Source organism: Elaeis guineensis, chromosome 3 (assembly GCF_000442705.2).
Source record: "Elaeis guineensis isolate ETL-2024a chromosome 3, EG11, whole genome shotgun sequence".
Classification (NCBI taxonomy): Eukaryota; Viridiplantae; Streptophyta; class Magnoliopsida; order Arecales; family Arecaceae; genus Elaeis; species Elaeis guineensis.
In genome coordinates, this window is record NC_025995.2 from 85,297,117 (window position 1) to 85,369,205 (window position 72,089).

Consider the following 72,089-nt stretch of genomic DNA (forward strand, 5'->3'; position numbering starts at 1 on the left):
AAGGAGTCCTCGAGGGAGTGGTTCGGGGAGAGGGAGAGCACCGGGTTGGCGGCGGCGGGGTCGCCGCTGGCGAAGCGTGGGAGGGAGAGGGTGAGGCGTGGCAATGGAGCCGAAGAAGGGGCGGGGGAGTGGAGGAGGGAGTGGTGGAGGTAGAGGTGGACCTGGCGGTAGAGGTCGTTGGGCTCGACCGCGGAGGAGCCGAGGAATTCCGGGACGTCGAAGTAGGAGTAAGGAGTGAGGGAGTCCTGGAGGGACTGCCAGAGAGAATGGAGCAGGGAGAGGAGTTGAGAGGGGAGAACGTTTTGGAGGACGGTGAGGAGGCCTAGGAGTGACCACATTTGCGAGAGGAGCTCCATTTTGTTGTTATCTTCTTCTCGTTCTACTACTACTATAGTAGCTACTTCGACCACTGCTGCTAATGAGAGGGCCTTGTCTTGTTGTGGGGGGTGGGACTTTGTTTGGATATGGAGATGGGTTGGAGAGCGTGGTTAAGGAGTTATAAAAGGGAGGGGGAGGATTGGGTTTTCTAGGGGCAGGGGGAAGGGTAGACGGGGATGGGAGCATTGTGGGAAAAAAGAAGAAAAGGGGGATAAAGCAAAAGGTGACAAGGGGAGCAGAGCAGCAGGCGAGGAGGGTCTACTTTGCTTTGCGTTTTCCTTTATTTTTCTCTTTGTCAATGTTGGTGCCTCGGGAATGGAGGAAGGAGGTGGTGGTCGTGATGGTAATGGAGGTGGCGGGAGAAGGATGCCTGAGGGCTACCCCACAAGGGGCGGGCGCACGGACATGCGAGAGTGGGGTGTGTTTTGGCTTTTTGTTACGTGTCCTATCTCTGTGTTTGTTTTTTATCCCACGGCGTATTCCAGAATGCGGAGATACGATGTTATATACCATGATTAAGGTTACTGGTCTAATAACTAGCCGGATCTGAACGGGGTTTTCATGTTAATGATGCTGAAATTATAATGATCTTGGCTTACAATGTGTGATGGATTTGGAGAGGACTGGAGAGTGATCCATCTTCCATGGATACTCTAGCTGCATTCTTAGTGTTTTCATTTTTTTTTTCTTATTAATTTTAATCTTTTCCTTTTTCTTTTTAAGATAAAATTTGTCCTGATAGGGCAGGGCTATGTTGACTGGAACCAAGCCACTGATATATCCTTTCTAAAAGTCTCCAATATGCAAAGGAAATTAGAAATTAAATATAAATTTGCATTGTTGCCAATGTACTTGCTAAAATTAAGACGATGAAAAGTGAAATAATCTTTTTTGGCTATTTATCAACATGATCGAAAGATACTTAGGTTATAGATCCAAATAGACATGGTTGACTCAATAGTAACATTTAGTTTTTAGCAGTCTTTTATGGTTAATTGGTGGTTAATTTATTTAGAATCTAAAATGAGAATCAAGAAATCAAGTTTAGTGATTTACACTAGAAATTTTTCTAATCACATTTTCATCTCAATTGTTAGTGCCTTTTGCATTCCTAAATGCAACTATTAAAAAAAAATTCAAAATTAACTACCATTTCTTCCAAAAGATAAAGCTGTATTTTTTTCTTTGAAAAAGCAACAAAAACATAATCATCTAATTCTTCTAAATTAGTTCAAGTGAAGCGATAAACAATATATATTTAGGAATGGTCTTAGACTTAATAGCATTTTACTTATAAAGTATTATTTACTTAATGAAAGTAAAGCAAAGTTATCTTATTGTATGTAATGTCTATGGAAATGTTAGCTCAAGGTCATAGTTGAATGATATATTAGTCATAAATAAATTCTAATTTATAGGTGATCTAGTAGATAGAATATTTTTTACCTACTAGTCAAGATAGAAAGGATCAAATCCTTTATTGCCTCATTCTTCATGAATATAGCATCTTTCTTCCTCTATTTTGAGCTTCAATGCATCATAGATATATTGCGAAAAAAAGTAGAGCTCACGATAGGATTATTAGGGGAGCAATATCTATTAATTGAAACTTCTATTGGCATAACAACTTGAAGGAGCTAAACATATTTTGCTTTTTAATTGCATTGGAGTTTATCCCAAGGAGAACTTAATCTTTATTTTGTACAAAATAAACAAATGAAGTTCATATCACAACTAGAAGTTATGATATATAATTGATAACCATAGTCTAATTATTAATTTTTCTATGTTGAAATGTAGTTCAATAGGTAAGATCAATACTCTTTGATATAGACTCTCACAATTAGTTCACATCAAGTCAAGTATATATCATACATGGAGTAAATTGATATATCAAATTGTAAGTATGTATTTATAAACTTAACATTTTTTGAAGTTACTAATAGGTTAAAATAGGACTAACATATGATGTCTGATTATCTATCAATATTTGCAATAAAATAAATAGCATAAGATTTGATTTATGTAAAATAGATTTTTTGAGTTTCTTAGGGCTTTTTTCAAAATTTTATAACTTATCAATTTATTTATGAAAAAGCCTTACAAAATGATGAAATGACAACTAGACAGTTATTTACACAAAATCAATAATTTTAGGTTTTCTATGAACAAATTTTGCAAAATAATGTCTATAGTATTAAAATAAATTCTAACGTATATCAAATCTTGTGATCAAGCAACTTGTAATTTCTATTAGGGATAAATTTTTATATATTGATAGTAAATTAAGATAACCAACTTGAATATTTAGTAAGTTTTTTGTATTGATAGAAGAGATCCAGCTATGTTGGATCTTGCTTCACCCAACTTTCGCCAACTTTACCAAATCATAGTTCTTACAAAAAAAAAAGACTTTTGAGTTTTTAACATATATACCATTGCCTTTTTCATATTGTATACTTAACCTCATAAAAATTTTATTTGCATATATATATATATATATATAATATTTTAATTCAAATGAGTGAAATCCCTTGATGATTCCAATCTACTATTTGTTCTCTTTTTTCTTCCCCTTTCTTATTAGTGCCCTAACCCCTCCTTTGCCACACTTTGTTCCTGGTTACCATCTAATTCCTCTCTCTCTCCTTTATTGTCATCACTAATCCCTCTATTTCTACCGTTAATGCAAACGTGTCCTTTTTTGACAAAATAGATTGGGTTGTCACCATGAGATAGGACTCGTCCTAATACCATGGTAAAGCTAACTCAACTAACTAATATGTTGCTATCACTAATATAGCCTCACTTTCCTTTTTACTAATGTAAACCCTCCTCCCCTCCTTTGACTTGCCTCCTCTTCTTGCAGTGACTAGCATCCAAATATCACCACCCTTCCACCATTGCCAAACCCTCCTCTTCGACCTCAAAGGCATGCCCATTAGTTCTAAAGCATGATGATGTGATGCTTATGGTTGATAATATTTGTTTCATGTTTCCATCCTACTCTATATCTTAAGAGAGACATTCCAAAGAGGGAAGGTGCTCTTCTTCTTTGTCTCTATTGCCCCTTATCTCCTCCTTTGCCTTCAAGTTCCTCTCACTAAGGACCAAATTGACATCCCATCACCGCCTCTCTTTAATAATGTCATTTATGATTTTTTCTTTTAATTTTTGATTTGATAATATTTTTGTGGGAGAAAATGAAAAAAAAGTGACTCAAGGTCAACCAAATCCTCGCTCAAATCATAAACCTTTGCAACTCTTTGGTAGGTAATTTGATTGTTTAATAGATAGATAGTTAGATTTAGTTATAGGTAAAAAGTTAACCATAAGGGTATGTATGCAAGAAAGATAAGCTTTGCAAGGATATATATACAAATAATATGTTTGTCAAAATATAATATTCAATATGAGGGAGTATGAGCATATATATGCAGAAAATCCTTTTCTATAGATCTAATTAAAAAGCCTCATATCCTTCTTCATGTTATTAGAGAGAGGTCTTCATTTTGAATCCAGTAGATGATATCTTTACTTTTTTACATATAATATGGAGAGAACAAATATTACCTTTTCGCTACAAGAAATCTGATCTTTTGCGACGAAATTTTTTTGTTGCTAAAGATGAAATTTTCGTCACTAATAGGCTAAAACTATTAGTGATAAAAATTTTCGTTGCTAAAAATTTGTAAAGAAAGCCTCATAGCAAAAGATCTTAACGATAAAAAAATTTTATTTTATCATCAAAAGTAGTCAATCGCATGATGAAAAAGTTCACAGTATTAGCGACGAAATATTTTCATCGTAAAAGCTTAAATTTTCATCGCTAAAATTATGATGAAAAATAGTTTCATCATACAAAATGAAATATTATTTGTTTAAAATTTTTATTATTTTTTTTAATTTTAACGATGAAAAATAGAATTTCGTTGCAAAATTTAGCAACGAAAAAAAATTTATCACTAATTTAGCAATGAAATATGAAATTTCATTGCTAAATTTATGATGAAAAAAATTTTATCACAATTTTTATGATGAACAAAAAATTTCATCACAATTTTTGCGATGAAAAAAATTTCATCGTAATTTTTTTGATGAAAAAAAATTCATCACTAAAGAAAAATAAAGAAAAAAAAATAAAAATTATGATGAAAAAAATTATTTTTAGCCACAAATTTTTTTCATCATAATTTTAGCGACAAAATAATATATTTCATCATAATATGTAGTGAAAATTTGAATATTTTAGAGTGACAAAAATTTTTAATTATTTTTATGATGAAATTAATATTTCATCACTAAATTAAGTTATGATGAAATAAAATATTTTTTACTATTTTTACCATGAAAGGACCTATTTAAATGTAAATTTTCATCAGATCAAATATATTTTACATAAAAATATATGAACACAATAAAAATATTCAAATTCTAAATAACAATAAGTTTCATAGCTATCATTGTCAGATACAAAAGTATGAGTTCATACATCATTTAAAATTAAAAGAAACTACAAACTATGTATCATCACAGTCGTTGGCCTCGTTCCCTCCTCCAGACGTCGATTCCTGACTCGATATGTGTCGCGATGGTTGTGTAGAGATGGCATCATGCGGTTGTAGAGGTGCTAACTCAGAGGCATCGATATCGAGCCATCCCGCCATTATAGCCACTATCCTCTCGAATGTCTGACTCTGATTCATCCAATAAGTAATTTGATCCTGCATCATGCTCATCGATGTCTTAATTGCCTCCGGTATTGAAGCATCATCAGACCAGTCGGACGACAAACTGTGAGATTTTTTTGAGCGCATGCTATGTCCAGATCCTAGCTACCGTCCGAGGACAGCATCCAGGATTGCATCATTTGTCATCGAACAAATGGGCTGTGATCCAGTATTGCTGTCAGACCCAACCTCCCTCATCGTCTGCTCTCTCAATTGTAATATTTTTTTCTTCACAATAGATCAAATAATATCATAAATTTGTTTCAAAGACTTTAAAAGTATTCAAAATATAATATCATATTTACATGACGCTGCCTCACCTCCTCGATCATAAACTCACCACTCTTGTTCTGATAGAATTTATCATAGACGTCGACACCGAATAATCCCTATTTAAATAAAAGAAAATAAGAAAAAAGATATCAAAGTAATTTAAATATTTAATAAGAACTTACATAGTGCAATTATAAATGTAGTTACGCACCATCCTCTTCATTTCTTATGCAAAAGAGGCACTTTCTCGCATGTGAATAAAATTAATCTTACTCCTATTCACCTTATTTGCCTCTGATCGTTGCTAAAAAATATATACAATTATAACCAATAAAGGGCATAATAATATCAAAATAACTTGAAATACTAAACATACCTTAAATGTCTCACTCCCAAAATACTCGCATAACCACCGTCAATCGTCACTAGACCCAGCCCAATTTCTATAAGGCTGGGTCACAGGGTCAATCCCCTTCGTCTGCAGCTGATTGCAGTACCTATGAAGCCTACATCATCGATCTCTGTATCTGTTTGCAGTCATTTTAAGAATACATGCCGTCACTTTTTCGTCGGTGCAATCCTCGAAGTTAATATTATCTTGTACATATGAACATTCATCATAACAAGAAGCAAAGTCATAGAATTATTCATGTAATAAAAAATTATCTATATAACAAAAAAATTATCCATGTAACATCCTTAAAGTGTAACAAAGAGACTAGAGAAAAGATAATAAGGATCACGTAATGATGTGCAAGACATTCGAAGTTAATTCTTACCTTGATGTGAGAGACAAGAGCATCGCGATATTAAGGGGTGACATGCTTTAAACTTTCAGTGGCCCATAAAAAATGATTCCACATATACAGATTGATCTTGTTGGCAACTATACTAGCTTCTGTGTCAATCGGATAATCTCAAAATATCTATACTTTCGAGTTTTTATTGTGCATATGCACGTATTTCTTTAAAATGAGGCCCCTACTAGGACCACGCACTGTGCATCGCTGCTGTGTTCCTATATATAAAAATTTATGAAATGAACATATATAATCTACCAATGGATGTATATAACAAAAAAATGTACATAGTTTATAAATTTGATAGAGATGTAACCTGCAGGGGGATGATGCTGCAGTGCTATGATCTCCGACTGGGCAGGCTCTAGTTGAGCAGTAGTCTGCTCTGTGGACTTGGACATCTGAGTTTTATCTAAATCCTCTGACTCGTCATACAAAATGCTAAAGTGAGAATGTGTATCATCAAGTGGAGCATGCTGTCTACCTCGCAAACATCCACATCTAGGATTAGTCATGATGTTGTAATGATTAAAATAATTTAAATCAGCATGTAATCAAAAAAACTCAAATACTACATGATATAATAAAAAAATAAATTAAATTACTTATTTATATGAATTATTATTCTCAGAATCTAAACTCATGTCCATATATTCATCCTCAGCAGGACTCGTAGAAGGCATCGACCTTGAAGTAATATCATCATCATCGTTAATAAAGTGATCATCCACATGTGATTGTGACCCCAAATTATTGTTAGATCGTGCCGGTGCCTGTGCCTTACCAACGTTCCAACAATAAGAACATTCTAAGGTTCACAGTCATCTCATTGCAATTATCCTATGTCGACCGTATCATCTGGCACTAATATGTTATCTGGTATTTGCATTTGATATGCTTCATTTTCAATAGTTGTATGGACTTCATTCTCTAGACCTTTATCATTCGGGCATGTGAAAAGTGCAGGATTGAACAAATATTATCTATGCTGAGCCCTTATTGCAACTTATCAAGGCTCTTTCATTTTGGTATCATCAATATACCACACTAGTCTTGCTTGTTTTGCAAAAATATAAGGATCACTTTCGTACCATACATAGCCAATGTGGACACTGACGAGCTGAGGGTCTATAATAATTAGCCTGTGTTGTCCTAAATTATACCATCGACACTTGAATAACACAATCTGCCCAAGATCACTATACCTCAGCTCTATAACCTCATGCAGAATATCGAAAAAATCCATTATGTTACCCTTGTGCTCGCCCTCCATACTTATTCCATAATTTTGTGTGGTTCGATCGTGATCATGATTTTTCATTAAGAACCGCACACCATTGACTATGCATGCTGAATATACCGATACATGTCTGTCAGATTTTCGTGCAAGTGTGGTTAAGTCATCACTGATACAGTTGGGATTGTCTATATATAGCTGAGCTACCTACAATTAAAAGAATAATAAGCAGGTTAAGTTTGACAAAATAAATACTATATAAATGAACATTTAAGTCATGGTTAACATTAATATAGCTTACCCGTTCATCAAATCATGATGCGAATTTATTCCTATGTCGTGCCACTGCTAATGTAGGATTGATTCTTCTGAGCTCACTTTCATGCTCACTGAATTGATACAGTAATAACATGTATATTTTAATTTAGAGTCTGCGAGTACGTACATTCATTCAAAATCAACATCATAAAAATTAAATGTGTATACTCACAACATGTACGCTTCCACCTCCTCGCAATTGTTTAGCACATACTAATACATGTCGTCCATTTTCTATGGTGTCAATATTCAAAAATTTGTCTTCCATATGGTCGAACAACATTGGAGAACACGGACAATCCATCGATGAGAATATTGTCAATATTGATATTTCATTATGGCCTCGTAAATTTGATCTCCACTCTTTGAAGGTACATAGAGCAGAATGTCAGACATTCATTCATTATGTGTGCCTTTGCTATTGAACTTTTGGGCCGTGCTTTGTTAGCGACGGCACTCTTGTATTCTCGCATATCTCTATCCAATAAATTATTAATTGATATACATACATAATAAGTTTTACAATAATGAATAATAAATTTTATAATATCATGTAATTATCTTTCAATTAAATACATCCATCTTGTATGTACTGGCTCACCCAGTCTAGCCTCATGTGGAAGATAAACTAAAAGATGCACTATGATATCAAAGAAGGTAAGAGAGAATATCATCTCAAGCTTACAGAGAGTAATGATAATCTTTTTCTCTAATATGTCGATTTGACTTCGTCTTAACATCTTCGCACACAAGTCCCAAAAATAAGTTTTCAGATCAAGTAATGCATCACACACATTATCTAGCAACAATCTACACAAACCAACTAGGAGCGCATATTGTAGAAGCACATGGCAATCATGATTTTTCATCCTGACGATCTTTCCATCTTTCGACTTGATGCACTATTTCAAGTTTGAGGTGTATTGAAAAGTACTATAAGATCTAGCACGATATTTTCTTTTTCTTTTTATCCTTATTACAACTTTCTTTCCATCTGCTTGAATGACAAATCGGACATACTTATAGATCTTTTTTGTCTTTTCGAAACACAACACAATCATTCAGACATGCATGTATCTTTTCACAGCGTAGGCCCAAATCATTGACTCCCAATTCGAATCTTTTCAATAATTTTTTGGCTTCATAATGACTTGACGAAAGTAACTCTCCCTCAGGCAGTAGGTCCTTTAAAAATTTGAGCAACCAATTAAAAGAATTGTTTGACCACTTATCAAGTATCTTTATATGTAATAACTTTATTACGACAGACAATAGAAAGTACTTCTTACAACCAGGATAAACGTCACTTTGCGCATCTCTTAATAGACATTCGAATCTATCATTTACAGGCATGTTACTGTCCTCCTCAGCTTCAAGTCTCGAGATGGGATGCTGATGTTCTGATCTCGCTTCTACATTTGCTTCAAATAACTATGGATGGAGATCCTCCAGAATTTCTCTATCTTCTACCCCGAGTGTTTGCTTTTCACGACTGGGTGATCTACCTACTGATGACGTATTTGTGGAACTTTTGGGAACACGCTCGAGCCAGTCAGCAAATCTTCACCATGAGAAGTTCATCTCTTGTAAGTCACATCTATATCGTGTTTGTATAAATGATTTTGAATATTCGATAGGGTACACCAAAATAAATTCTTACATCGATGATATGGACAATGAGCTTTTCTATCTTCTCTAGTATAATTGGACATCACATTCATGAAAGACGTCACACCCGCAATATACTCGGGACAGAACTTATCGCACAATGACATCCAACTACGATCTATGCCTACATGTTTATGATACAAACTATATAGTTAATCTTATGTAATAATAGTTGACTAACGCCTTATATCTCCTACCTATAGGGTGGTGGTCCTATCCCATTCAGAAACGCAAGAATTTAATATTGCTATACATGTGTTCTACATCAAAAAAATTTCGATGATATTTTGGTACAATTCACTAGATACACAAACACTAAAATTATACTATGTACCCAGAGAATATGATCGAAAATACCGACGAAATTCTCCAATATAGAAGTACATGTTATATAATATAAAATTCACTGACATGCCCAATCTGTCCATAAGGATAATTCGAAGATAGTGTGTACAACACTAATATTTTTTAGTATGCTACGATTAATATATTATTATTGTAACTACTTTTATTTTTAAACTATTTTCAAATCGTGAACTATGCTTCATATAAAGAGTAGAGCAACAAATAATTATGCCTAACGACTAAAATCAATTACAAAAAGAGGAACAAAAATTAAAAAAATTAAAAAAATTAAAAAAAATAAAAATTATGGCCTGCTAATCTTCCAACTCTTCCATAAATCCCACAGAGAGAGAGGGATGGGCACCGAGATAGAAGCAGACGCCAACAGCTATGCAGCGACAGCGATGGCGATGTGGCGACCATGATGGCGGCATGGCGACAGTGATGGTGGCGACCTACAAGTGGACCGTGAGAGAGAGAGAGCCAGAGAGAGTTAGAGAGAGCCATACCTGAGAGATCTTGAGAGAAAGGGAGAGATCGTGGTTCGACGGACTTCAAAGAGGGACAGTGGCGGAGGCGGAGCGATGATGATAGTGGTGGAGATGGAGCGACGATGACTGTGACGGTCCTAGGGGAACCAACAACCGTAAGAGAGGGAGAGGGAGAGAGAGAGAAAGTGAGGGAGGGAGAGGGAGAAATCGGGGAGGAAGATGACAGCAGTGGCGAAGGGAGGCGGAGGGAGGATGACGACGACTGCCTCGATTCGATTGGTGCAGTGGCATGGAGGGAGGATGACGATCAGAGAGGGCTTCAATCGGCTGACCGATGGCGTGGAGGGACGACGCTAACCGACGATCAAGGAGGGCTTCAATTGGTTGGTCGGTGGCGTGCTCGACGGCGTGAGAGAGTAAAAGAGAGGCAAACAGTGTCGGTGCATGTTTTGGGATAAAATTTTGCCCTAAAATCCTTTTTTTTTTCAACAAAAAATACTTTAACGATGAAATATTTCATCACCAAACAAAAAAAATTTTGTCACAAAAAACTATTTTTTGCAACAAAATTTTTTTCGTCACAAATAATTAATTTTTAGCGATGAAAATTTTATTTCATCGCAAATAATTAATTTTTGATGATGAAATTTTTATTTTATTGCAAAAAAATAAAAACTCTAGTGATGAAAAAAAAATTCATCATTAAAAATTTACTTCTAGCAAGAAAAATTAACATTTTGTCGTAAAAGATTCAACTTTTTATGATGAATTTTTTTTTCATTGCAAATACTTAATTTTTGACAACGAAATTTTTTTCATCGCAAAAATAAACTTATTCATGATGAAAAATTTTTTCATCGTTAAAATTTCATCGCAAAAAATCAGATTTCTTTTAGTGTTTCAAAGCAAAGTATGAAAGTTCCTAATTAAATTCAAATTCAGATATTTCACTTTTTAATAGAATCACGAGATGATATGTACTTACATATTTCTTCAAAAAAGAAATTGAGAGAGGTCTTAAAAATGATGGTGGTGTATTTAGATTTATTTTTCATATTGAAAATACATAGAGAAGTCATGACATTTGAATAAGGATGGTCATTTTTGACTTGGACTACCAAACCTACCCAGACTCACAAAATAGATAAGTTTTCACAAGGGCCTTTTATAGTTGGGTTGGGTTTAGGTTATTCTAAAGGAATAACTATAAATTGGTCGTGTATGAATTTGGTCCCCCAACTTGATGGATCACCATATATAAGTTAAATATATCCTTAAAACCAGTCCCCAAACTTTAGGTCATTGATGATTGGGTAGTGAGCCATGGCTTAATAAAGGATTATTTCGGGTGATTAGGCTGTTTGTATTACTAATTGTTGTTAAAAGAATGAATGGGATATAATGCAGAGAAAAGTGGAAGAGAAATATCTAGGATTTATACATTTTGTTCTCTTTGTAATTTTTTTCTTTAATTTTTATCCTTTATTTGGATATAGAACCTTAACTTGATTCCCTATTTTTGATCCTATTCTATTTCCATGTACTAATGTGTGAATTTGAGAATTGAAGCATTAATTGGTTGGTGTCTTAGATATTGGTCCATCAAAAATAAATAGATTGGCTATGGTTTACACTACAAGAAAATAGAGTATTAGTAACGGTCATTAGTGACGACAAATAAAGCATCCCTAATAATTGGTATTAGAGATAGCATTAGCGACGACAAATTTATCGTCTCTAATAATAGTTTTTATTGACAGACTTTGATGACGGACATGAAGCCGTCGCTATAGCTATTAGCAATGGTTCCAGCGATGGTTCTAGCGACGGTTCTAGCTATTAGCGACAGTTCTAGCGATGGTAATTTAGCCATCGCTAATACTAACCCTAATTCATCCCTCCATCCAATTTTTGACTTTTTACTTTTTCTCTTTCTGCCGCCCTCCTTTTTCCCCTGCCTCCGGTTCCCCTACTGCCCCCAACTTTATCCCACCTCTGGTCCTCGTTTTCCCCCGTCGCACCGCTAGATCCGACCTCCCCGAGCCCCCAAGCCTTTTCGAGCCCTCGATCACCTCCCAAGCCTCCGACCGCCTCCCCAAGCCTCCGACCCACCTCCCCCCATTCTTCCTCCCCCACCTCCCCCTTCTTCTCTTACCGCACTGCACTGCCTCTATGCCACAGCACCGCCTCCTGGTTGGTCTGGTGAGTATTAATGATGGCAGCGACGACGACTCTATAGCAATTGTCAAATATCGTTGTTTCAAAATTTTTAGTATTTTTAAATTAATATTTATTAGATTTAGTTAAATTAGATTTAATATTTAAATTAAATTAATAATATTTAATTAAATTTAGTTAAATTAATTTTAAATTAATAATATTTAATTAATTTAAATTAATAATATTATTATTTTAAATAATATTATTTTCAAAAAGTAGAACTACTTCGGGAAGCTCTCCGACGAGAGTAGTCCTACTGTCTTCGACGGCAGGAGTTCGAGGTCAGACCACCGTCGGACTGGCTTGGACATGCTCATCTACTCCAATGGAGGCCAAAGCAGCTCGATGATTGGATTCTAGGTCCTAGGCCCGGTCTGAAGTCTGAAAATATTTTTGGATCGGACTCAAGGAGGGGTGTGGCATGGCCCAGTCTGATCTGTTTCTAGCCCTATTTGCAATGCTGCTCGATATTTGGGAACCTCTAGGATAGAATTTGTCTGGATGCCATGTTGGTGTGCTTGCACGGCTTAGTCATCTGGCACGCTCTAAATCTATATGTGCGAGATGCGCATCCCAACTATCTCCATTTGCAATGATGCTCTTTACTTAAAAATTCATTAATTTAAAAATTTTAAAAATATTGCATTGCATATAATCATAGATCTATTTTTTGATTAATGTACATATTCTATAGCATCCGTACATTTATAGACTGGCAGCTAGATCGCGCACCAGGATAGTTACAGATATGGGAGGCCACATACCAGTCTAGGAGGACTGGTGATTACTTAGATCCTAGATCTCGACAAACTGCAGTAACAACTTAAAATATTATTTATTAAATTTTTATATATACTGATATGTGTGGACTAATAAATTTTTAAACTATATAGGTGGATTATACGGAGTATCTCGTATCGCAGCACAGTGAGGACTCATCCTCTCAACCCCTCCTTGACTTGAGGGATGACTCAGGGCCACCAGAGGGGTGACTAGGAGCCGAATCATAGGTTTCGACCATAGCTTCGACCCTCCAGCAGCTCGATACACTACAAAAAAATAGTGATTTTACGATCGAATTTTTTTGATCAAATTTACGATCGATTTTGCGATCGATTATTGAATAAATAGTAATATAGTGACTAAAAAATGTTGGTTGTAAAATCAGTTGCAAAATTTCCCATCATAATATTTTACAATCGATTTTACAATTGAAAAGATGAATATAAAAATAAATTTATGAAATATTAATTTTTTATAAATTTGCAACCATAAATTCAGTTGCAAATATTTTTAATTATTTAATTATATTTTTAAATAATTTTATGATCAATTTTTTGATTGCAAAATGATTTATATTATTTTACAATCGAAAAATCGATCACAAAATTTTTATTTTTTTTATTTTTTAAATATATTTGCAACCAATTTTTTAATTGCAAAATTCTTTGATATTTTGCAACTGAAAAATTGATTGCAAAATATATTAATTATTTTTTTTTAATTTGAAGGAATATTTTGTGATCAATTTTTTGGTTGCAAATTTTTTTTTTGTTTGGAACTGATTTTTCGATCATAAATTTAAAATTTGAAAAAAAATTCACCTTGATTTTTAATTAATTTAAATAAAATAATTTTTAAATTCAAAAAAACTAAATTTTAATTATATTGTAAATGATTTATTTTAATTTTTTTTATTTTTTTGATCAAAATAATGGTTGGTATTTAATGATCGAAATTTCGATCGAAAAAATCAATTTTTAGCGATCGAAATATCAGTTGCTATATCGGAGTATTTTAGGCCATCATGAACCGATTCCCCTCATCTCGAACCCTAGCCACCTCTCTCATTCTTTTATTCTCCCGAACCCTAGTCGCTGCTTGTCGATCTCTCGAGCCCTTGCCACCGCACTGATTGGCTCGACCGACAGCCTTCCCTCCCCTCTCTGACGATACCAGACAATATTGCTATTCTCCCGAACCCTAGTTCCTGCTCCCGTTCTCTCGAACCCTAGCTGCCATTCACCGTTCCATCGAGCCCTAGCCATTGCACTGACTGACCTAGTCGATGGCCTTCCTCCCCTCCCCGACAATACCAACGAGCTTTTCCTTTCCCAAACCCTAGCCGTCGCTCCCATTCTCCCGAATCTTAGCCGCCGCTCGCCATTCTATCAAGCCTTAGCCGCCGCATCGGCCGGCCCAACGGACGGCCTTCCCTCCCCTCCCCAGCGACACCAGCGAGCTTTTTATTTTTCTCGAGGTGTTTGAATGCCGCTCCCATTCTCCCGAACTTGAGTCGCCACTCCCCATTCTCTGGAGCACTAGCCACCGCACCGGCCAACTCGACTGACGGCCTTCCCTCCCCTCTCCAGCGACGTCAACGAGCTTCACTAGATAATCTTTCTGTCGAACATTATATCTATGACTGTTCATTTGATTTTTCATGGATTTTTATTTTATTTTTCATATTATTTTATTAATCTGCTGAACATTATACCTATGGCTGTTCTATTCACTTGCATCAGGTGCCACACACACACACACAGAGTCAAAACATGCAATCCATGCATCATTTTCCACACTTATTTTCTAGAGTTGAAAATCCTAATTCCATTAGACAAATTGCATCACCACACTTATTTTAGCTTTACGTTAAAGGAGAGGAAGGTAAGGGGCAACTCAAACGTGAGGGTCAACACCACACTTGTTTTCTATAGTGTTAGAGCCCAAGGCACAAAGGTATCTACCCCATAATATTCTTTAGTTACCCAATCTTTTTAAGCAATGAAATGATAAAGACTTACCTTCTATTCTCTTTGATTGCCTCATCTTTTCAGGCTTTCTTTCTTTTTTTTTTTAAATAATGCTGAAACCATCAAAAATTTTGTGGACATATCAGCACATCTAACAACTTGCGAGTATAAATAATAAATATGTCATTGGAAGTGTGGAGTGTATGTGGATAATTCTTTTTATTGGTATTTAACTATGGATCCCCTTTATCAACACCTGTATTTAAAATGAATGTTTTAAGGTATGCATGATGCTTTATAATTTTCCTCTCAAGCTGTTTATTACCTCCATCATTATAGGAAATACAATCAAAACCAAGGTTCTACATACCAGACCATGTCGGCTAGTATGAGATGTTCTTTGCACAATGCTGGTAGGGAATTGATTCTCAATACACCCTCTATACCAAGTATTGGTACCAAGTAATGTATCTTACATACTGATTTCCCACATGGCAAATTGCCTGAATGCTTCAAATTTTTTCAATGTTACATTTTTCGGATCTATTAAAGTTAGTGGCTTAGACATTTAGTTATCTAATTAGTTCTAATTTGTCCTTGTTTGATGTATGGGACCATCGGAAAGTGACCACCATCGAAAAATGACCACCGACCTTATTCTTCTCGATCCCCTCCCATCTATCACTGAAAAGTGACCACCGACCTTTGAGGTATGTTCTTATCTCTCTTATTCTCTTGTTGTCTTTTCTATTTTTCTAAATTGATCAAAATTTCTTGGATTATAACCTAAATTCTCGGGTTAAAAACTAATTTTATGCTTTATAAATATTAATGTGGTTGTCATTTATTCTTTTTCATGCATTTGGGGGTCTGGTACCAATAGAGTTTAGCACGAAGCCTAATTTTGAACATTATGCATTTTGTGAATATTGTAATCGTATGATTATGTTTTATTATGTTACAGGATATGGATATTCATCATCATCATAGTTGGATGTATAATAGGCTTTTATAGGGTCAAAAAGAATATATTGATATATTTTTAAGAGGGGTGGAAGAATTTATTTCTTTTGCATACCAATAACCATAGTTTAAGAGCCATGAAAAAAATAGATATCCTTGTTCCAAGTACAAAAATAAAAAATACTCAAGTCTTGATGAAGTGAAGGTTGATCTTTATAAAAAAGAGTTTGTACTTAATTATTGGTATGGGACATCACATAGAGAGAGTGATTCTTGTGTGGGTGGGGTGTTTGATATACATTCAAGTGCTTCTAATAGTTCACAATTGGATAATGATGAATAGTTGAATAGATATTGAGACATGATTTTCGATGTTATTGGCCTAGAGTTTTTCATCATGAACAAAATGTGGAGGAGCCTTCGAATATGGATGCTCAAAAATTTTGTGATATGTTACATACAGTCTAGCAACCATTGTGGCTGGGATGTAATGATCACTTTGAGTTGTCTGTTGCTGTTAGATTATTATGTATCAAATCGGAAGAAAATATTTTTCAAAGATCTTTTGATTAAATAGTGGGACTTATGAAAGAGACACATTCTCCTGATAATGTAATCCCTCAAGATTTTTACAGAATGAAGAAATTATTGTTCAAACTTGACCTCACTACTTAAAAAATAGACTGTTGCATTAATAATTATATATTATATTATGCTGAAAATAAAGAAGATAAGAAATGTAAATTTTATGGTACAACTTGTTATAAAACACAGAGAATTGTTAACAGACAATATAAAGAGATCATCATGAAAAGAATGCATTATTTACCCCCATTCCTAGGTTAAAGAGATTATATGCTTCTATAAGTTTCGTTAATAGATACCGATGGATTTTGATTGCTATATTTTTATAGTTGCCTTTTTATTTTTTCTGATGATGATCCAAACTAAATAGATATTGAAGGGACTAGCTCCACTAATTGCTATGGTTTCTTTTTCTTCTTCCCATATGATGTCTTAAAGCTGATGGATGTTGATGGATTTTAATTGTTATATTCTCATGGTTGTCTTTTTATTTGTCATGATGATGATTCACACTTTGGCATATTGAACTCTGTTATTTAGAATATGTTGCTTGGATTTGTATGTTAGATGGTTGACGATATTGCTTGGTTCTATTATCTTTCAATGAATTTACAGATGCGCTCAACAAAGTAGGAAAGTTATGTTAGCTATCTTTGATAATTCTCGGGCACTCCTTGTGGCACACATCCTCTTTTTTCAATCTCACTATCTCTTAGGCCCTGGTATGTTTTGGATGGCTTGCTACTTTTACAAAACAGTTGGCTGCTTGTCCCTTCCACTGAAATCTCTTGTTTACATATGGTTATCTATTTTTTCTTGGAGATATACTATATATATGGTATGCACACTTGTGCATCTATGGCTGTGGAGTATTTATTTTCTTATTTATCTGTGGCTGATGATGAATTTTGATTCTAAAGCTGAGACACAAGGCCCTAGATATGTTACTTTTGAGACCATTCATGGGTGTTTCTATATGCAGTTTCTTCATGAATTTTACTACTGCCAGTCTATACAAAGTGTGATTGTGTTGAGGAATGCATTTTATTATGGCTACAGTTTCTTCCTTCCCCATCTGTCTGGGCTTACTGTATTGCCTTATTATGATGTACATTTTTCTCAACAACAAATTTAGCTGCTACAGGTTGTTTGGCTTGATTTTGCCATGGAACTTTTTGCTATATTTATGGATCTTCTTCATCCTTTGCTACTGTGTAGAAGCTTTGCTACAGGTTGTGTAATTCTGCTTATCTATTTTTTTCTCATAAGTTATATTTTTGTACTTTTTAACTGAGATTGAATTTGCAAATATTGTAATAAGAAAAAATTAATGACTTCCAATTTATTTTTTTTATTGACTTAAAATTAGCGATCAATTTTACGATCGATATTTTTATAAAAAAAATAAAATATTTAGCAATCGATTTTATGATTGATTTTGTTAATAAAAAATATTTTAATAAAATTAGCGATCGATTTTATGATCAATATTTTGATTTAAAAATTTAAAAATATTTAGCGATCGATTTTATGATTGATTTTGTTAATAAAAAATATTTTAATAAAATTAGTGATAGATTTTGTGATCAATATTTTCATTAAAAAAATTTATAAGTAATTAGTGATCGATTTTGTGACCAATTTTGTTAATAAAAAATATTTTAATAAAATTAACAATCGATGTTGTGATCAATATTTTGATTAAAAAAATTATAAGTAATTAGTGATCGATTTTATGATCGATTTTGTTAATAAAAAATATTTTAATAAATTAATAATCAATATTTTAATTTAAAAATTTAAAAATAATTAGTGATCAATTTTGTGATCAATTTTATTAATAAAAAATATATTAATAAAATTAAAGATTGATTTTGCAATCCATATTTTAATTTAAAAAATTTGGAAGCAATTAGCGATCAATTTTGTTAATAAAAATATTTTAATAAAAATAACAATCAATTTTATGATCCATATGTTAATTTAAAAATTTGAAAATAATTAGTGATCGATTTTATGAATGATTTTGTTAATAAAAATATTTTAATAAAATTGCTAAACATATCACAAAATTTTAATATTTTTTTATTGATCATAAAATTTTAATTAATTTTTTTATTTTTTGATCATTAAATTGGTAGCAAAATATTACGACCAACAAAATCGATCGTGAAATATTTGTGATTAGGGATTTTGCAACTAATTTTAATCGATCGTAAAAAATATTAGCAACTGATTTTTACTATTTAGCAACCAATTTTTTGATCGCTAAATCCATGTTTTCTTGTAGTGATATTCTTTGATGTCCTCCTCTCTAGCCTCGACGATCCAGATGTGGGGTGATGCACATATGGAGGAGGTTATGTAGAGACTTTGGAGCCAGCGATCTCAGAGCTTTCGAGATACAATCCATGATACGATCGTTGAGATTCTTCGAGATCCATATCTGCATGATCAGTTAGACTCGTTATTACAGCCATTATAGCAAATAAGTTTATTAATAATTTTTTTTACTTGTTTTAATTTTTATATTTAAAAGCTTCATATATTTAAGCTTGAGTCCAAAAAGGAGACCTAAGGGGTAAAAATCTAATCTAACTATCCAATCGATAGACCGAAAGTGTCTATATTTTTGTATTATCGAATAAAATATATAAAAATAATCTGTTCAAAAATCAGAATAGTATATCGAAATATACATCTCCATATCGATATATACACTTTCGTATTGAAATTTATTAATAATATTTTTTTTTTTTATTACAAGATGCTGGGACATCCAGCTCTCATCCACCAGCTGCTGAAGAGGACGTACAGAAGTAGGAGGAGGATTAGGAGGATCTCACATAAATTTTTTTTTTGATATATATATAATTTTGATACTTGCAAAGCAGTATAAATCTATAAAATTATATAAGTTCTATTTTTAGTATAATATAATTTGTTGGTGCAAAAATCTGCTTGCGCCGGAGAAGCTGGAGTCGGGAAAGCCACGGTCGCCGTCGAGACCTGCAAAGGAAGTCTAAACCGGAGGTGGGGTTGCTCTGGCAAGACCCTCCGACGCTCAAGTCAGTTCTCTGCCTCAACAAGAATGGAGTGCTCGAACGGAGAATTTAGCAGAGTTTTGAGATAAGAAATGAGCTTATAGAATAACGTATCTGGGTCCCCCTTTTATAGGCGGAGGAAGCAACGGATTGATGGCGACGTTTGTAACCGTCTGGCAGTGGACTGCCCAGAGTCAGGCGGGGTTAGCTGCGAGGTGTAGTGGAACGGACCCGTGGCTATCGCTGGTGCGTGCCACGTGGAGTCTGCCGCATAAAGTGGGGTGGCATTTGTCGTCGTGACTTGCCAGTGGATGGGAGAATCGCGCAGTATCCGTTGCAGGAGGTGGAGCAAGATCGTGGTCGTTTATCGTGGCCTGTCAGGCAGTAATGGAGCTGCGTGGGTGCGGGATCCGTCGTAGGGAGTGGAGCAGTGTTGCGATCGTTACTGTGGCCTGTCAGGGAGTGATGGAGCTGTGCGGAGTCCGCCGCAGGAAGTGGAGCAGGATCGTGGCCATGATTGTGGCCTGGGAGTGCAGATCTGCTGGCTGAAGCTCGGCAGCGGTTGGAGTTCGGCCCCCGTAGAGATCAGGGTGGAGTCCTCCTTGCGATTGGGGTCGTGGGTGGAGCCCGGCTCCTGTGGGGGTCCGGACGGAGTCCGGACACAGTCTGTCTGTAGCCGTTGGGGTCGAGGATGAAGCCCGGCTCCCGTAGGAGTCCGGGCTGAGTCTGCTTGCAGTTGACGTTGTCGGCGGAGTCCGGCTCCCGTAAGAGTCCGGACGGAGGCTACTTGCAGCTGTTGGAGTTGAGGACGAAGCCTGGCTCCCGTAGGAGTCCGGGCGGAGTCTTCCTGCAATTAAAGTCAAAGACGAAGTCTGACTCCCGTAGGAGTCCGGACAAGGCTTACCAGCGGTTGATTTTGAGGACGGAGCCCGGCTCCCGTAGGAGTCCGGGCGGAGCCCGCTTGCGGTTGGCGTTGTCGGCGGAGTCCGGCTCCCGTAGGAGTCCGGACGGAGGCTACTTGCAGCTGTTGGAGTTGAGGACGAAGCCTGGCTCCCGTAGGAGTCCGGGCGGAGTCTTCCTGCAATTAAAGTCAAAGACGAAGTCCGGCTCCCGTAGGAGTCCGGACGAGGCTTACCAGCGGTTGATTTTGAGGATGGAGCCCGGTTCCCGTAGGAGTCCGGACGGAGCCCGCTTGCGGTTGGCGTTGTTGGCGGAGTCTGGCTCCCGTAAGAGTCCGGACGGAGGCTACTTGTAGCTTGTTGGAGTTGAGGACGAAGCCTGGCTCCCGTAGGAGTCCGGGCGGAGTCTTCCTGTAATTAAAGTCAAAGACGAAGTCCGGCTCCCGTAGGAGTCCGGATGGGGCTTACCAGCAGTTGATTTTGAGGATGGAGCCCGGCTCCCGTAGGAGTCCGGGCGGAGCCCGCTTGCGGTTGGCGTTGTTGGCGGAGTCCGCCTCTCGTAGGAGTCCGGACGGAGGCTACTTGCAGCTTGTTGGAGTTGAGGACGAAGCCTGGCTCCCGTAGGAGTCCGGGCGGAGTCTTCCTGCAATTAAAGTCAAAGACGAAGTCCGGCTCCCGTAGGAGTCCGGATGGGGCTTACCAGCAGTTGACGCTGAGGACGGAGCCCGACTCCCGTAGGAGTCCGGGCGGAGCTGTCCTGTAATCGATGTCGGCGGCGGAGCCCGGCTTTCGTAAGAGTCCGGGCGGAGTTTGCTCGTAGCTGTTGGAGTTGTCGGTGACGGAGCCCGGCTCCCGTAGGAGTCCGGGCGGAGCTGCCCTGTAGTCGATGTCGGCGGCGGAGCCCGACTCCCGTAGGAGTCCGGGCGGAGTTTGCTCGTAGCTGTTGGAGTTGTCGGTGACGGAGCCCGGCTCCCGTAGGAGTCCGGGCGGAGCTGTCCTGTAGTCGATGTCGGCGGTGGAGCCCGGCTCCCGTAGGAGTCCGGGCGGAGCTGTCCTGTAGTCGATTCCACTGAGGATTTCGGCTGTGGATATTTTATACCCAACACCAGTCTCCCTACTTCCGAGTTTGAATTTCAAACGAAGGAAGTACAGAGAGAGAGATGGGCACAGCCGAAACCGTCCCTTCGAATCCTGCGCACTGCCGCCTCCAGATATTTTGGCATTAAATGTGCGCGTGCCGGAGTCTTTTCGAATTGGAGCGGTACGAGGGGACGCTTTGAATTTCCGTAGGTACACTGGCCTAGGTACGGTGCAATTATGATCCTGCCAATCGTCGGCCGCTTTTAGCCGTCTGTCAGGGAGAGTGGGACACGTGTCGGATGCAGACTGGCCCGGGGGATTCGCGATCATTATGGCGCCGGATCCCAGGGTCTATTTAAACCCATCCTCCCACCTTTAGGCGTCCTACTCCGTTCCTGAGTTCTCGCTAGTGTCTGTCTTCTCTTCGAGAGCCCTGCTTCAATGAGCGTCTTCTCGAGCCGTAGGCGCCTCCCATTTTTCGTCCCTCAGGTCCCTCAGAGTAATATAGGTTAGTGCCAACCTTCCTCTCACCGCCTAGGGGCTTCTTTTCTCGTCATTACTTTTGTGCATCCCTCCGAGTTAGTCTTCGGCCTCTCGTTCCCCTTTCGGTCCGTATTTTTAGGGTCCTTTAGATCCCCCCTTCGAAACTACTCAAAATGTCCTCTGGCTCTTCTGCTCCCAGCAGTTCCGAGAGTTCTTCTGCTTCAAACCCCCAGGTCCCTGTCTCTGTGGACGAACCCGCGTCTGGGGCTGGGCTTCGCCCGATTTTCGCACCGGGCGTTATTCCATGTTCCTCGACTTCGGAGGAACTCCTTCTGATAAGGGTTCAGTATGGAGTTCCTCCGGAGTATGACCTGGAGCTACCTGGCCCCTCTGACCGGGCCAGTACTCCCCCACCCGGTCGCTTTTGTTTGTATTAGGAAGCGTTCCGTGCCGGACTCCGGCTTCCGCTTCCTTCCTTTGTCGCTGCCCTCTTCCGCTTCTTGGACATCTCCCTCACTTCCGTGGCCCCGAATTCCTTTAGGTTTTTTATAGGGTTTCTCTCCCTCTGCCACGTAGTCGAGGTTCAGCCGTCTCTCTCCTTGTTTAGGTATTTTTATACCTTCAAATGCCATCCTTCGGCGAAGGACTGGTGGTACTTCTCCCCCCAGTTCGGTAAGAAGGGGTTGCTGAAAGGCGCCCCTTCTTCGATCCACAATTGGAAGAAAAAATACCTCTTCGTCCACTGCCCGACCCTGGAACTGGGCCTGCCCCCTTGGGGCTCTCTGAGGGATTCTGTCCGCCGGGCTCCCAGCCTGGGGGAGGACGACCTCCAGGCCGCCCAGAAGCTTCTAACTTATCCCGCTCCTTCCCTTCCTAATCTTCTGAGGGAGCAGCTCCTTTTCAACATCGGCCTGAGCCCCCAGAATCCAGCGAGTATTCATCTTATCTTTTCTTTTCTTGCCTTTCTTCTCTTCTTCTCTTTACCTCTTTTTCCTTCCCCCTCTCTTCTTTTTCTTTCTTTCTTTTTTTTCTCTTTTTTTTTTTTGACTCTTGATTGATCGGTGTTACTTCTTTTTCTCCTTTTTCTTCTTTCTTCTCTTTCTTCTTTTTTTTTTTTTCTTTTTTCTTTTTTTTTTTTTTAGGAATGGACGCGGATGCTCGCCAGGGGCATGAGAGCTCAGAAGAGAAAGGGCGCGGCGGCCTCCGGATCGGTGAAGAGGGCCAGGGCGGAGGAGACGAGCTTGGCTGCGCCCGTCCAGGCGGCCCCGGCCATCGACATTCCCTCAGATGCCGAGCCAGTGGCCCCCCGGGCCTCCTCGAGGAGCCCGCCGACCGGGGCCCCCGCTCCGGGGGTTCGCTCCACGGAGGCGCCCGCCGCGGGGAGGAGGAGGAAATCGATGGCTCGCAGGGCGAGTAGCCACCGAGCTGCTGTAGACGAGTCCGTCTGCTCCGAGGAGGGATCGGAGAATCCCTTCAACGATAGAAACTTGATCAGACGGTTGATCGATGGCTGCATCCTGTCCGACGTCGTGGAGAGGATCGACCGCGCCGATCCTGAGCAGCGGGCTTGGGACTCTTTGGGGTCCTTCCTCGAGGTAAGCGGATATTTATTTACACGGTCACTCGGCCTTTGTCGTAATTCTCTATCCGTTCTTGCAGATTGGGCACCAGCTCTTCGCCTACATCGAGGCGGCGAGCCGCATGAGGAGGGACATCCTCCAGGCGGAGGAATGCTGCCAAGCCGAGGTTGCTTGCCTTCAAGCGAAGACGGTTGAAGTAGCCGCCCTCCAGGAGGCCCTGGAAAGAGAGAAGCAAGCCCGGGAGGAGGAGAGGCAGATCTTGGAGGAGTCGGCGAGAAAGGCGGAGGCCGAGGTTGCCCATTTGGTCGAGCAAACTCCGGTCCTGATCTCGGAGGCCAGGGCCCTTGCGGTGGAGGAATTCAAGGCCTCCGCGGAGATGAGGGACCTGAATGTCCAGTTCGGCCAGGAGGCGTTCACCAAGGGGTTCGAGCTCTGCCAAGAGAAGGTGGCCAGCAAATTCTCCGAGCTCGACCTCGGCTTCCTTGAAGAGTCTGAAGACGAGGCCGGCCCCTCGTCCGTCGCCACCGCGGTCGCACCCCCCGCATCGAGTTCTCCACCTCCCGCCCCTGAGGTCTGAGACCTCTGATCTTGTGCCCTTATTTTGTCGCAATATTTCCTTTCTGTTTATCTTCACAATTATTCAATCAATAAAGTCGAATATCTTGTTGTGGATGGCTTCTCCTTCCCCCTCCTCCTTCTTTCTGCTTTTCACCTTACAATGAGTCGTTCCCTGATGCTTTTGCCTTCCGATGGCAGTGCCCTGCAGAAGCACTCCCCTTGCCCCTGGGGGTCCCGCTGAAATCGACAATCCAGCGGTTGAAAAAGGAGGTCCTTCACCTGACGAAGAAGTTGAAGAAGACGGAAGGCGAACTCCGCAAATCGAGAGAAGGCCATTCTGAAGCCGCCGCTGAGGCCGCCCACTTTCGGAGTCTCCATGTGAAGGCGATCATGGATTACAGCCGGAGGAAGGCGAACTTCGCAAAGGAACTCGAGGAGCGCAAGAAGAGCACCAGCGACCGTATTTGGGCTCAAGAAGCCAGGATCAGCGTCCTTAAGGTGGAACTGTCAGCTGCGAAGAGGAAGATCGGCCAGCTGGAAGGAAATTCATCCCGGCTCTTGGCCCGGGTCGATGATGAACAGAAGTGGTCGCAAAAGGTCTCCGACCTTCAGAAGCAGCTTCAAGATGCCGAGATGAGCCACGACGTGCAGCGGGCCAGCTGGCGCCGGCAGGTGGAAGAGTATAAAGGGAGATTCCGGACGGCGGCCGATGAAGTTGTTCGTCTCCAGAGGCAGCTGGCTAACAGGGTGCAGCTTACTTCCGCCCAAGATTCTGAAGAGCTCCAAGTCCTGAGAGGCACTGTTGAAGGGATTTCTGTCTCCCTCGGGGAGAAGACAGCCGAGCTACAACAAGTGAAGATCCAACTGGCACTTGAGCGGCGGGCCGTCGCAGACGCGGAGGTGGAGTCCGAAGTTTTGAGGAAGAGGCATCGAGAAGCGGAGGCTGAGAGCCAGCAACTTCGTCGGGCGCTCCAGGACGCGCTGCGGAAGAGGGAAGAGCTAGAAGGAGAAATAGAGAATCTGAGGCAGTCTTGGTTGAGGGACGGAATAGATAACCCTAGGTCGGAGGGAGCAGGGCCTCCTTAGAGCTCTTTTTGCCTTTCTGTCTTATCATGTAGTTACTTCCTTTTTGTCGTTTTGCCCTCCTTTCCTTGGCCTTCCTGGCTTTGTAGTGTGTATATCGAAAATGGAATAAAAAGAGCATTTTGCGTTACCTCGTCCGTGCGCTGCACTAATATCGCTGTTTGCCGAACCTTTCTTGCCATCTGACTTGCCTGATGTTGACATCGTTGGGAGGGGGCTTTTTCCTTTCATCTGATCTTGTTAGCCGGCCAGGTTTCGCCACCATTAACCCTTGCTGCAGAAGTCGTGGATGGAGCCCGACTCTCGTAGGAGTCTGGCTGAAGTCTTCCTTGTAAGCGGAATCCGGCTCCCGTAGGAGTCCGGGCGAAGTCTTCCTTGTAGGCAGAACCCGGCTCCCATAGGAGTCCGGGTGAAGTCTTCCTTGTAAGCGGAACCCGGCTCCCGTAGGAGTCTGAGCGAAGTCTTCCTTGTAGGCGGAACCCGGCTCCCATAGGAGTCCGGGTGAAGTCTTCCTTGCGGGCGAAACTCGGCCCCCGTAGGAGTCCGGGTGAAGTCTTCCTCGCGGGCGGAACCCGGCTCCCGTAGGAGTTCGGGTGAAGTCTTCCTTGTAGACGAAACCCGGCTCCCGTAGGAGTCCGGGTGAAGTCTTCCTCGCGGGCGGAACCCGGCTCCCGTAGGAGTCCGGGTGAAGTCTTCCTCACGGGCGGAACCCGGCTCTCGTAGAAGTCCGGGTGAAGTCTTCCTTGTAGGCGAAACCTGGCTCCCGTAGGAGTCCGGGTGAAGTCTTCCTCGCGGGCGGAACCCGGCTCCCGTAGGAGTCCGGGTGAAGTCTTCCTCGTAGGCGGAACCCGGCTCCCGTAGGAGTCCGGGTGAAGTCTTCCTCGCGGGCGGAATCTGGCTCCCGTAGGAGTCCGGGCGAAGTCTTCCTTGTAGGCGGAACCCGGCTCCCGTAGGAGTCCGGGTGAAGTCTTCCTCGCGGGCGGAACCCGGCTCCCGTAGGAGTCCGGACGAAGTCTTCCTTGTAGGCGAAATCCGGCTCCCGTAGGAGTCCGGGTGAAGTCTTCCTTGGCGTCATGGACGGAACCCGGCTCCCGTAGGAGTCAGGGCCTTCCATTTTGCTCGAGCCGGCGTGAGGTTCTCCTCTCGTTACCAGCCTGACTTGTGGGGGCGCGTTAGGGTGCTGTAAGGCCTCTCCCTCCATCCGGTCTAAAAGAACCGGGCCTTCGACTTTGCTCATGTCAGGACGAGGTTCTCCTCCTGTTCCTGACATGGCTGTGGGGGCACATTAGGGTGTTGTAAGGCCTCTCCCCCCATCCGGTCTAAAAGAACCGGGCCTTTGACTTTGCTCAAGTTAGGGCGAGGTTCTCCTCCTGTCCCTAACAGGGCTGTGGGGGCACATTAGGGTGTTGTAAGGCCTCTCCCCCCATCCGGTCTAAAAGAACCGGGCCTTTGACTTTGCTCAAGTTAGGGCGAGGTTCTCCTCCTGTCCCTAACAGGGCTGTGGGGGCACATTAGGGCATTGTAAGGCCTCTCCCCCCATCCGGTCTAAAAGAACCGGGCCTTTGACTTTGCTCATGTCAAGACGAGGTTCTCCTCCTGTTCCTGACATGGCTTGATTTTTGGAGGGGTCATATCCAGTCATAATAAATCCACGCCAGGTGGGAAGGGCACGTTAGGTAGAGAGGAAAGTAGATTCAAGGTGAAATCGTAAGTGATACATTTACAGTTTTTTCGCTCCTCCTTGAGGCCCTCCGGTGATGGAGTCGATGGTCCCGATGGGAGGCCGGTCCCCGGGTTGCTCCTCCCTTCTCTGCGGTTCAGGCTGTGGGAGGGCTCTTGGCCGGTCTCCTCTACCCTCAGGCCTGCGGTGGATGAATCTGTCGAGTTGACCTCGCCGAATGAGCTCCTCGATCTCGTCCTGGAGCTGGATGCATTCCTCTGTGTCGTGGCCGTGGTCGCGGTGGTAGAGGCAGAACTTGTTGGGGTTGCGCTTCCCGGGGTGTGTGCGCATCCTCTCCGATCTAGGGAGCTGCTCCCTGACCTCCATTAGTACCTGGGCCTTCGAGGCGTTGAGGGGGGCGTAGTTGCGAAATCTCCCTGGTGGGGAGCCCCGCCGAACCCCGCGGTCCGGGCTTCTCTGCCTGCGTGCCCGGGGTGGAGTATGGGCGCGCTTATGTCCAGGAGGGGATCGGGAACGCGGCCGGGCTTCCTTTGGCCTTTTCTCAATTGCGGGCTTACTCGAATCTCCCGCTTGCCGCTCCCTTGCTGTCTCTTCGTCCTTCATTTTGAAGGCTTCTTCCGCTCGGGCGTATCCTTCAGCCCGAGCCAGTAAATCGATAAAATCCCTGGGGTACTTCTTCTCCAGGGAGAACAAAAGATCATTCTTTTGAAGGCCACCTTTCAGGGCGACCATGGCAACTGATTGGTCCAAGTTCCGGACCTCCAACGCCGCGATGTTAAAGCGGTTGACGTAGGCCCGTATGGATTCCCCTTCCCTCTGCTTGATGTTGATGAGGGACTCCGAACCCTTCCGGGGGCGTCGACTGCTGACAAAATGGGCCACAAATTGGTGGCTCATTTGATCGAAGGAAAAGATGGTACCCGGCTTCAAAACCGAGTACCAGTTCCTCGCTGCTCCCTTCAAAGTAGACGGGAAAGCCCGGCATAAGATGGCGTCAGGAGCGCCGTGGAGCAGCATCATCGTCCGGAAGGCCTCCAGATGATCAATCGGGTCCGAAGTCCCGTCGTAGCTTTCAAACTGGGGAAGCTTGAAGTTTGGCGGGATCGGTTCCTGCATGATCATTTGAGAGAAGGGAGGGTCAGTACAAATATCCTCACCATGAGCGAGGGGCGCGTGGCGGAGTTCTTCAATCCGCCGGTTCATCTCCTAGAGCCTCCGGTCCAGGAAATCCTCTCGACTTCGAGTCTCGAGGATCCTTTGGCAGAGCGGGGGCAGGGATCTTCCAGGGGTGGAGTCGTGGTCCGATTGAGGGCTCTCTACCCTCGGATTTGTTTTCCCGGGAAGGACGGGGCGGCTGGCCCAGGTGGCCCGCCCCGCCGTCGGGTTCTGACATTCCGGAGATGCCCTTTCCGGGTGTGCCGACGCCTGCGGTTGCTGCTGTTGCATTACTTGCACAGCTTCGATGAGGCCTCTGACCTGCTATGCCAGCAAGTCAAATTGCTCCGCGCTGACCGCCGCCGTCGGAGGAGGAGGAGGAGGCTGGGAAACAGGAGGGGAGGCCGGAGCCTGAGATCTGGCCGCAGAGGCCGTGGACCGTCGTGTGGACGCCTTGCATGGAGGCATCGAGCGTGGATCTCGCGGGAAAAAATTAAGAGTGGATGTCGGAGAGACGATCGGAGGTGGCTCCGTTGAACACTCCTTTAAGAATAAGGGTACTGCGAGGGTTCAAAAGTCCTTCTTCTAGCGCCAATCCTGTTGGTGCAAAAATCTGCTTGCGCCGGAGAAGCTGGAGTCGGGGAAGCCGCGGTCGCCGTCGGGACCTGCAAAGGAAGTCTAAACCGGAGGTGGGGTTACTCCGACAAGACCCTCCGACGCTCAAGTCAGTTCTCTGCCTCAACAAGAATGGAGTGCTCGAACGGAGAATTTAACAGAGTTTTGAGATAAGAAATGAGCTTATAGAATAACGTATCTGGGTCCCCCTTTTATAGACGGAGGAAGCAACGGATTGATGGCGACGTTTGTAACCGTCTGGCAGTGGACTGCCCAGAGTCAGGCGGGGTTAGCTGCGAGGTGTAGTGGAACGGACCCGTGGCTATCGGTGGTGCATGCCACGTGGAGTCTGCCACGTGAAGTGGGGTGGCGTTTGTCGTCGTGACTTGCCAGTGGATGGGAGAATCGCGCGGTATCCGTTGCAGGAGGTGGAGCAGGATCGTGGCCGTTTATCGTGGCCTGTCAGGCAGTAATGGAGCTGCGTGGGCGCGGGATCCATCGTAAGGAGTGGAGCAGTGTTGCGACCGTTACTGCGGCCTGTCAGGGAGTGATGGAGCTGTGCGGAGTCCGCCGCAGGAAGTGGAGCAGGATCGTGGCCGTGATTGTGGCCTGGGAGTGCAGATCTGCTGGCTGAAGCTCGGCAGCGGTTGGAGTTCGGCCCCCGTAGGGATCAGAACGGAGTCCTCCTTGCGATTGGGGTCGTGGGTGGAGCCCGGCTCCCGTGGAGGTCCGGACGGAGTCCGGACACAGTCTGTCTGTAGCCGTTGGGGTCGAGGACGAAGCCTGGCTCCCGTAGGAGTCCGGGCTGAATCCGCTTGCAGTTGACGTTGTCGGCAGAGTCCGGCTCCCGTAGGAGTCCGGACGGAGGCTACTTGCAGCTGTTGGAGTTGAGGACGAAGCCTGGCTCCCGTAGGAGTCCGGGCGGAGTCTTCCTGCAATTAAAGTCAAAGACGAAGTCCGGCTCCCGTAGGAGTCCGGACGAGGCTTACCAGCGGTTGATTTTGAGGACGGAGCCCGGCTCTCGTAGGAGTCCAGGTGGAGCCCGCTTGCGGTTGGCGTTGTCGGCGGAGTCCGGCTCCCGTAGGAGTCCGGACGGAGGCTACTTGCAGCTGTTGGAGTTGAGGACGAAGCCTGGCTCCCGTAGGAGTCCGGGCGGAGTCTTCCTGCAATTAAAGTCAAAGACGAAGTCCGGCTCCTATAGGAGTCCGGACGAGGCATACCAGCGGTTGATTTTGAGGACGGAGCCCGGCTCCCGTAGGAGTCCGGGCGGAGCCCGCTTGCGGTTGGCGTTGTTGGCGGAGTCCGGCTCCCGTAGGAGTCCGGAAGGAGGCTACTTGCAGCTTGTTGGAGTTGAGGACGAAGCCTGGCTCCCGTAGGAGTCCGGGCGGAGTCTTCCTGCAATTAAAGTCAAAGACGAAGTCCGGCTCCCGTAGGAGTCCGGATGGGGCTTACCAGCAGTTGATTTTGAGGACGGAGCCCGGCTCCCGTAGGAGTCCGAGCGGAGCCCGCTTGCGGTTGGCGTTGTTGGCGGAGTCCGGCTCCCGTAGGAGTCCGGACGGAGGCTACTTGCAGCTTGTTGGAGTTGAGGACGAAGCCAGGCTCCCGTAGGAGTCCGGGCGGAGTCTTCCTGCAATTAAAGTCAAAGACGAAGTCCGGCTCCCGTAGGAGTCCGGATGGGGCTTACCAGCAGTTGACGCTGAGAACGGAGCCCGGCTCCCGTAGGAGTTCGGGCGGAGCTGTCCTGTAATCGATGTCGGCGGCGGAGCCCGGCTTCCGTAGGAGTCCGGGCGGAGTTTGCTCGTAGCTGTTGGAGTTGTCGGTGACGGAGCCCGGCTCCCGTAGGAGTCCGGGCGGAGCTGCCCTGTAGTCGATGTCGGCGGCGGAGCCCGGCTCCCGTAGGAGTCCGGGCGGAGTTTGCTCGTAGCTGTTGGAGTTGTCGGTGACGGAGCCCGGCTCCCGTAGGAGTCCGGGCGGAGCTGTCCTGTAGTCGATGTCGGCGGCGGAGCCCGGCTCCCGTAGGAGTCCGGGCGGAGCTGTCCTGTAGTCGATTCCACTGAGGATTTCGGCTGTGGGTATTTTATATCCAACATAATTTTGTCCAACTTAAACAAAAAATAAAAAATAAAATACAATCATAATTATATGCAGAAAACGGTGCTATGTAATAGGCATTGAAAACAAGATGAATTGAACAAGGATTTTTCATGATTCATCAGTAGCATTTGTGGTGAGGCTTCGCTGCATGATAGGAGCATTTGTTCCATAGGATTTTGCAACGGTTGACATGTTGTTTAATCCATGAAGTTGCATCCTTTAATTCTCATATCAAACCACCTGAAAGTCATTTTCTAATAAGGAAGGGAGAAACATTTAATAATTAAAACTATCATGTTTTAGAGGTGATACATATTTCCACACTGATACTTCTTCATCAAGAGAAAAATGCGCTAGTTCGCTCTTTTCCTGTTGAATGATCTCACAAGATTTGTCTCTTTTCCTACCAAGAGAAGGCTATGTATCTTTCCTCATCTTGTTCGATCTCCAGCTAATCCTTTTCAAACACCGAGTTACAATTTATTTTTATTTGGGCTTGAGGGAGAAAAATATTGGCATGGTTGTCATGGAAAAGCTGTCAAAAGGAGCATGGAGCACTGCATAAGGGTGACTATAGAGGTCAGCCCATGTGAAAAGCCAGTGTTTAAGGGAATCAAGAATAAAGATGATCTTGAGAAAAGAGGAAGAAAACAATTAAATCAACCCAAGGAATGTCATTCTCCCAGAAAGACCTACAACGAATGTCAATATCCGGTGGCCCAGATTCCATATCTACTCTGCTTTTAGAGAACGACAAGAAATTCGTCAATGTCTCTTCCCATCCATTTTAGAAAGGAAACGTTTTTTCTTACATGCTATTTTTAGATGAATCAAGTTCCAATTAATCTACTTGCAATAGAATTTGTTGTGAACCTGAGCTATTACATTACGATGCTACCATGAATCTATATCCTTGAGTAACTTCTTACCATCAGATGTAATATTGGGCCTCGTCAAGCTTACACATGGAACGTTGCACCGGTTGAGCTATATGCCCAGTGACTCTCTCTCGAGAAATATGCCCTGACCACTCTACAAGTTGTACTGTGGAAGCCACATGCACCTAAAGTGGGTGTGTTCTCTTTTTCTGTGTGTTTATTTCAAGCAAGTGATGCTAGGTGAGCTGGGAAGCAACAGTAGATTTGTGATAAGCATGTATTTAATTCTATAATGATTATTTTAAAAAAAATTTAAATATTTATATATGGTTAAAAAATTTTAATAACATCTTCCGATTAATTTTTTTTGGATGAATTCTTGAACTATTACAAATGATATTAGAACAATTCTAATCCATAATTCATATGAATTAAGATATACTGTAATACGGATTCATTAAAATTGATCACAGATCGATCGTTGTGTTTATGAATGATATGAGAATTCAAATTTTTAATCCGATGAGAATGCGAGAGTTATATGATCAAAAAAATTTAAATAATATTTTTTAACTATAAGATTATGGGTCGGTACATTAGTTTCACATGAATTAAAACATACAAAAATAGGCTCTTCCACTTTCCATACGTTAGGGTGGCCTTAGTGAGGACTCGATAGGGACAGCTTTTCGTCCGACTGACTATTGGATGATTTGAATCCCTCTTGGGTTACGGTCCCACTTGTTTGTTCCGCTAAAAGACAGGAATAAAGCAACTATTATTGTCGAGGAGAGGCCAGCATTGGTAGTCATTGTTATAGTGTAAAGTGTTGGCCCAAGCACCCTATGTCCACATGTGCAGACAAATGCATACACAGAGTCTATTCTGAAGCCAAATAAAACCTATTTTGATTTGAACTACTTGGACTCAGTTAAGCTTAAATTCAAGGTTCAACTTAGCTTATCAAGACATGAATTGATTCGGACTCAATTTAAAGTTGTGATAATATCTATAATGTACACCCAATTCTAAGCTTTATGCATCCGTTTTTGATTGACCTCATGGGTTTTTTTTTTTTTTTTTTTTTTTTTTTTTTTTTAAGTTTGGATCATAATTAGATTTGAGGCTCATTCGAACCGGACCTGATAGAAAGAATTTCTATTCAAAAATTATTGAAAAAGAGTTCGAGCTGCTTAAATCAATTGACATCCTTGATTATATATATGTGTCCCTCTCTTTCTCTATATATTACAATTAAGGAACAGGAGACTTTGCTCTGTTAATCGATCGGATAAAATCGGTAAGCTGAGAAGAAGCATTTAGCGAGAGATGGACATAATGCAGTGCAAATTGTACTTAGGCTAATCTCACTTTGCAGAGTTTCTTCTATTTGCAAGAGCAACATGGATGATCTAAAGAAAGCACATCTCCATTGGGAAGCGGAATTCCAGCTTTCAGAGGGCAATTAATTGTACAATCATTTGCTTTATGTGGAGCAGCGTCTCAGAAAAGCCAAGGGCTTCACAATTTCCAATTCAAAGCTGCCAAGGGGGGGGTTGGTTGCTTAGCTTTACCTGCACAAAGGAAAGGTAGCATTGAGATTTTATTGACACTGTCATTTCGTCCTTTAACAGCCTTTGTGAATTATTGAGTCATCCCTCGACCATATCAGTTCCCTTGCTCCTAGGGAGCAGACTAACATAGCAGTCAGGATCCGTGGGCCCTTAAAAAAGATTAAATTATGTGTGTCCTATGAGTAACCTGCTAGGTGTAGGACAGTCAATTGTGAAGGCTATACAATCTTGAGGGCACAATTAGGGTACACTGATTCTCCTCACTTATCTCTTCAATCTATAATATGATTGCAGCTGTATCTTTCATGCGAAAGAATGATTCACCTCCCTCCACACCCATCCGCCATTGAACCACCCACTGCACAAATCTCAAAGTGCTCCTAGCTCTGTCATTCATCCATCTGCACAGCTCTTAAAGCAAGGAGTGGATGATCCGATGGTGGATGCTTTGATGGAATGTGAATCCTTCTTTTGCATGCCACTAGAATACAAGTATCCTGGGATCATGAATGGTTTCAAAGTCACCTTAACATGATTGCCTTGCCGAGTTTTGTCACTCTATGCAATTAGCATGTATCTTAAGGTTATTAAAGATCATATTAAGGTTGTCAGTGCACATTGCAATAAGATTTAGCTAGCATCTGCATCTAACATGAACTCATAATTCTATCTAGCCACCCGAGGAAACTTGATTTTTATTTAGAACACTTCAAAATCGAACCGACATGTAATTTGTGATATATGATGTACCTACTGGACTTGCTTCCATTTCTTTCATTGCAGATTTAGAGAGTGGTTGAGATTTGTGCTGCCTTGAAGGAATCTTAAAGTTTTTGACAGTTTTCTTGGGTTTAAACTTGCATGATTAAACAGTCACGAGTCTTAGTGTTGCTTACAAGTCCATTTGGAAGACATCTTCATCAATTTGATAATGTAATCTAGCTTGGAGAAATAAATAAAGATAATTAAGGATCTAGTTAACAAAACCACAGCATTTCCACAGTATACAATGATGAACCCACTATTAACCTTTCATAAGGTCTAATACACAGATCTTTCTGATGCTACAGTAGCACTCTCTCTGCGCATGAGTTTTCTTGCATTGCAGGGGAGTGAAAACAAGAACAGAGTTTGTATAACAATATATTAGACCTAAAATATCATTATATGGTTATTTTTGACTAATTTCTTATGTAATAAAAGGATAAGACATAGCTGAGTTCTTCTAATTTCTGACATCTACATATAATGACATGAAGATAGAGAATAGGGAGAAAAAAAATCTCTGTATAGCAATTTGTGAAATTCATGACACTGCCTATCATTAGATATTCAGAACAATGGATTATAAATTGTAGGAACCAAGACTAATTCTGTTTGGTGCTTGGCCACCTAACCATGCAGGGATGTTCCCCTTCTTATACAATTATGATGTCCCTTTCTCATATGCTTGTTTCCTAGGAAAATGTCACTTTCTCTGTGGAAGCACATTCATAGTTGGATGTGGCTTCAAATCCTCATAGTAGGTCATTCTCTCTCTCTCTCTCTCTCTCTTTGACGGTAAGCTGACTGACCTCAAGCGGTTTAGCTCAAGTGATTGGATGCTTCTTTGTCTGAAGAGGGTCATGGGGTCTAAATGTCCATGAGGTTAACAAGAATCTCTAGTTAATGCTGTATATACTTTTAGGCCCATCCATCTAAATGCCTAGATTTCTAGATAGGATCTTAGCATAGTATCAGAGCCTACTGAAACCTCCACACTCTGACTTACGAATCCATATGTTGCCCTCATTCCAGGGTACTTGTGACACATGTAAAATGATGCATCACATAGGGAAAAAATTTGCACATAAATAGGAGCCAATGAAGATGGAGCTAATGGAAATGAACATTTAATAGTAAAATATATAGATGGTAGATTATATGCATTTAGGACAAGCATCAACAAAGATTTGTGTGACATAGTGTTCATGATGTGGAAACATTGGTAGCTAAATTAAGTTAAACCTAATAATGCTAGGATGTTGCAGTCCATGTGGTTAGAGTAAATTGAATTCATTATCTAAATCTCTACCATTATAAAGCAAATGCGTGAGGGTAGGGGGTGGACTATGACTCCATTTTTGATGTAGTTGTCAAACTGCCACTTTCATGTTAAGGTTAGATGCTATACTTTTAAGGTGGTCTCCCTCAAAATCCAATGTGTACTTATTTCACATGCCAAGCTTTAATGTAAGCTAAGTGATTCCATGCCGGAAACACTCGTGTGCTTCTCCTTTGCATGTCCCCAAAGAGCCATATTATGGACTCCTCCATTGGTTTCTTTCACACTTTCATATTTATGCCTCATTCTGTTTTCCTCGTAGGTGGCATCTAAAGCACATGATTAGGAATCTGATTTAAGTTTTAGGACTGCTTTCTCGTGCTCTTGTTGCATCCCTTTATATTTGATTCCTGAAACTTTTTCTCCCATTCATAACAAACACCTCTCCTCTTTGTTTTATCTTTATGCCTTTCTTTTAGGCTCCTCCTAAAGCCGATGGCTGGAAGGAAGTAGAAGTTAAAGCCAGATTCCCTCATAATTGGAGAAATCCAGTGCTACTGGCACTTAAAATAACCGTCAGTTTTACAGCCCAATTTTGCTCATAAAAGCCTGCTTTCATGTGTCACTGGATGTGCTATGAAGAAATCATCAACTGTGAGAATGAACAAAAAGATATCATTGAGAGGAGCCTACAATTTGGTCCGAAACTTTGGGGACTTGGTTACAAACCAGAACATTAAAGACATCAAAGAACAAGTTGCACAATTGTTTCAATAACACCCATCATGAGATTGCACTACCAATATAAATAACAATAGATAAGCAATTGCAATTTTTTCGATAATTTATGACTGTTAAATGACCATTGTTCTAATGTATACTAATATACTACCATTTAATAGAAAATGATGGTATTTTATTTTAAAATACTCACAATTCATTTCTTTTTCATTTATAACAAATCAAAAAAGATACTCGAAAGTATGTTTTTGAACTTTTGTTCCAAAAAATTTGTCCGTTGACAGCGAGGCTCGGCTTTAGGGCATCCTACCGGATATTTAGCAACTGAATTGAAAGGGCTCAAAACCTTTGCAGTCCTCTTTAACTTAAGTGTAGCGCTTTTCTTCAGAATACATGGGCACCCAGAGATCCACTTGAGCAGGTCACCTCTCTTTTCTTGATGCTTAACTCCTGCATTCATCCCTTTCACTTTTGTATTCTATATCCTTTTCCTTAAGTTTACTAAGAGATGGCATCTAGCACACATGATTAAGAATCTTATTTTAGCCTAAAATCACTTTTTGAAGCATGCAACTGCTTTTGCTTTTGTATAGATGCTTTTTATTCTTTTTAAAATGACCATTTCCTTTTATTTTCTCCCCACAGTTCTTTAGTTTTATGTTTTCTACAGAAAAAGGTAACTAGCAGCATGAACAAGTGAACTGTATGCTAATGCAAAAATTTCTCCTCAAAGAGTTATATTGTCCCAGCCAGACTTACAAAGATCTGAATTCTCGTCATGAAATTTTTGGGAAACCTTGTTACCAGATGTTTTTTCTCTGGATTCTCTGTAGGAGGCAGCATTGATTTCTAACTATCTTAATTAAAAATTATCTAAATTGAAAGATATATATCCATCCAGGCATCTACGTAATTGAATGGCCTATTTAATTTTCACATCATTCACAAAATGGGGTTGTCCGCTATTCTAAAACCTCTCAGAAACTAAGACCTGCTTGATATCACTGTTATTTTGTGTTTTCAGTTCTTCACAAGTTAATGAAATAGCAGATGGAGATTGATTTTAACGAACGCATTTGCACAAGCCTTGGCTGCTATTCCACTCTTTGTTTGAAAAAGTTATTTCGTTTCGAAAATCTCTAAAAGTTTTATAAACCATCTAAAGAACAAAATATCTGCATCCTAGTTCATTGTTATTCTTAGGTTTTTCAGAACAAACAACAGAAAATGTAAGCAATACCAATGGGACCGTAATTCTTCACCTTGATTACAGAATTAGGCCTGGAGTGCTCACCAAATTGTCAAATCCCAAGTCTTGAGAGAAGTACTAGGGCTTGAGTTCAAACATTCAAACAACAAAGCATCCTCAAGGACAACAAAATCCAGCAAACACCACCCAGCTGTGAGACAATCACATCTCAAAAGCTCAGCAGGCTTAAATTATGGCCTTCCCAATGGGCGATTCTTTCCCATCTAATACGACAAGCATAAACATAAGCATGAGAGTGAATTCATCAACGGATATACACATAACATCAGCTAATTATGCCCTGCACAATTTGCAAATCATGGCTGCACATATATAATTTCATGCACCTGTAATGAAATATCGTAGATGCTCATGCAAAAGATTGCATCCAACTCTATGGACTGAATTAAGAAGGCAAGCCAGCCTGTGGAATGGATTCAAACTAGATTACATACAGCTCATACAGCTCCAGGTGATGCATCATTGGGACAGCACAAAATCAAGAAAATCCAAAAAACAGGCACTTGACGCACCCTAGCAGCCCGACCATTCCCAATCAATGGAAAGGTTACTTGCAAGAAAGGGCACTGTTGGGTGACCGGATGTAACATTTCCATAACATTTTACATCATAGAACTCAAATGGCAGCAGCAGGCACAACTTCATCATCCTTTTGTTAGTATTTAATATTGCCAACGATGAACTGAGTCTACAAATGTTCAAAAGCAACCACCAAACTATTCCTCGGTACCCAAGAAGCTGTGCATAAAATTGTTTACCATACACACACTTGAAGCAAGCAAAAATAGAGATTGGGATCATTACAGGCCAAGACCAACTGTCCGTCCATCTCTTCGCCGAAGTCCAGCAGTATACTGCTTCTCCAGGTCCATCTCGAGCTCCTGTCTCTTCGCCTGGAGGCTTCCATCCTTGCTGTCGGGTTTGTGCTCTGGAATCGCAGTGTCCTTCACACCCTAAAATTGGCCATAGGTACGAAGGCAACCTCAGACTCTAAAAATGTGTTAGTAAGGGTTAAAATTCTAATGGAAGGTCATATAGTTTGGAAGCAGTCTTGTAACGGACGATGGTTATGAGTCATATTTTCTATTTTCTTTTTTTGGACATCTAACATGAGAAAAAAAGAGAATCAGAAATTACCATGAGTTTATTGAACTTCTCCTGCCGCTCTCGATCTGAAAACAGATTTAAATCCCAGCGATTCGCTGTCTGTAACATGAGTGGACAATGAAGAAAGAGCAGGAATTGTGGTGAGCATGTTGATGCAATTTTAATACTGCGACCAAACATTTTGGAAAGGTAAAACCCATGTACATGTAAAACAAGCCAGGTGTTGTCTGTTACCTCTTCAGAAGAACTGCTCTTTTTGTTACCCCACAGTAGCTTTTTCTTCTGGTCAGTAGACATGTATCCAACTCCTACAAGGTTCTTATTTACTGCAGTAACAAGGAGATCAATCATAAGTAAAACATTGATGAGTAAATTTTCTAGGTCACCTGAGAAGCACAGTAGTTTGGACGTTATTGCTGATCCTATAGAGTTATTAAAAAAGAAATAGGAAAAGGTGCAAGTAGCAAAATCAAGAATCTGAAAATATAATTATAGAACACAACTAGCGATTCTGGCTAAGTCCACTTCTCTGCCTACCACCTAAAATCAGAGAAAGGAAATTTAGCATTTCTGGCTAAGTCCATCTCTCTGCCTAGCACCTAAAATCAGAACAAGGAAATTGAAAAGCTAAGACAAAGTCTGTAGGAGATGGAACAGTAGCATAAAAGAAAGAAAATACTACAGGACTCATGTTCAATTAAACCTCCGTGCATCATCAACGCTATTGATTGCCAAATTATCAATAAAAGAATTGGATCTTCCACATTCATTACCTTATATCATTCATACCCTAAACTCAATTTTTTTTTGGATTACCAAAATGGGGGGTAACCCCTGATGAACAAGTTGCAGGAGAAACTCATTGACATTTAAATAAGACGATATGATTCCATGCAAAAAAAAAAAAACGATAATTTTGAAATTCAAAAAAAATTGCATCTGCCATTTTTCTTCTCAAATATCTATTAATCTTGTCCACTATTAGTTAACTTTTGTAAAATAAAAAAATCTTTCCTTGCATGCTTGCTTACTTGCATACAAGTATGCATGGCACATCCACACACAAATCGACACCTTCCCTGCTAGTTATTGCTAGCACTAGAGGTCCAACAAATTATCACCAATACAATGATGTACAAAAAACAAACAGGATATAGGCCAACTTACAAGAATTTCTTAGGAGCAATTCTAACTTTCAAGCATAAAGAATATAGCATGGTTTTGCACATGATAATATACAGACGAAGATTATTTGATGTTCGGGGAAGAAAAGCAAATTAATCTGCATAGAAATAGCATAATACACTTATAAACCGCAATAATATACGTATTAGCTACATATGGAAAGAAGATGGGACTGCTAGTAGAAATTGGTGTTGGAAATGGATAGAGGGGTCTCCTCAAGATAAATATGGGCTGCCTGAAATTGAGCTTCCTGTTGGGTTGAGCTTAGACATGTCAAGCTTAAAACAGGTTCGGAACAAAAATAGGCTATCAGTGGTCCACCTAAGCCATCTTCTAGCCTTGATCTAATACTATAACAATATGGAAAGCTACATGTGCACTAAAAAATAAAAAACTACCCCAAAATTAAGCCACCCCTTCCCTATTTTCCCACTCCATGGCTCATATCCCCACTACTCGTGTGTTCCCCTCCATCAATTCTCTCATCCTCTTCGGTTGACCCTCTTAATCATCTCCTCCATTTACGTATGAAGCCAACTAACCTCTCTCCATCATTCTCTCATCCTCTTAGGTTGACCCTCTTAACCATCTCCTCCATTTAAATATGAAGCTGACTAGCTTCTCTCTCTCTCTCTCTCTCTCTCTTTCTCTCTAGCATGCATTTGCACATGCACACAAATTTGGATCAAGTTCAGGCCAACAGTAGGTTTGGCCTAACCACAGTTCGGATCCCATTGGTATTCTAATCGCACTAGGGCATCACCAATAACTCCCTTCAAAAAGGATTTCTTTTCTCTTTTAATCAATTTCTAGAAGATGCCATACATATTGATGGCCAAGAATCTATAAAAGGTTTATGTAGTAGTCAAATCAACATGAAACATATGAGATACAACTTTCTCAAGGATGTATGTGAAATAGAATATGTTCAAAGTTTAGGGCCAAGAGAAACCCAACTATATTCTCATTATCTTTTTGCAAACATAAAATGATTTAAATATTGATCGGAATGTTTTGATTAAGATTAAAAAAAAGTAAAATATGTAACTTCAGAAAGTAATTTGATCACTATCAAATCATTGTTAGTGTAAAATTGCATGACGCAATTACAACAGCAAGTACAATATGTATCACATTACACAGCAATGACTAGCACATAATACGAGCAGAGGATGGTACAATACAGATGAGGATGTCAAATCTAGTTAATATGCAAGTTAGAAAACCTCTACGAATAGCATTTGTAACAGAATAAGAGAGTATCTGAGTTCCTTTGACATGTGCAAGCATTGATGATTGTTTCAAAAGACATCCCTATATCACAGATTAAAAACTGGAACAAGGAAAGTAAAAAAGACTTAATTGTTAAACGCAAGAATAATTAATCCATTTGGATGGACTTGGTGAAGAATTGTTCCAATGGAGAGATGAAATCCACAAACCTTTAATGCTTGCTGTATCTCATCTATCTGAGTTTGGCAATGCTAAAATGTAACATGATCTGGTTCACTCATGGTACCATCCTCATTTCTATCAAAGCAACCATGTGGATTTCTTACTTTGAACCTTGTCAATTGAACTCTACAAAATAAAAGACAGAAGAATCTATGCAAGAAAAGAATAACTGGAGTGGATGTATGCTTTCTGTATATCAGGATTATGGGTGCACAAGTGTATGACATACCCATTATACACGCAGCTTTGCTTCTAGTCTTCTAATTAATTGCATTTAACAGAGAACTTTAGGCAATGAAACCATGTTGGATACACTTGCATACATATGGCCTATGTAATGAGGTATATATTCAAAAGAAAATTCATTATAAACAAAAAATGCCTGATAGTTTATTAATGTTAATCTTTCAAGTGAATGTTTTTGTTTGAATCAACATGGCCGGGAGACTTAGTTGTAGGCACGATTACAGGTTTAAACCACTCATGCAATACCATATATAATTCTCTAAAAAGTTTATTGGAAAATATTGAATAAAAGCCCATATCTGCAGACTTCACTAAGAAAAATGCAAGAGCATATCATCATGCTAATACAGGGCACATGTGCTATAACCTGTAGGAGATGTGCTAATACAGGACACATGTGCTATAACCTGTAGGAGATGTGTCACATGTGCTCAAGAGAAATAGCAAAAACTAATGTTGAAACACCTAATCAGGTATGATTCAACCGACGGGCAACAAAATGTTAAACTGGAGAAAACCAATGCAATTTGACACAATGTCGCATGTGCTATACTTAAACTACGCAACAATATATTTTAAAAAATGATGATAACAGTGGAATTAAATATTTTCCTTTTTATGACACCAAACTGGAAATAAATACCCACCTAATTCAGCAGCTTTCATTGCTGCAACTTTTGCTGCACTAAGATCACTTCCATCTTCAGCCTGATTGGTGATTGAGCTTGTATGTTCTGAAGTCACTTTCTCATCCACCTCTTTTACCTGTTTTAAACTTGAGGATGGCTTCTCATCCACAGCATTGCCTGAAGTTAGACAATAAAAATCAACATAACCACTAGATAGTTACAAAAATTTCATATACAGAAACATTAAGCATCAACAACCTCATGAGAGCCTTTTTTAAAGAAAACGGATAAAAAATCACCTTCTGAATTACCAAGCTTAAGTCTTGTTGCCGAAGAATTAACATTAGACGATTTATCTAAATGTTGTTCATATTTCCGATCTCTTTCCCAGCAACCGGACAAACTCCTGTCTTCATTTTGCCTTCCTTCCTCTGGTTCTTTCTTATATTTCTCCTTGTACTTATCACCTTCCTTATCGCTATGCTTTCTCTGCATCAAATCCTCCTGGTCATCGTTTTCCTTATTGCCACTCTTCTGAGTTTCTGTCAATCGAAGGTTACCACTGTCTCTTCCTGGAGCTGAATCTTTCACATACCCCCTCACATCATGTAAAGATGAATGATCATTCTTGTAATTTCCAGGGCTCTTGTGATAGTCCCTTCTGTCATCTCGAGTTTCTCTATCTCTCTGCCGATCTCGCTCTCCACTCTTACCATAATCTCTGCTTGAGTTGATTTGCCTGCTTCCAGAGACAGTTTTGTCATAATCTTTGTCGCTGTATCTATAGTGCTCTTGAGCATCAAATTCTCTCTCTTTCCTCTTAATTCTATGCTCCACATTTTCATACTTCTCTCTAGAATGATTATCAATATCTCGCCGACTATCTCGATATCTATCAGATACACTATCACGTCTCATACGGTCAGAACGAGTCTCATCCCTCAATTCTCGACCTGACCGAGAGGACCTATGATAACTTCTCTCATCCTCATCGGCATGCCTCCTATGCCTGCCATAATCATCATGCCTATGGAAGTCACGGGAATTTCCAAATGAGTGCCTGTCAGAATGTCTATTAGAATCATGTTCTCTGCTCGACCTGTAACGGTTGGATCCCCTTTCTAACTCTCTTCCATCATCCTTCCTCCGTTGATCATCAGATATCTTAGAATGGTCTTCCTTGGAATGGACAGGACTACGGCTCCGCTCATGTTTAGGACTTCCTGTCAACAGGACAACAAAAAAAAAAAGTTAATATCTTAATGAGAAAATGTAATAAAACAAACATGAAATAAACTAGGTTTGGGACCATATCTGATGCATCAGATATCCCTGTCAACCATTTAAGTTACAAGCTGATTAACAATAAGAATGGGGGAAAAAATAGAAACAAGATTCAAAGACCATATGTGACGCATTTTCTGAATCAAGATCATGCACATGTGTATGCATTTAACCAGAAATCCCAACACTTCAGAATTGTGTGATTGATAAAGCTAGAAACCTAAAGGGTTGAGTGAGACAGCACTGTAAAGGCTATTGACAACAGCCAAGATTGTTCCAATAGTTTCAGTCACAGCAACTGTTAAATCGGATTAACGCAAAGTATTCCAGTCATAATTACAACATATGCTATTGTGGTTATAAAGGGTCATCCTCTAAGCTGTGGCTCACATGTCAAATAAAAAACTTCATTTGCTGTAAGCTTAGAACCTACTGGGAGCTTTAAAAATTGCCTTCTACAAATTTATTAAGAAAAAAAGGAATCGAGTATGAAGATAGCGAAAAAATCTTACTACAGGACTGGCCCTTAGACAGAGATTCATGATCCCACACAAAGGGAAAAGGCTACACAGCATGTTATTTCTGACCAAAAAGGACAGAAGGACAACCATTCTATACCTTTTTTTTTTGACAAAGCAAATGTATTACAGTTGCTGAGCCGTGCGAGCTAAAAGTGATGTAAAGAAATGTCACTGCTAATTAGAGACAAATGAGAGATAACAATGTTTGTGGCCTCCGAAATCAATACTTTATCCAGCTTGGAATCATTTTGTTATCATGTTGTCCTTCAAGAATCAAGCTAGCACATGACACTTAACTCCATAGAATTATAAGGCACTCAACAAATATAACCCATAAAAGACAGAATAGAAGCAAGCTTAGCACTCCACAACCCCTCAAACAAAGAAGGACTTCAACATTCATGAGAGCTGACATCAAGATTGAATTCAAGCAGCCAAGGTTGCATGCAAAAACATTGAAGACTATAAACATAACCAGGAAGCACAACTGACTTGTGATGTTACTTCTATATAACTCTCTCGGTTATTTGCTCTTTCCATGAGTTGCATCCCATGACAATATAAGCTTACTAAAACCCTTTCTTGCTACATGCACCCAAGTTTTTTCAGGTCTAGCTTGCAAACATAAAACACAAACCAATGTCCTAATCCTTTCCTCGGGTCACCTCAAACGTTCAGAATGTTTATTCTTCACCAACTGGTCCTCAACAAGTGAAACAATAACATTATTGACTGAGTCTATTGATATTTCTTGACTACTACCATGTTTCCATTTTCAGCCAACAATGCTAAAAAGCCTCTTTTGCTACCTTCCTAGGCTTTATTAACCGTAAGTCACACAAGATGTGATGATCACACAACGCCTTAGAAGAGCAACCCACCACATCATCCACTTCTCTCCAGAACTTCCGAGTGTCTTCATCCAACTATTTTTTATGAATGCTATATGCAAGATAAAAGTATTGATTGGGGGTCTGACTCTAACTTGCATTCATGGAAAAACTTTTGGGAGGAGTATATTATCACTAAAGCTACATCAGTATACACTGACTAGTCATACTGATTTTAAACCTTTATCCTTTATAGTTTACCTCCATATGTCCAATTTAGCATTCAATAATATTCGCATCTTCTTCTCTAACAATCCATGAATACTTTTGCCATGCTAGTAGAAAATATTTCATCCAAATATAACAAGAACCAAACATACTCCTTGATCAGATAGGAGATTATGATTGACCCTTTGATCTCAAACCACTCACAAGCAAAACACTTATGATGTGAAAGATCTTCTATGATCCACTGAAAACACACTTACCTTGTGAGAAATCTTCTATGACTTCCTTGATCCATCACATGTCCTTAGTGATAATGTGCTCTTCCCACCCACATACTTTATAATACTACCATATGCTGCCTTTTCCTAGTTAACAAAAACAATGTGGAGTTTTCATTAATTTTTCCCATTGCCTGAGTAAATAAATAACATCCACCACTGGCTTTCCTCATACAAATTCAGGCCAAAGAACTGAAAATCCACAATACAGCATTCAGTAACTATGTCAGTGATAATTTATCTTGGAATTGGTTTTTATCAACTTCTTTCCATATTCCCAAGTTATTTCCTTGAGATGACAAGCCAAAATTTCTCCTGCAATCTAAAGTTATTCTCAGATCATGTACTAGAAAAACTGCTGCATTTTCAGTAATAAGAATTACAAGAAATAATCAAGCTAAAGTTAACTCCAGGTAAAGTGACAAGGCTACATGAAAAAAAGATCTGTCAGCTCTGAACCATACTGTCAAATTAATGTACTTTTCTAGAGTGAACAATTTCAACAATAGAATAGAAATTTTATTGCCAACTCCAGCCCATGAAAGAGATTCACTCTTGAGGGAAATCCCAATCAACATCTACATGACGCAAAAGCAAAAACGGGAATAAATTAAGAGGAAAAGCGCGAGTAATGCTTTCCAAAAAATGAAGACTTTGGAAGCTACTAGAGAGTGCCTGAACCTAAGGAGCAACCAGACTATCCAATACTGCAACATCACTACTTTTTCTGGATCATAATTACAGATGTTTAATTAAACCCCTAGCCCTCTACCTACAATATAGCCTGGTACACATCAATAACATCCACAATTCTTTTCAAGATAATCAATGGCTTTTGCAAGTTCAGAATTTGTGCTTACATGTCCATGAAACAACTAATTCTATATTTTCCTCATTACCAATTCTCATTTAATTCCTTAAAAACTTATAAGGTGAAAATACTTCATCCCATACTAAGAGTAATCAACAGGTTAAGGCATTACTCAAAACCCACAAAACATTCCCATGGTAAGTCTGGTGGTTGTATGCCAGAAGGTCTCAACAGCTTAAAATTTACCCAATTTAAATTATGGAGATTTTGTTGGCAGTGCAAGAGTGTCAAATATGGTGCTACTAGAGAACACTTGGGGAATATGAAAAACCAAATATAGAAAAAAAAATGGCTGAATTAAATACCTTAATAGAAGTTGAAGACTAAAAATTTCCACCACATAGTGGGGGATCTAAAAGGATTCAAACAAATAAAATTACTTTGTGCTGATACTTATTTGCATTTCTTGCAAATTGTAGTTGTGAAAAGAAAAAAAATTGGAAATTTATTGAAAGGGGATGAAATGCCTTTTCTTTTTTTCTTTTTTTTATTATTATTCTCTGCAAACATCTTCTCAAGGCACTTAAACACATGATCATTTAGAACTTACATTACACAAAAATATGTGGATTATGCATGGTTGTAGAGAAAACCCAAAGAATACTAGAAAGAATAGCGTGACAGAAATAACTCTGTTCGAGTCCTCGAAACCAGGCTTAATGCATGCACTTTTTTTTTCCTTTTCTTTTTGGGGGGGTTATAATGAGACCACTAGTAACACTGTAGCAGCTTATGCTCTATCCTGATCACCATCTCACATGAATAAACATCAACAAGCAAATATTCTAATTTAACTTTGACAATGTCTTGCAGACATGATATCGCAAAGCTAATAAATAGCTGCTTCAATGTTAATGAAGAAGGCATTTTAGCCAAATGATAGCAAAAATATGAATGAAAATATGCTAGAATCCAAGAAACAAAGTTGGATTACTAACCCCCAGATGAATCTGAATCTGAATCACCTAGAGGTGAATGACGGCGATACTTCCTATTAGCTGCATCATTTGAGGGTTTACGAAATGAAGCCTTCACATCAGATTTATCAGGGGATGGTGCTCGCAAGGCGGGATCCATAACAACAAGCACCTAAATATTCAACAATGTTACATTAATCTATTAGTCAGATATCCCATATAAAAAGTTGTAATAAGAGTAAGAAATATAACTCAGGGAAAAAAATGATCACACACACACACACTCTCTCTCTCTCTCTAAAAAGTTGTAATAAGAGTAAGAAATACAACTCAGGGAAAGATGATCAATCACCCACGCATGCATGTATAAAAAGTTGTAATAAGAGTAAAACTCATGGAAAAAACATGATTACACGCACACACACACACAAAAAGTTGTAATAAGAGTAAGAAATATAACTCAGAGAAACATGATCACTCATGCGCGCGTGCACGCCCCCCCACCACCCCCCCCAACACACACACACAAAAAAAAAAGTTGTAATAAGAGTAAGAAATATAACTCAGAGAAACATGATCACTCACACTTTCACTCACTCACTCGCGCACACAAACACACACACACACCCGCAGGCGTACGTGTGCATATATATATATATATATATATATATATATCCTCGAAGACATCAGTGGTTATCTAAAACAGATGCTGTAATAAATCATATATAACAACAAACCATCACAGCATTAACTAAAGAAAACAACATGAACACATATTGTTCTCCAATCCACATATTCTGGATCATAGTCAGGTTCCAGAGTTTCTCATTAACTCCCTTAGAACAAGAATATATTGTTAAATAATAAAAAGTTAATATATTGGCCTATGAATCAAAATGCACAGTTCTAACTAGGTTTGTCAAAAAGAAAAATGTCATTAGAGAGAGCTAACTGATGAATTAGATAGATCAGCACATAAATGGACAACTTACTCTATGCATAGCATTCATTATTCGTAATTTTTTCTAAAAAAATTAAGAATATATCATTCTGATTTAAAATTTATTAAAAACTTCCTTTTCCAATTATCCTTTAACTAAAAAATGGTCCGCAGTCCCTTAAAACTGCACATAAACCATTTGGTTACAAGGTCACTTGAAGAAGCAACTCCTCTAGACTACTGGCCCTGAAATATGGAACATTATGCAATTAAATAAGTCAGTGGGAACCCAAAATTCATTTTCCTTCAAACAATTAAAGCACGGCAGAGCTGTTATGCCAGCATATTTGATGCATGGAAAATTGAACCCGACATTCCTGTCTTTTCTCATAGCAGATCAGAACCGAAACCATGTTATCAATGATGAACAGTTTTACGATTTTAAGACTCCTGCAACCCTATAATATCATTTTCTTCAAGAATTGCATGCTTCATCATGCCATGCTTTCCCTCTGTTTTGGTCATGACATGCCAACAACAAAAAGCAAGCATAAGTAACAGCAACTGTTAATGAAGTTTAAGCCTATTTCATTACTTGCCTTCCCTAACAAGGAATACACAAGCTCCAAGAAGCTCGTAAAGCCTTCACAGTATATAAAACGAAGCCATGGTAGTGGATGTGAAGTGAATCCATACTACACCAGCATTCTCTTTATATTGTTAGCATCTAGAACCAACAGATAACTTCGTCAGAGCATCAAGAAATGGAGGACTGGTATTTATTTTTTTATGTGATTAAGTAAAAATAAGTTTGCTCCTAATGCTGTGATTGCAGAAAAAAGGCCATGACAAATCAAGAATCCCAGTTTCCGCACCTTAATTTCATCCCCTCTCTTTTAACATAATTTTTGGGGGAAAAAGGAGAACGAAAGAGAGAAAGATCTTTGCATCCTAACTTGTTAACTTATTTTCTCCCAAATAGTAGCAAAAGATTCCTTTTAGGAAAAGAAACCCTAATTTGGCCTATACCTCAATATGTGTTTCCGTCTTCATTTGGAGTCTATAACTCCAAATTCTGAAAGTCTTTACTCTTCCCCAAACACCGGTCAAACGCTAATTTTTATGTCCGAACCTTTAGTTCCGCAAAAGATAGTTCCTAATTGCGAACCTTAAAAAAGGGTACAATTTTCGAACACGATCCATTCCCAAAGTAATAAATAGATTCAATCACAAAATTCAGCTCAAACAACCCAACATTTCAAGTTTTCCCAAAAAAAAAAAATTCAATAAGAAACGATAACGGATCCACAAATCAAGCATCCAGAAACGAAATAGAACGACATAACAACCGGGCAAGAACAAAATTAATAAAAGATTGGAGACGGAAGAACAATAAGAAGAAAACCTGCTTAAGGTTCGACGAAGGAACCTAGGGTTTCTTCTTCTCTCGATCTGCTTTCCCTTTTCTCCTCGGTTCGCGATCGATCGCTAGGGATTGAGGGTCGATTAAAATGGAGTGGCACCGAAGGATAAACTCACGCCGCTGTTCCGTGTCCTCTGGTTAAGTTAAGATACACCCTTCGCCGAAGCTCGCCACGTTACCAGCGGAGTTGGACCGGTTTGCCACAGGTCCGTAGCAGCTTAAAGCCGGCAATCCAGATAGCAGTGATCCAACCCAACCCAACCTGCATACAAGACTCAGTTGGGCCTTCTTTGCTGCCTCAGAAGCTTTTTCTTTTTTTAACAAAGAAATTTTCTTTCCTTTTTTTCCACAAATATTTCTCCCCTTATTCATTTTTCTGCAATCAGTTGTAGAAAATCACAGTTTCAGGTTCACCTGTTTTTATGGCCAAACAATTGTTTTCTAGAATAAATGGCCATATGATTATTTTTGAAAATATTAGGAAAACCACCCAAAATAATGTAAAATCCTAAAATATATATGTGTGAAAATAGGATGGTGCAAGTTTTTATGGCCACATAATTGTTTTCAAGAATAAAAGTTCATATAATTATTTTTTGAGAATATTAGGAAAACCACCCAAAATAATACAAAATCCTAGAATATATATATATATATATATATATATATATATATATATATATATATATATATATATATATATATATATAAGTGTGGAAATAAATGTGAAAACATTCAACATTCTCAAAATGCGTTATTTCATAATATTTTTATAATATTTGATTTTTATTATACTTTTAAAGCTTGTACTAAATAATTTTTTGTGTTCTCAAAGATTATATTAGTGTGCAAGATAGATCTTAAAATATCACTCGCTAAAGATATTTTTATAATAATTATATGTCTTTTGGTCCAAAATGTGTCTATATACTAAATTTTGTAAATAATTTTCAATCTGAATAAAGTGTCCTAATCAATTAGACCCCTGATTGGCAACAAGATGAAATTGAAATCCGTTGTTAAAAGGGGAAAAAAGGATTTTAGTTTTGTAGACTTACAATTGTTAGAAATTAGTTTTAAAACATTAAATCTCTATCAATATGATGGCTTTCCAGCTCTTGGACAACCATTTTCTTATGTAGATGCCTACAATTTTTCATGAAGACATCAACCTTCTTTTTGCATCTATATTACTTCTAATATATAAATCAGATCAGACCTACACTTAGTTTAGAATATCTCAGTATGCCATCCAATATAGGAGCTTAAATCAAATATACATGGAATTCGAGGCTCAAATTATTATTGAATATAATCAAAGCCCATTAATACTCATTAGCATAAGTTAACAAAATAAAAATATTCATCAAAACGACTATTTATTTAGATTTAACCTGCATTGAGATATGTTTGGTATATGAAGATATGTTTGCAATTACTATTTTACAAAACTAATTTTTCTTCTAACGCGAATTAGTGCCACATGCATGAACATGCACCTTGACTAGTTAAGAAAGAATTATAAAGAGAGAAGGAAGAATTTGTACTATTATTTGAATTATTTTTAATAGTTTGGGAGGCACACTCTCATGATTATAAAATAATTTCAACAAGCACTTTAGAGATACCATTATTAGGTTGCATATATCATGCTCAATTTTTTCATTGCCATTATTACAATGCCTTCCTTTGAGTTATAATGGTTCTTTTTTGGCAGGCCCTAGAAAGTGAGATTAAGAAATATATTAGTGATAAAAATATAACAATAAATTAAAACATATTCCTTGGATTTTTTTATCAAGAATGTTCAAGTTGAGATTTAAAAGCAGCACTAAATGTGCACATCTTTCTACGATGTTTAGATAGGGTTGGCCTAGTTAATAAGTCTTCTCTTTGTTCCATCTAGGTTACTATGTAAAGGCTTGAAATATCATGTTATTGAGATTTTATTTTGATACAAATACATAGAGAAAGAGAGAAAGAGACTATGCTTGGTCGATCGGATTTGATTCCAAAACCAATCTAATTTTCTACCATCCGATTTGCATAGATCTCCATATAGGAAAGCAAAAAATTAACTATTACTTTTTTATATATTTTGATCTAAAAAATATAAAATATAAGTCATTAATATGGATGGGATGGAAGCCCACATGCTACTAATGTGGATAGGATGGAAGTTCACGTGTGCTAAGGGATGGGGTCAAGTTTGTGTTTATTCTTGAGTATTTTTATATATCGCTACAAAATTTATATTTATTCTAACAAATTACTTTATATCTTATTTGAAATAAATAATAGTAATAGAAGATAGATATAAACTTCGGATGAAATAAATATAAATTTTTTTAAAATAAATACAAACAAATCCAAAATAAACAGAAATATTTTAGAATAAATATAAATTTCGTAGTAATAAATAGAAATATTTCAGAATAAATACAAACTTGACTCTATGGAGATCCATGTAGATCGGATGGTAGTGAATTGACCAAATTTGGAGCCAAATTTGATTGACCAGAGCCTAGTCTATCTCTCTCTCTCTTATATATAAAGAGGGGGAGAGACTTTTAAAAATTTTAATATTTAGTCCAAACCATTAAGCTGGGGAGGAAAAATTAGGAAAAGCGGCCTAGCTATTAGTTATATTCTCCTCTGCAGCTCTCTTTTTCTTTTGATAGAAGTGTATAATCTGTATTATTGCAAATATAGTTTGTACAAGAAAGGTAGCATATGTCCCATGTACAATAATCTAAAAGTGAAGCAAAAAAAGATAGGAAAGTATAATTACAGAAGCAAAAAAGGAATAAACATATAGGACTAAAAACCCTAATGAAAAGCCTACAAGAAATAATAAAACAATGTGACTGCATATAGAGTGAAATCCAGCAGCAGAAGATGTAAGAACATGCGAATCCATTCTACGATATGTTAAACTCTGTACATATAGATAAAAGCAAATAAGAAGGAAGCAGAGATTGGAGATTGCACTATAGATGATCAAAAAATAGTTGGCAGAAAATCCAGACCATAACACCTGAGGTCGTAGCAGAATCAATGTTGAACCATTCCATTAAAAAGTAAAATCTCAGTATTGCATTATGTTATTGAGGTCGATGCAGCCCTATTATGAAATTTTGTAGAGGACAAATTGTGAAAGCTTGTGCAGAAGTTCTGACTTGAAGCAGCTTTATTGTAATAATGATTACTGGATGATGCAGAATATTGTGAAAGAAGCAGAGTGAGTCTATATAAGCCAAATATCTATAAGAAGTGATAGGGCTTAAGATGAAGCTAAATATATAAAGGAATAATACAAAACTACTCCGTTGTTGCACCTCTGAGTCCAAAGCATAGTCCAGCATGATGAAGAAAGCCCCCAAGATGAAACAATGCAAATTGAAATGATAGATTAACTAAGAAGTTGCAGTAGCAGAGAACACTATTTAGAAAACTGATGCAACCCACAACTATGAAGGAGACAATGGTAGTAGGCTGAGATAGGTGCAATAAGTGAATCTTATGCACCTCCATTGATGATAGTGAGTTTGCAGCATCCCAACGAAAAGCAAAATAGTGTTATCTCACTGCATATATTGAGATCTGTCAACCTTCTTTAGATGGAATGTGTGAGCAGCATAGTAAGTATTAAACCATTTATGAAAGTTCAATCCAAAGAACAAAATCATATCAGCATCCTCATCCTGAAATCCCATTCCACCCATATAAGCCATAAACTCGTCAGATATGTTTCCCCTTCCCAACCACCAAACCCATTCCTCCTGTACCAACCTGATACATAGCATAATAAATGTATATAATAGAGAGTGAGCTTGGAGAGAGATGAGGATAAGTTAATAGGAGGAGAAGAGCAAAAAAAAAGGAAGTAATGAGGCTGAAAGATAAATGGGGGATCATGAAACGATTGATGAGTAGTTGGTTGCAAATGAAAGGCATCAATACATATATGCCAAAGTAAATACTATATCCTACACAAGGAATTTAGTAGCATTAAAAACTGAATATTATATCCATCTGCATTAAGAAGATATAAACAGGGCAAGTCAATGACATCTACAGAGGTCCATTAAAAGTCACCTTGCAATGCCTTATTGGCCAAATAGTCAGCACCTAGCAGGAATTGCATGAAGATTTTGTTAGAGTTTTTGGAGGAAAACTCAAAATTTCTCTTCCTCTAAAGTCCTCTATTAGTCTTCATTTGCTTTAGTCCTATATTGGAAAGGGACAATTTATTTTAGATGCTTATAACCTATCTTTCCTTCCCCTCTTTTGCTTGGGGGGCTTTAGGGGGATGTGGATTTTCTATTTCACATATCTGTCGGCCTGACCCGACCCGATTTACATATGCAAATTATGGTGTGACATGACGTGCGCACGATGATAGCATAATATTTTATTTTTTAATTATTTTTTAACATATTTCTTTGTTGACCAGTCGCTTCACATCCCTTCGTGGTCAAACAGCCAAATGATCATTTATCACAGAAAATTGTATTTTTTTCTTATCGAATGTCTTCTTTCATGATACGTTGGTCGAACAGTCATTTACAGACATATGCTCGCGGTCTATAAAAGACCATTAGTCCTAGCCTGTAGGAGATATGAGAATTAGTGATCTTTACTAGTCTGTCTTCGAGAATCCAATATTCTAAGAACTCTCTTTCTCTTTTTTCTGTCACTCTTTCTGTTTCTAATTTTATTGCAAGTATTAAAGAAGGACTGTCAACCCTCTCTATGATCATGTTCTAAGAGAGGGTATGCCGACCATATCTTGGATTAGAATTTTTAATAAACACCAGCATGAGGGTCGAAAATTTATCTTAAGATAGTGATCACATGCTTTTGAATTTTTTCTTCTATTTGTGCTTCAAACATTAACGAGCCAATCCAATCGGACTCCCAATAAGTTTAATTTCTTTTCTTATCTTTATCTCATAGTTTAGATAACCTCAAAGTTTATCAAATCTTTTGTTTAAATCCGTCCTATCTTCAATAGAACACTGTTAGGAGAAGGACTCTGTTTATTAACAAATTTTCACTCACGAATATCCTAAAGAAGAGGAAGCTACTTATACCTATGCACATGAGAAGCATGAATCCAAGAGAAAACCAAGAAGAATCACCTCTTAGAATAATTTGAGTAGCTTTTAGCACAAAAATAGTCTTCTTCAAATCTAACCAGGCATCAGTTAATTCTATAAATAGAGCTGATATATAAGCCAAAAACTTACCTCCTATATGTAGCAATTTTGCATTATGGTCTTTGATGATGTAACCTGTAACTACTTTATTAGAAAGTACTGAAACATCAAAGGGAGGGTAACCATCAAACTATATGAGGAAATATAGGATTGTATGAAATATGATTAGAACTATCCTAGTGCCCATCTAGAACAATCAAGGAAGCTATGGTTAGAGTATTCCTAACAAGCTACCTTGGATTGAATGTTGATTGATTGAAAAGCCTTTCATTACAGACATAACATAGACCTCATGCAACACAAGCCACTAAAAATTTATGAACAATATGGATTTGAGGATCCACCATATAATGAAGTAAATTCTATAGAGAATTATGAGGGTAGGAGACATGGGCTATATAATACAAACAACTCCAAGTTGTAGAAGCAATAGAATATTGCAAAATAATATGATTTAGATCTTCAATAACTTGAGGACCTTGATCACAATATTGTTAAGATAAATTAAGCATGCCATAATGATGAAAACAAGCCTTTGTAAGAAGTATATCCTAAGCTAAAAACCACCAAAATATTTTTACTCAGAGAGGAATATTATGTCTCCAGACCCAACAAAAAGTAGTCATTAGAATTCTAAGTTGTGATTGTAAGTGTAAAAAAATATCATGCAAAAAGATATCAGGTATTTTCATGTTTCTTGATACCAATTGATCAGTCCATTGAATTTTTGAAATAGGAAGAGAAAGAATCTGATGTAACATATCTGCAGAAAAAAGATGTGATAACTTTCCAATATCCCACTGCCTAGCTGAAATGATCACCTTAGATAACTTCAAATCCAAGGATTGGCTATCAATATTAAGAAAAGTAGGCATATCAATCAACAGATATGCAGACAGCCACAGATCAGTGTAAAGATTAGCACGCTCCCTAGATCTAATAATCCACTAAAATTTAAAATAGACAGAATGTGCAATGGAATAGATTTTTGCCCAAATAACTAGAGAATTATGAGATTTAGAATAATTGACCCAAGAACCTATAAAATAATACTTCACTTTGACCAATTGTGCCCTTAGACTAAGATGCAAAATTAGATAAGCAGCTAACTTAGATAAATTTTAGGAATAACGTAAATGCGAAGAAACAATACATAGCCTGCCCTCATCTTTAGACAAATAAATTTGATCCCAAGTCATCCGATGCAAAGCATGGTGATCATTCGAATGTCTCCACATAAATGCTCTATACTCTTTTTCCAGCTAATTGAGGATATAGAGAGGATCATAAATAGATGATAATAGATACAAAGGAATAAAAGAAAGTACCAATTGAAGTAAAGTGGATCGAGTGGCAAAGGATAATTTCTTTGATTTTCAAGAATCCAAATGATTGGGCATCTTACTAAACCTAGGTTAGAAATCCATTCTTCATAAAGGCGCAACAGATACCAGAGTGGCTAAATAATGCCATGGTAAAATATCCCAAGGGACATTTAACAAGCTATAAATTTGAGATATAACTCTACAAGGTGTAAAGGGGCTAAACATAATATGAGATATAGAATAATTAACTGCTAGACCAAAAAGATGATGATAAGCATCCATCAAAATAGAGAGAGAAGCTGCTTCTTTGACAGTTACACATCCCATAATACCATAGCCATGTGATGGGACCAAGACAAGAATGATCAACTTGAAAAAGATGATTTGAAACGGCATAATGTAAAATGGTTGAAAAAATTCAGAGTATAAAATAAAAAGATAGGAGGACAAAGCACAATCTTGACGAAGTCTGTAAGAAACCAAAAATCAAGTAGCTGGAGAACCATTAAAAAGCAAAGAGTATTATGGATTTAAAAAGCAAGCCTATGTCTATTTCACAAATAGAGGATGAAATCTATAATGAGAGTGAATGAGAGATCAGAAATATCAATTTATTTGATCATAAGCTTTTTCTACGTCAAATTTAAGTATCATAAGATATTTAAACCTAGGGGCCCTAGAAAGAGAATGAGTAAGCTCCTAAGCTAACAGAATATTAGTAGAGATGTTAGAATCATGTATAAACAGTCCTTACTCATCAAAGATTATACTAGATAACACAACTTTAAGCCTATTGACTAGAATCTTTACGACAAACTTCTAGACAAAATTATATAAACTAATAAGATGATAAACATTTGGAGAGGATGGATTTGGTTTCTTGGACAATAAAGTGATGTAAATTTGTCTCCAATCATCAGGCACACAAGAGGTTAAAAATAATAGTGGATAGCTTGAAAGACTTCTATTTTGTCTATCATCAATAATTTTAAAAAAAAAAGTAAGAAAACTATTTGGACCAAGAGCTTCATTTGAATGAATAGAGAATAAGGCATATTCTATTTTATCATCTAAAAGAGGAGCAATCAAGAAAATATTCTAAAAGAATCAAACAGTAGAAGTAACTAAAGGATGATCAATATTACCTAGATTGGAATCAACCGACCATCGAGCTATAAAAAATGAGATAAGAGAATCTTAGAAATATCATGATAGTTAGTGTAACTTTGATCAGATTGATCAGTAATGCTATGGATTTTATTCTTTCATCAATGTAAAACTATAGAATGATGAGAAAAAACTAATATTTGCATCATCATTATATAACCACAAGATCTTAGACTTTTGATGCCAAAATATTTTCTTTTTGTAAAGAGCCCTTTGATACTCAGCAAGAAGAGAAAGTAAGGTTTGATGCAATTCAAAAGGCAAAAGCCACCCAATATAGCCTCTTGCAATGGTAAGTTATAAATCTAATCATACAATCTTTGTGCATGGTGAAATAATTGCCTAGCCAATATTTCCAATGTTTTAGACTACAATGAACATTAGATAAAACGGAGGCAAGTCTAGCACTAGGCATAAGATCAGCAAAATACTACCAAGCATGAGTAATAGCAGTCGAAGAATCAATATAGAAAAGTCAAAAATTTTCAAACTAGAAAAGAATTGGACCTCTAGCACGTTGATCAGTGACAATAATCAATTACAAATAGTGGTCATAGGTAAAATAGGCTAAATGATGAACCATATATTCAAGATATATATTAAGCCAATCACTAGTGACAAACATCCTATTGATGCACTCTCAGATCTGAGCTAGACCTAAATGATTATTACACCAAGAGGGTGTTTACTTCACAACTAAAATTAGAATCAAAATGAAAATTAGAATGGACTAGAACCATAATTAAAATGGATGACTCCTATTATTGTTGATTAGTTCATTTAAATATAGGAATCAGAATCAACTCAAATTTTTACTTTTATCCTTGAATTAAAAATCTTCAAAAATTACTTATTTTTAAATATTTTAAATATTTTTATATTATTTAATACTAAAATATATATCAACCAAAATCTTTCTAACTAAATCACTCCTTGACTTAGTCAATACAATATCCAATTACGGGTTTGAACAAGCTTATCCCACAAGTTTCTATCCTAAAAAACTTATAAAGAAATAAGATACATAATAGAAATAAAAAAATACAAGTAAGAGTACAAGAAGAATAAAATTATTAAATCTTAATTGAAGTCGATGATGATTGTTTTTTGAAGCTTAGACGTCTTCATTTGAATGAATAAGAGGCTCTTTTTTGATTATTGAGAATGTTCTCTTGGATGCTCATTCAATTAATTATACTTAGTTTCTCTCTTTTTGACTTGCTTAAAGATATTCAATTACCTCATCAAGAACTTAGATTTTTCTCTTTTCTTCCCTCTTGGATCTACTTCTCTTAGCTCTTTATTGAGTTTGGAAGCCTTTAAATCCTATAAAAGAGCCAAACTAGCTGTTCTAGCCATTAAAAAATAAAAACTAGTAATTAAAAATTATTTGAAATAAATCTAAATTTTTATAGAACTAGTCATTGGAGCAGAAGTGCAACTCGAGCAGAGCTGGAGTTGACTTAAGCTAGAGTTGATTTTCTGAGAGAGTTGACTCGAAGTCTGTACCACCTGCGAAATGCTTTCAAAATACTTCAAATATTTTTTCAAATACTTTAAATATTTTTTCAAATTTAAAATTTATTCTTCTAAGCTTCTCTATATTTTTTTTAAATATTCAAGCTTATTATATCTTCTATTAAATTATTAGTATCATATTCAAATATTTTGTACTCATCAAAATCAATCTTTGAATCAACAGTCTTTCTCTTTTTGACAATGACAAAACTACTCAAGTTTATTGAGATAATATTTTGAACTAAGTTTGATTCAAGCATATCTCCTTTTAAGACTGGTCAAGTTTTATGATTCAAAAGGATTATCAGACTCAATGTGAACTATTTTAGGCCACTTTGGCTACTAGTATAGAGTTGGACAGGATCTAGAAGCAAGATCTACCACATAGAAAAGTTAAGTTGCAGACTAAACTTTCATAAGCCATAACTTAGTCATTCAATATCTGATTGAGATAATCTTTTTTAAAAAAAAAAATTGATAATTTTTTGAGATCTATGACATGATATCATGCCTTTTAGAGAGTGGTGCTTTAGACTAAATACCATTGTTTGGATCCAAAATGGACTGGTCAAACTGAAGTTTTCTTTTTGGTAAGACTTGACTAGACATATTTTTTAATCTAAGAAGAATCAGATGGAGTGATAAAAGACAAAATTAATACATAAGTTGAGATTTATCTTTTGAAAAATTTTAGCTTTTTCGAGTTTATACTTACTACTTATGCCTTTTTTAGGAAAGAGAGTCCTATTAGAATAGGACTAGATTGTATCCTTCGCATGAAAGAATGATTGATTTTCTTTTATTATCTTAACTATTAGATCCTGCTTTGCTTTCAAAGCATGATGAATCACTGAGTGTGCTATTATTTTTGACTATTAATTATGGTTGGCAAAGTATTTGTGGATGCCATTAAAGTTCTCTTTTAGTGGCTGCCTTCTTATAGATGCCACTAAATATTTGACTTTTTATAAGGACCTATTGTAGCTGCTTCTAAAATGGGTCATTTAATGATGATCATTCTTTAGTTGCCACTAATAGTCTATCATTTAGTATCTACCACATTAGAGTTATCACTAAAAATATCATCTTTTGTTGAGGTCACTAATGGCTACCACTGAAGAGAACCTTTAGTGGGGACTATGTTGCGGCTGCTTCTAAATATTAAAACTTTTATGAGGGCTGACAGTGGCTGTCACTAAATATATCAGTATTTAGTAATAATTTCTTTTGCGGTCAACACCAAAGTGATTCTTTTAGTATCCATATACTACTAACATTACTAAAATTATAAGTTTTTACATGGATCATAGTCGATCGCTACAAAAATATTATATTTAGTGATCATTTGGTATTGGCCGCTACTAAATATAAAACTATATGTGGTAATTGGTTATGGCTGCCACTAAATAGCTTTATTTGATGACCAATAATTTTTGGCCACCATTAAAAGATTTTTTGTATGGCGGCTGTCCCTAGTTGTCTTTAAAAATAATATATAATGACTACATTTTTGTGGCTGCTACTAAAAGTGGTCACTAAAACTATACCTCCTAAGTGAATTGAGGACCCGGGTAATCAAGATCTATAAGATCTATATTCATTAACAAAGATTGAAATTCACAAATTTTCCTAGTAAGCCTAAAAGGTTTATCACTGTGCTTATCTTTCTGGTTCAAAATACAATTGAAGTCACCAACTAATAACATTGGAACCCCTAAATTTATGATATTTTGAATCTGAGACTATATAATCCGATGCTGAACCATATCCATACTGGCATACACAATCTCCAAAATCCAAGTATGCTCATTAGAGAGAGAGAAAGCTCCAAAAATGACTTATCGATTAGTATGAAAATAAGTAAGATTGCCCAAGTATTTTTGCCAAGCTACAATTATACCACCTGACAAACCAATAGCCGGAATGCAATATCCCACCAAGGGCCCAACAATCTTCAAATATGCATAGAAGCTTGAGTCTCTAACCTAGTTTCCAAAAAAAAGATAATATTAGGACAATGATTTTAGATCAAAGTTTTAATATATTTCATAAACAGAGGCTTGGCAGCTCTCTACAATTTCAAATGAGAAATTTCATGAGGAATAAAAGGAAACATGGTGAGTCAACTCCGACAACTCAGGTGTTAAGGGAGGAATGGAGGTTGAAACAACATCACTTAAACCCTCACCACCATAAGAAGTACTAACAAAAGGCTTCAAGGAAGAAGATTGATGCAATAGAGTCGCTTGTATATGATGAACAATAGCCTCATGTGTATCTACTCTATTCCTAATAAGAGATAGATATGGGGTTGTTTAGTTTGAGTACCAACCCCCTCAGAACCCTCCTTAATACCATCAGATGCCCCCCCCCCATTTCCAAACCTTAACAACCAACCCCCCTTGTTTAGCTGTAGCATTATTCTTGGTACTAGATGTCTAACCAGAACCATCGCTCAAAGGATTAAGGATTAATTTAACTTTAGATGAAGAATTAGATCTCGAGGATAGGCTAGACTTTTGAGACTTGTGATTAGGTGATTGCTTCCATTTGTGTATAGTGATATCAGACCCATAGATTTAACAGAAAAGATCAAAAACTTAGTAATATCCATAGATTAGGGTTCATTTGTCTCCTCAGAATGTAAATTCATTAACAGAGAGAACATCAACTTGGTTAGAACCTCCTTAGCATTCATCATCATTTGGTCTCATGGTGGAGACTACCTAGCAGTCTTTCGATTGATTCCAACTAGAGTTGACTTATTTACCAACAACAGTAATATTAGGAGCTTGCTGCCCTAGTATATGATCAAATGGTATCCTGACTGCATGAATCTAGGGACCAAAGAGCAAAGAAGCCTCTAATCTAGCAGGATCCGAACAACGATAGGATTCCAAGGTTTGATCAATTGGGCCACAAGCATAGCATATAGCCAGTAATTCTTCATAAGTGAATTGCTATTAGAGATAAGTATCATGAACCCTATTCTAGCTCCTAAGCAGACAAGCTAAGTGAGGTCAAGCAACATATAAATACAAGTATAACCTAATTTGGTAGAATTAAGAGTCCAAGTATCAAGATGTAGAGAATTATCTATTTAAGCCACTATTAAATAATTTTTTGATCTTATCATGTTGATCCTATTATTGATTTTGATGATTATAAAATATTGAGTAATTATGATACTAATCATATATTTCAAAAATGAATGTAGAATTTTTCAGATGCTCACAATGAAGAAGTTATCTATAAAAAAAATTCTCTCAAGTTGTCAAGCTAAAGTACTTCAAAGAACGAGTTTTTCTCATGTTTGATCAAGAGAAGTCGACTTCTGGTGAAGAAGAGTCGACTCTGATACATTGGAGTAGTTCTGACATGCAGATGAGTCGATTCTTTTCTGAGATGAGTCGACTTTGTTTGTAGGACAGAAAGTTAAATTCTACATGTCTGAGATCGAGTTGACTCCAAATGAAAATTGAGTCAACTCAAAAATTGAGTCGACTTCAAATAAAAATGAAGTCGACTCGTGATTTGGGACTGCACTCACGGTTAGTTTTTTTGCACTTCTCCAATGATTAATTTTTGCTTCTAACGGCTATTTCAGCTCTTTCAATGGCCAAAATTTCTTCTCTAGCTACTTTCAAGCTTATAAAAAGCTAAAAAATTAATTGGAAAGAAAGCTAAGTGGATAGAAAATCATTAGATTGAGTGAGGATTATTGAATATCATTGAAAAGAGAGAAAAGAGAAAGATTTGTGCATTGATTTCAAAAAGCTTTCAAGAGTGATCTTCTTTAACATCATCTACATCTTTTCAAGCATCAATTGAAGAAAAATCAAACCTCAAAGAGCAATCCTTCAACTTCTACTTCAAACTTAAAAGAATTTTTATTTTTTACTTTATTTGTGCAGAAATTTCTATACCTTGTATTTTGATTTTCTTTACAAGTTTCTTTGGAAAAAAAAAACTCGAAGTTAAGACTTATCCAAGCTCAGAATTGGATATCATAGGTTTTGATTGGTAAGTCCATAAAATCAACTGGATTGATTGCGAGTCCGAAAAATAATCGGTGTAAGATTGTAATTGGTGATCTCAAAAAACTAGCTGGATTTATTTGTGATCTCAGATAAAACAAACATGCTATAATCGAGGTGATTATAATGGATTTCTTAAGAGACTGTTGGAGAGTAATAGTAGGTGCAAAATTGTACCGAATCACTATAAATTTATTTTATTTATGTTATGACTTTTCTCTCTTACCTTGCATGCTTTCAATTCTTATTTAGCTTGATTTAATTTCTGCATATCCTTAGTTATATCTTGATTTTACTGTTGTTTATATTATACATACCTCAAATACACAAATTAGCTTAGATTAAAGCACATACTGAAAGGAGTATGCCCTATAAGCCAATCAAAATATATAATTTGATGGATATTCTTTTGTCTCTCAATAACTCATGTACTGATTTTTTAAATAAAGGCATTTATTTCATCATATGCTGCGTCTTATTTAATTTTAAGATTATGATGAACCCCAGAAATTAGGGCTATGGTTTTACGGTTATGATGCGATCATACCAGTGAGACCTAAAACCTTAAAACCCTAATTTTAAATATTCTTAGTCGATGAAATATTGAGTAGGGGATCAATATTTTCGGTAAGACTGGTACATCTTGTGTATGCTCAGTGGAGAAGGTAATTGATCTCATAATTACTTGTGTATGACACTAATACAAGGATGTAAGTGCTCATTAGAGAATGAGTTCACTGAATTGATCCAATTAGAGAACATCTGATAGAGTCTTATCTACATGTTGACAGATATTTCTCTTAGTGAGAGTTGTACATGTAAATCTTTTGTCCTGAGATTGCCATAGAATCTTATATGCATGAATCCATATTTTGGATCGTACTCATTCATGATTTAATCATGTACGGAGTATTCTGAATATGGTGGATTGCCTATGAAGGTTGTGAGTAGGTCAATATGGAAACGATCACTCCTAGTAAGAGGAGATCGCATCTTATCTGCTTCGATCGAATGGTGATTCAGGAAGACTTTGATCAAAGCATGGTAAAATATTAGAAATAATTTTTAATATTTTATAAATTGAATCATCATTATTTGATTGAGAGAAATATGAATATAAAATTGGATTTGATATTTTTTCATACCTAAAGTTATATTCGGATTGCAGGATGATCGTAAGATCAAGTTGCACGGTAACTTTTCACTGAAGGATATTTTTGGTATTTTTATCAAAATTTTATATCTTTCAGATAGATACGATACGTTATTAGATGTCAATCATGTCTTGTGAGTTCGATCGGATTAAAGAATTTAATACGATCATCAATTAGAAGTTGTTTTGATTGATCGAAATGGGTCAGCTCGATTTGACCTAAATCGGCTCGGTTGTGTTCTAACTAGATTAGGTTAAATTGTATCCGGACTCACTGCTGGCTAAATGTGAAACCCAATGGGTCACACACAAAAAAAATCGATCATGGGTTTAATTGGATTAAACCATGTTTGCAAGTTGAACATGCTAGCACATGTTGCAAACCCTAGCATCTAGATTCGAATCGGATTCGAATCGGGTTCTGATTTGGGCTAATTAGATCCAATTAGAGTCAAATTAAATTTGGCTAGTTAGTTGCGTTAACCTTTTGTTTAATTACTTAACACTTGACTATTTTTAATTTCAAACCCATACGCCTGAGACTTTCTCTCTTGGCGCATGAGTTTTTGGTCCATGCGCATGTGACACATGGCACATGGATGAGTGTTGGCGCCCCTTGCTTGGAATTATCCATTTTTCTTCTGTGGTTTTTTATTCTACGAGGCTTTCAGATCTCTTAGAAGGTGCCTAAGAGTCCTTTTGTATCTGAAACACTCCATAGAATATTTATGGGAAGAGATAAAAATGAAATCCCATGCGCCACCCCTTGGAAGCGCCCCTTGGACCAAGTCAAATGGAGAGATAGTTTTGACTTTTCCACGCCCTCCTCTCTCATGCGCCCACCCTAATGTTGGCACCCTCTCTCTTGGCCATTGGATGGGCTTCCTTCCAGATCCAAAGGCTATGAGAAATGGCGCCAATAAGAGAAGCATTGCGACTTCTCATGTGAACACCGTAAGTTGAGTATGAAGAGTCCTTCTGCCTCAAGGCGCCTCTTCAACCCAACTTTGATGTACACATGGCATTCTATACTCTGATGGGGCATGAGAAAATGGGAGGAGGCGTGAGATGCTTGGTTTGCACCCCTACGTGCAATATAAATAGGGGTGCACACCTAGTGTCCAAGACATCCAATTCTCCTTCCTTTTTTTTTAGAATAGGCTCCTCTTGTCCAATTTTTCTTATTCTTCTTCTCTAGCCTAGACAAGGTCCTGATAGAGGATAAGAAGTCTTCCAAAAGGCTTAGAGAATTAGAATAAAAATTAAGGTGACAAGGAAGAAAGAAAGGCAAGGAAAGGTTCAACAAGGTGACAGCAAAGCCAAGAAAGGAGGTTCTACCCAAATAGAAATTAAATTCTAAAAAATAAGAATTTAATTGCAAGAAAAATTTAAAAGGTGCTAGAGGGTTGATCAAGTCCCTGTGTAGATCAACGTTGGAGGGTGAATTGTGGGTACCTGGTGGAAACCCTGATGGACTGCCGCTGGCAATCGAGCACAAATAAGGATTTAGCGATTGTAGGTATGTTTCTATACCTTATATTCTGATATTAATGCATATTAATATGGTTTAAATTCTAATAAGGTGTTCCTGGAGTTAGGTTTTGGTTTATGATTTCATATTAAATGCTTTGAAATCTATGCTTTCGCTCTGTACACCAAAACCCTACAGTGGTATCAGAGCAAGCTTGTTAGATTAAATCATATGATGTTATGTTTATGATTTAATGGCAATATTATAAATATGATATGATCATATTTTATAATGTTTGCATGATAATTAATATGATAAGTTCATATTCATTATTTCATAGTTAAATTATGATGTTTATAATTAAGGAATGTTACCCCGTCATATTGAATTGTGTTCACTATGATGCTTGTTTATTTTAATCATACATGTTGATATAACATGATTGGTTTATTCATGTATTCAGTATGATTTAGAAATTAAATATGAATTGAGACATGAAAAACCCTCTATTAAAATGATATTAAGTTGTAGTGTAATTAACCAATAGCAGAACTAGTCTAGATGTCTAATTGATCAATCGGTGTCTAGAAAAGTGGTTCATAATTGGTAAAGAGAACGTGATTTCTAATTGGTTCCGTTGTCTGATCTGACCAATTTATTGATGTCTAAGAAAAGCAATGGGAGGACCCCCACCTCTCTCCCACTTACCTGGCTGATTAGATTAATTTAATTCTTGGCTGGGTTGCTTAGTATTGTATTCACTACATTAAGGTCTTCCTTCATGCTAGGATATTATTATGTCACGAACCATATTAAGTTTGTTGTGAAATCACAAGATCAATTATGGAAACTGATGTAATATTGTTTTAGTGCATTAAGATGCTTACAGCATTTTTGAGTATACTGCTTTGTTGTGTAACCACAAGAGCAGTTATATTCTATTTTGACTGTATTGAAATGAAGAGTTCTACTTAACTAAAACATTATGATTTGTTGTGCAAACACAAGGCTATTAATATTTTAGAGGCCAGAATTATATTGAGAATTGCATAAGATACAATTGGAAAGAGTTTCCTACCTTTAAACTTATAAAAGATTTGTTGTGCAACCACAAGATCTTTTATAAGCAATTAGGATCTCAATCCTACTAAGAAAATCAATTAGGATTTTCTCGATCATCATACTAGAGGGTCATGATGTCCGATAAAATAGTGAGAGACATAATTAAATTAAAGTCCTAATTTAATTATGCATATCATCTTGAATTGTTTGCTTATGTAATGTTCTTTATTATGTAGATTAAATGGCTTCTTCACTTTCACTTCGCTCCATTTTGGATACAAATAAATTGACTGGTCCAAACTATGTGGATTGGTTGAGAAACCTTAAAATAGTACTCAGCTAAGAGAAACTTTCTTACATCCTCGATACCCCTAACCTTGAGCCAGTTGGGGAGGATACCACAGAGGAAGAAAAAGCCACATATAGGATGTGGCAAAATGATTCATTAACTGTCAAGTGTATCATACTGGCCTCTATGACAAATGAATTACAGAGGCAGCATGATAGCATGGACACTCATTTCATATTGCTCAATTTAAAAGAGCTTTATGGGGAGCAGAGTAGGACTGCTAGATATGAGATATCTAAACAGTTATTTCGTACCAGAATGGCAGAAGGGTCATCCATGCAAGACCATGTTTTGATGGTAATTGACCTGATTACTCGATTAGGTCAATTAGGTTTTGTTATGGATGGGGAGTTGAGTCAGGATCTGATCCTGCAATCACTTTCAAAATCATTTTCTCAGTTTGTCATGAACTATCACATGAACAAACTGAATACTTTCTTGCCTGAGCTGTTAAATATGCTCAAGACAGCAGAGAGCCATATCAAGAAGGATAAAGCTCCTCTTCTTCTTGTGGATGGGATCTCCAAGAAGAAGGCAGGCAAAAAAAGTTTTAAAAGGAGGCTGAACCCTAAAGGTGGCATAAATAAGAGGAAGAAAGGAAAGAAGACCTCTGGACTGTTGACCTGCTTTCACTGCGGCAAGGCAGGTCATTGGAAAAGGAATTGCAAGGCTTACCTTGCAACTGTGAAGACTGGTGGAAATAATGCACCAAAAGGTATGTATGAGATACATACAATATTATCATTGGATTCTTCCATATCAAACTCTTGGGTATTGGATACCGCATGTGGTTTTCATATCTGCAAATTATTACAGGGGCTGCAGAAAATTAGAAGTTTGAAGGAGGGAGACTTTAAGCTCTACGGTGCTGGAGGAGAGTCCATCCAAGCAGAAGCTGTAGGGACAAATATTTTGAAGTTTTCTTCTGGGAAGATCTTAGAGCTAACAAATTATTATTACATGCCTAAGATCATTAGAAATATTGTATCTGTGCCCTTGTTGATAAAACAAGGTTATCAAATATATGTAACGAGCAATGGTTGCTCGATTGAATTTTCTAATGAAATAATTTGTCATGTCATTTTTAACAATGGTTTGTTGACTCTATGTTTGAATGATAATATTTTTCATGTTGATAAAAATAGAAAGCGTAAAAGAGATGATATAAATAATACCTTACTTTGGTATTGTTGACTTGGTCATATTAGTGAGACTATGATTAACAAGTTGTACAAAGAAAAGTTCTTTGATCCTTATGATTATGAATCATTAGAAACTTGTGAATCATGTCTTATGGGTAAAATGACCAAGACTCTATTTAATGGACATGGAGAAATGACAACTGAGTTATTAGGACTTGTACATATAGATGTATGTGGGCCTATGACAACTCAGGCCAGAGGTGGATACTCTTATTTTATTACTTTTATAGATGATTTGTCTAGGTTTGAATATGTGTATCTTATGAAACATAAATCCGAAGCCTTTGATAAATTCAAAGAGTATCAAAGTATGGTTGAAAAATAAACTGAAAAAAATATAAAAATCTTTCGATCTGATCGAGGAGGAGAATACTTATCCAGTAAATTTTTAGACTATCTTAAGGTAAAAGGAATTATCTCTGAATGGACACCTCCTTATACACCACAATTAAATGGTGTAGCTGAAAGGAGAAACTGTACCTTATTATATATGGTACAGTCCATGATGTGCTTCACTGAATTACCTATTTCCTTCTGAGGTCATGCTTTAGAGACCGTAATAAATATCTTGAATAGAGTACCTTCTAAATATGTATCTAGCACTCCATATGAAATATGGAGAGGTAAGAAACCCAATCTTAAATATTTTAAGATATAGGGATGTCCAGCATATGTCAAAAAAAAATTTGGACATAAGCTAGATGCTAGAGCAAATAAATATTTGTTTGTAGGATATCCTAAGGATAGTATAGGATATCTATTCTACCACCCTACTGAACAAAAAATTTTTGTAAGTAGGCATGCCACTTTCATGGAGAAAGAATTTATCCTAGAAAAAGGCAGTGGAAGAAATATTGAACTTAATGAAGTTCAAGAAAAACAAATAGATGTTTCTCAATCAAATAATCACATAAATAAGAAAAAATCAAAACACATAACTCTTATCCATAGGTCAGATAGAGTGTGACATGCACCTATAAGGTATGGATTCATTATTGAGAATAATGAAGCCCAAGTCATTGAGAATAACGAACCTTTGACCTATACGGAAGCTGTCATGAGTAAGAACTCAGACAAATGGCAGGATGCCATGAAATTTGAGATGGACTCTATGTACACCAATAAAGTGTGGACTTTGATTGATACACCAGAAGGGGTAAACCCTATTGGGTGCAAATGGGTCTATAAGAAAAAGATTGGAGCAGATGGTCAAATAGAAACCTATAAAGTCAGATTAGTGGCTAAAGATTTTAGACAAAAATAAGGTATTGATTATGATGAAATATTTTCACCTGTTGCCATGCTCAAATCTATTCAGATTATGCTTGCAATAGCAGCATACTATGATTATGAAATATGGCAAATGGATGTTAAGACCGCCTTCTTGAATAGTTTTCTAGAAGAGGAGGTCTACATATCACAGCCAGAGGATTTTGTCTCAAATGACAGACCAAATCAGGTATGCAGGCTTAAGAAATTCATTTATGGATTAAAGCAAGCCTCAAGGAGTTGGAACATCTACTTTGATGTAACAGTCAAAGAGTTTAACTTCATCAAGAATGTGGATGAACCGTGTGTATACAAGAAGACTAGTGGGAGTGCTATAGCTTTCTTGGTTCTGTATGTGGATGACATACTCCTCATTGGGAATGATATCCCAATGTTACAATCAGTCAAGTTATGGCTATCTAATAAGTTTTCCATGAAGGACTTGGGAGAAGCATCCTATATACTTGAAATTAAGATCTATAGAGATAGATCTAAAAGGATGCTAGGCTTATCTCAGTCTAAGTACATTGACTTAATACTGAAAAGGTTCAGTATGGATGGGAGTAAAAGAGATTACTTATCCATGAATCAAGGCATACATCTCTCTAAGAAGATGTCTCCTAAGATACCTGAAGAGAGAAATAGAATGAATTTTATTCCTTATGCTTCGGCTGTATGATCAATTATGTATGCTATGTTATGTACCAGGCCTGATGTTGCTTATGCCTTAGGCATAGCCAGTAGATTTCAGACCGATCCAGGTGAGGATCATTAGAAGGCTGTGAAAAATATTCTAAAGTACTTGAGAAGGACTAAGAATATTTTTCTAATATATGGTGGATCTGATCTTAAACTAGAAGGATATTCTGATTCTAGTTTTCAATCAGATCCAGATGATAGCAAGTCAATTTCAGGGTATGTCTTTACTTTGAATGGTGGAGCAGTGAGTTGGAAGAGTTCTAAGCAGCAGACTGTAGCTGACTCAACCACAGAGTCAGAATACATAGCTGCAAGTGAAGCTGCCAAGGAATTTGTCTGGATGAAGAAGTTCATCATTGAATTGGGTATCGTTCTTAAGATTGAGAACCCAGTACCACTTTATTGTGATAATACTGGAGCGGTTGCTCAAGCAAAGGAACCAAGGTCTCGCCATAAATTAAAGCACATTTTGAGATGCTTCCATCTCGTTCGGAAAATAATTGAAAGATAAGATATTGTTGTTGAATGAGTAGACACAAAGAACAATATAGTAGACCCGTTCACTAAAGCTCTACCACAGCAGTAGTACGATCGCCATCTCGATTGTATGGGGTTAAAATATAAGGATGATTGGCTTTAGTGGAAGTGAAAGATTGAAAGGAGTATGCCTTATAAGCCAATCAAAATATGTAATTTGATGGATATTTTTTTATCTCCCAATAACTCATGTACTGATTTTTTAAATAAAGGTATTTATTTCATCATATGCTGCATCTTATTTAATTTTAAGATTATGATGAATCCCATAAATTAGGGCTATGATTTTAGGATTATGATGCGATCATACCAATGAGATCTAAAATCTTAAAACCCTAATTTTAAATATTCCTAGTCGATGAAACATTGAGTAGGGGATCAATATTTCTGGTAAGACTGGTACATCCTGTGTATGCTCAGTGGAGAGGATAATTGATCTCATAATTACTTGTGTATGACACTAATATAAGGATGTAAGTACTCATTAGAGAATGAGTTCACTGAATTGATCCAATTAGAGAACATCTGATAGAGTCTTATCTACATGTCAACAGATGTTTCTCTTAGTGGGAGTTGTGCATGTAAATCTTTTGACCTGAGACTGCCATAGAATCTTATATGCATGAATCCATATTTTGGATCATACTCATTCATGATTTAATCATGTACGGGGTGTTCTGGATATGGTGGATTGCCTATGAAGGTTGTGAGTAGGTCAATATGAAAACGATCACTCCTAGTAAGAGGAGATCACATCCTATCTGCTTCGATCGAATGGTGATTCAGGAAGACTTTGATCAAAGCATGATAAAATATTAGAAATGGTTTCTAATATTTTATAAATCAAATCATCATTATTTGATCGAGAGAAATATGAATATAAAATTGGGTTTGATATTTTTTCATACCCAAAGTTATATTCAGACTGCAGGATGATCGTAAGATCAAGTTGCACTGTAACTTCCTACTGAAGGATATTTTTGATATTTTCATCAAAATTTCATATCTTTCAGGTAGACACGATATATTACTAGACGTCAATCATGTCTTGTGAGTTCGATCGAATTGAAGAGTTTAATACGATCGTCAATTAGAAGTTGTTCTAATTGATCAAAACGGGTCAGCTCGATTTGACCTAAATCGGCTCGGTTGTGTTCTAACTAGATTATGTTAAATTGCACCCGAACTCACTGCTGGCTAGATGTGGAACCCAATGGGTCATACACAAAGAAAATTGATCATGGGTTTAATTGGATTAAACTATGTTTGCAAGTTGAACATGCTAGCACATGTTGCAAACCCTAGCATCTAGATTCGAATCGGGTTTCGATTTGGGCTAATTAGATCCAATTAGAGTCAAATTAAATTTGGCTAGTTAATTGGGTTAACCTTTTGTTTAATTACTTAACACTTGGCTGTTTTTAATTTCAAACCCATGCGCCTGAGACTCTCTCTCTTGGCGCATGAGTTTTTGGTCCATGCGCATGTGACACATGGCGCATGGATGAGTGTTGGCGCCCCTTGCTTGAAATTATCCATTTTTCTTTCATGATTTTTTATTCTACGAGGCTTTCAGATCTCTTAGAAGGTGCCTAAGAGTCCTTCTGTATATGAAACACTCCGT

General features: G+C 38.2%; 2 protein-coding genes across 3 annotated transcripts in view; both read right to left on the reverse strand.

Annotated features, from left to right (window-relative positions):
* Positions 1-531, reverse strand: part of LOC105041886 (AAA-ATPase At4g25835) — a 1,965-nt gene extending 1,434 nt beyond the window's left edge. Inside the window, exon 1 of the mRNA XM_010918948.4 lies at positions 1-531. This exon is cut by the window's left edge and continues 1,434 nt beyond it. Within this exon, the coding sequence (XP_010917250.1) occupies positions 1-356 (356 nt within the window). The 5' untranslated portion in view covers positions 357-531.
* A 37,370-nt stretch (positions 532-37,901) lies between these two features.
* Positions 37,902-49,571, reverse strand: LOC105041885 (uncharacterized). Of its 2 annotated transcripts, none has more exons than XM_073253890.1 (7): positions 49,437-49,571; positions 47,113-47,263; positions 42,462-43,385; positions 42,181-42,339; positions 38,882-38,973; positions 38,678-38,746; positions 37,902-38,530 (listed from the first exon to the last, which is right to left on the reverse strand). In XM_073253890.1, the coding sequence occupies exons 2-7, from the start codon at positions 47,249-47,251 to the stop codon at positions 38,054-38,056; spliced, it is 1,860 nt and encodes a 619-aa protein (XP_073109991.1). In that variant the 5' UTR covers positions 47,252-47,263; positions 49,437-49,571; the 3' UTR covers positions 37,902-38,053. The 2 variants fall into 2 exon arrangements, with proteins under 2 accessions (XP_073109991.1, XP_010917249.1); XM_010918947.4 differs by having other exon boundaries at positions 38,173-38,493.
* Positions 49,572-72,089: the final 22,518 nt, after the last annotated feature.

Coding starts and splice junctions, on each gene's coding strand:
- LOC105041885 (XM_073253890.1), bottom strand. CDS start 47,251: ATGGATCCCGCCTTGCGAGCACCATCCCCTGATAAATCTGATGTGAAG. Junction 43,386..47,112: donor AGATTCAGATTCATCTGGGG/GTTAGTAATCCA, acceptor TCCTGTTGACAG/GAAGTCCTAAACATGAGCGG. Junction 38,974..42,180: donor AATGAAAGCTGCTGAATTAG/GTGGGTATTTAT, acceptor TTGTTACTGCAG/TAAATAAGAACCTTGTAGGA.